We start from the raw sequence: 72,089 nt of genomic DNA, 5'->3' as shown, positions 1-72,089 counted from the left end.
CCTAGAGTCCATATAGGATTGGACTCTTCCTCCCATGCGCCACCAAGTTTTTGATGCCACATTCCTCATGCGCAAAATTATTTTGTGTGAGATTTATCCATGCCAAAGAATTCCTCCACTTTCTCTTTCTCCACATCAAATCTAATTTGATTTAGATAAAAGGAAGGTTTTGAAATTAGATTTCAAAACATTCCTTATCAAGAGAATCTGCTCTTATCCAAATTACTCCACATGCCAACTTATTTTTTCTCCTTATGTGTGTGATACTTTGAGGAGGATTTTTATTATGGGAAATCAGATTAAGATTTGATTTCATATGGGAAAATAAAAGAAGGGACGTCCCTTGTTTCTTTTGGGCATAAAATTTGTGGAAGGGCGATATATCTTGAAGAGTCCAAGATTCTTAGAAGTCTTCACCCAACCATATTACACGCCAATAAAAAAGGGATCTATTTCTTACTTTTGTGTATGTAAGAGACTAAAGAAGGAGTTCTTCATGTTGAGGGTCTTTGGGGCATGGTTCTTGGTGTGAAAAAGAGGAAGAGGTCCTCTCTCTTGGGGTGTGCGCAAAATCTAGTCTTCTAGGATTTCTTCTCCATCTTTTTTCTATCTCTTCTTTTCCTCTAGAAATCCATCTTCAATCTCTAAAAAGATTTCAGATATTTGAAGAAGAAATCCAGATCAGCCAAGAAGAAGATCTTCACATGAGCTAGCACTCTTGAGAAGATCTATCAGATCGGAGCTTTGAGTCGACTTTTTATATAGGTCGAATGCGTGTGCGGCTATAAGCAATCAGCAAAGATCATCCTTATCATATCTCTCAATAATGATGATCATTGGTCCATGCTTAGATATCAAGTTCTGAACTCAGATTAGAAATAAATATGATCTACAGCTTACATCCATGCATGCAGATTTTATCATGTGATTATTTTAGATTTTATATGCAATTATCATGTCATAGATCCTAGAGTAGGTTGATTTGATGATTAGATCATATACATATTTGATTAATTTGATTAATCTAATTATCTTTCATTATAATTTATTCAAAAAAAATTTAAAATATATGCATGAAATCGTCTACGTTCACCAATAGTGGTATCAGAGCCTAGGTTCGCTATAACATATTATATGTGCATATTAAATCTAAATTTTAATTTTATTTAGATTTGATATGTGATAGTTTGATCTAATTTAATTAATGGTTGATCGCACAAATTGGTACAAGGTTGTCCTACTGTAGGGTTTACCCCTTACAGTAAAATGATTGTCCTAGTTTGTACTGATCTTTGATAAAATCTAATTTTTTATATTACATGTGATGTTTATGATCTGATTTAGATATGATATCAAGTTATGATTAGATCTGATGTAATTTAAATTAGATCTAAATTCAAACATATATGATATGTGATTAGATTAGATGATCCGATTAGCAAGTACTTGAGTGGGTTGATCATCAAGTCGTCCGATCATAGGAGCAAGAAGGGTTTAAAGGCTCTTTTTTCCATTCGATGGGGTGCTCTTATGGCTTGTAGGGGTGCCATGTGATTTGATCCCACGAGGAAGAATGCAAAAGAAAGAACTTATTTTTCTGCAAAATCCTAGATCTTGAAATTCTAGGTTTATTGTATGTGATACAAAGTTGTATGAAAAATAAAACATCTAATCTATATGATTAAACTTATTTTAATCATAAAAAAATAAAATCTCAAATCATAAAAGATTTTAGATGTAATCTAAAAAATATTTCTAATTGATTTTATTTTAAGATTATGTAAGATTTTTTAGATCTGAAGTGTGCTAGCATAATTACTGAGCTGATCCAGTTTTGAATTGAGTTGACCCAGTCTCCTTATGTAGCTGGTGAAGGAAAAACCATCTTTTTCCAGTGTAGGATCTTCCAGATTTCATCAAATCTGGGGTGAAATAAATAAAAAAATTTTATCCTATGCTATTTTAGATCTAATATCTATTAGATCTAATTTTATTATCTGATATTTAAAATCTAAAATTAAATCTAAAAGTATGAGAAATATAGACATACCTCAAGGGTAATCTAATTACCCTGTAGATGATCGCAGCACTGCCTGAGGTTCTGATGTAGCCATGCAAGTGCTTGGCCTCTACCAGTATCCACTCAGGTAGGATCTAGAACATCTTCTCCTTGCAATTATATGCTCCAAAAATTAGATCAATATCTGATTTGGAAGTACTTCAGAACTCCTTCTGAAGTTGGAGCAGCAGCCTGTCAAAGATGTCCTGCAGCCTTCTATTCCAGGCGTCACCATGCCTTGTACCTTTGCCAGATGAATGTCCAACTTCTTGGACATGAAGAGGGGAGAAAAGAGAGTAGGGAGGATGTAGAGAAGAGGGGATCAGGTGGTAGCTAATAAGTTTTTTGCATAAAACAAGTTCTATCTCGAAACCCTAGGTGCAGCAGGGTTTATAAAGATCCTGTATGCTGCGCAGTGCCACATCATTCGACCAATCAAAAAATTTCAATAAATTTTGAAAAAAATTTGATTGGTGGAGTGATATCATCTGATCACATCAGATAAGAATCCCCATGCTCTCTCCTATGTTGGTGCCAACATTGGATAAGCACAAATAAGGTGGTGCCAAAGAGTCCAAGTTTATCAGGACTCTTTGGTTCTTATCCATTTGGGGTGCCCACTTAAATCCAATTGAGCTCATACCATAATCTGATTAGGGCACCCAATTTGAAGTAGTTTGGATATGTGGACACTCCACAAAAATCCTTCAATGAATCCTCTTCAGTTTAAGACCTATATGTCAACTTTTGACAGATGTCCTAAAATGAAATTGGCAGGTGCTAGAAATTAGCAGGTGTTGTCTTAAATTCATCTCATGAATTAAGATAAGCCTTTTTTGAGCTGGACAAGCTTCAATTAGATTGAGAGAAACCTTTTCAAGGTTCTCTGGATGAGCCAGATCATATTTGGCTCAGTAGAGACAGAAAAGATTACACGAGGAGAAAGTTAGGCTCAATCGAGTGCTAGCACGAATTTCTTGAACCTAATTGGATTTTATCCAAATCAATTGGGGTAGCCCAATTGATGACATCCAAACCCTAACCCTTATTTATGTGATCCAGTTAGGTTCAATTCTGTATGGTAATGAGACATGTCGTGATCTCATAATCGACATCATCGAAACTTCTTTCGATGGACCAGAACTCTTCTGATTCAGACAATTAGAATGATCGATCATCAAAATCATTCTAATTGCTCCAAAATCCACTAGTGACACCTAGCAGTATATGGTGGCAACTCATCAGAACTGAAGATGAACCTCCTGGTGCAACTACCTGTGTGTTGAGTTCCTCTATCATGAGTCCTGACTGAATTAGGGTTAAGGTGAACTCGTCAAACCCAACATCAGTCATATGAATCAATCGATCAATCCGAGTCTGATGTGAAATCCAATGGAAAACTCTTTTCTATTATTTCACTCTGCCACGGCCATGGGCTTAAGGACTCGATCATTCAATCATCATAGGACTACTCCTCTCATCTATCGAGGTTGATAGATCCCATCTTGGTGCGATCTAGTTCCTACAATGGATATGCTACAGCCAACATACACCTCAGGGTTTCAAATGGCTAGGAGATCGAGTTATGGTATAGTCAAACAATAATACACTCAAGATGAACCATCGATGCACCTCAGGTCAAAAAACTAGACACACAACTGCAGCATCGAGCTAGTCATCGATGAGAAGATAGATTTCCTTATGACTGCTCGAGGTGGTCACGCTCAGTACTCTCGTTTCAATGAATATCTGTACTCTCGCTCTGATGTCTCCACACCGTAGACTCAAGACTTATCTATCCTAAGGAAGCGATCATACACCAACCTTCTGGATCGATCACCATCCTTGTGATGATCCGATGGTCAGGAGCAGTTTATGAGTTAGTTATGTAAATTCATGTCTTAAATTTTTAACTCTTGAAAATATGAATTTACATTCACACTAACTCAAAAGATGTATCACAGACACAATGTACACAATGTGATAGAAGAATAATCCTTTTATTCATTTATAGTCAAAATTATAAATTTGTCCTTAGTTCTATATAGGAATGTGTTAGCCGATGTGGCATCTAGGGCACACATCTAACAAATCCCACTTGACCTAATGCCAATTGGCTACATATCTAAGTCCCATCTTCTCAAGGTGGGCTTCGATCTTCTGTTGGCCCAATGGCTTAGTCAGCGGGTCTGCCACATTGTCTATGAAGTTGACTTTTTTGACCTCGACATAACCTTTTTCGAGGTAATCACGGATCAGATGGAATCGCCGCTCGATGTGCTTGGACTTCTGGTGAGACCTTGGCTCCTTAGCTAGGGCTATGGCGCCATTATTGTCGCAGTAAAGAGGGATGGCATCCGATGACATTACTCCAAGCTCTGTGGCAAATTTCTTATACTAGAATGCCTCCTTTGTAGCTTCCGATGCAGCAATATACTCTACCTCCATGGTGGAATCTGCAATTACCGTTTGCTTGAAACTCTTCCAGCTAACTGCACCACCATTGCAAATGAACAGACTCCCAGATGTCGACTTTCGATCATCTATATCAGACATAAAGTCTGAGTCTGTAAATCTCTGAATCTGGAGTTCTCCATTTCCAAAGACTAGAAACATATCCTTAGTCCTTCTCAAGTACTTAAGGATACATTTCACAAAAGTCAAGTGCTCTTCGCCTGAATTCGACTGATATCTGCTTGTGACACTCACAGCATGGACTATATCAGGTCGTGTACATAGCATGGCATACATGAGGCTCCCTATTACTGAAGCATAAGGAATCTTGCTCATGCATTCAATCTCCTCAAGTGTGCTAGGGCACATCTTCTTGGAGAGATGAATGCCATGTCTAAAAGGCAATAAACCTCTTTTGGAGTTATCCATGTTAAACCTTTTTAGGACCTCCTATAGTACATCTTCTATGAAAGTCCCAGCATCCTATTTGGTCTATCTCTAGAGACCTTAATACCCAGTATAAAGGATGCCTCTCCTAGATCTTTCATAGAGAACTCCTTAGACAACCATACTTTGACTGAGGTCAACATGGGAATGTCATTCCCAATTAGGAGGATGTCATCCACGTACAACATGAGGAAGATAACTGCGCTCCCACTAATCTTTTTGAACACACATAGTTCCTCCTTGTTCTTGATGAAACCAAACATTTTGATCACATCATTGAAACGAGTATTCCAACTTCGAGATGCTTGCTTAAGTCCATAAATAGACCTTTGCAGTTTGCAGACCTTGTGATCATCATCACTGGATGTGAAACCAAGCGGCTGTTCCATATAGATATCTTTCTCAAGATATCCATTTAAGAACACCATTTTCACATCCATCTACCATATTTCATAATCAAAATAGGCTGCAACAGCAAGCAATGTGCAGATGGATTTTAGTATGGCTACGGGCAAGAAGGTATCCTGATAGTCAATGCCTTCGTGCTGACTATAACCTTTCGCTACGAGCCTAGCCTTGAATGTCTCCACATTCCCATCTGCACCTACTTTCTCTTGAAGATCCATTTACACCCAATAGGTACAATACCTTCAGGTGGATCTACCAGGTCCAGACTTGATTTGAGTGCATCGAGTCAATTTCTGATCTCATTGCCTCTAACCATTTCTTGGAGTCGATATCTAATATCGCCTCATCATAGATCTTGGGGTCATCACCATGAGCCCCATTTTCCGTGAGAAACATTTCCTCTACATCCTCTTATATGGTACCTAAGTATCTTTCAGGAGGATGGGAAATCCTAGTCGATCTATGAGATGGAAGAGGTTGTGTTAGGACTGGTTCTGATTGATTAGGTTCCTCAGGTTCTTTAGCTCGTTGCTCTTGGGAGACATTCTCCTTGAGCTTAATTATTCTTTCGATGCCACCATCTTGAATAAACTATTTTTCAAGAAAAATAGCATTTCGACTCACAATCACATTATGGTCTTTCAAAATATAAAAATAATATCCTAATGACTCTTTAGGATATCTTATAAACCGAGCTATAAAAGACCTGAACTCTAACTTGTCCGTCTGCTGTCTCTTGACATGAGCCGGACAACCCCAAATTCTGAGATGATTTAGACTTGGCTTCTTACCATGCCATATCTCATACGGTGTGGTAGGAACGATTTTAGAGGGAACCCTATTCAATACATAAATTGCTGTCATGAGAGAATGTCTCCAAAGAAATTCTGGGAGGTCTGTGAAGCTCATCATGGAACAGACCATATCTAATAGGATCCGATTTCTCCATTCTGAAACTTTGTTGAGTTGAGGTATTCCAGATGGAGTCCACTGAGAGATGAGTCCATTGAGAGACTATACAATTGTCCTTAAGATAGTCTAGAAATTTTTGACTAAGATATTCACCTTCTCGATCTGATCGAAGAACCTTAATGGGCTTTCCTGTTTGTTTTTTTACCCCATGTCTGAATTCTTTGAACCTTTCAAAGGCTTCAGACTTGTGTTTCATTAGAAACTCATACCCGTACCTAAACATATCATCGATAAAGGTAATGAAGTAGACAAAGTTGCCTCTAGCCGGCACATCAAATGGGTCGTACACATCCGTATGTACTAGGGCAAGTAGGTCTGTAGCCCTTTCCTCATGTCCCACAAAAGGGAGCTTGGTCATTTTGCCTTGAAAGCATGATTCACAAACTAGATATGACTCGAAAGTCAACGGACTCAGTAGCCCGAATTTTTTTAATTTGTTAACCCTGTCTTCCGCTATATGACCTAGCCTTAAGTGTCACAGATACTTATCATTTAGACTATCTCTAGGCCTTTTAATTCTTATGGCATTCACATTTTGCTCAATATTAAAAATAGATACATCAACATGTAACTGATAGAGACCATTAATAACAAAACCATTTGCAACTTTATTATTTTCATAAAATATGTTACAATGGTCCTTATGAAAGCTAATACATAGCCTTCTTGTGCTAAACATGAAATAGAAATCAAATTCCTGCTTGCTACAGGCACATAATAACAGTCTCTTAAAACTAAATCTAATCCTAATGGTAATCGCAGAGGGTAGATTCCTACGGCCACAGCAGCAACTCTTGCTCCATTCCCGACACGTAGGATCATCTCCCCATCTCTCAGCCTCCTGCTCTCCTCAAGATCATGCATAGAAGTACACAAAGGAGCACTAGAACCATAGTCAAGCACCCAACTGGATGCAAAAAAAATCGTAAGATTAGATTTCATAATGAGCATACCTCCAGAAGGACCATCCTTCTTGTTCTTCAGGGTGGCCAGGTACTAAGGACAGTTCCGCTTCTAATGGCCTTCTGACTGACAGTGAAAACACTTTCCCTTTTCAGAAGCCTTCTTCTTCGGTCCTGTCTTCTTGTTCTTGCCATCCACCTTCTACTTCTTCACGGATTTCTTTTTCTTTCCAAAAGACTTTCTCTTGGAAGAAGTCTGCTCCATAGTAAGAACTGAGCCTTTTGAACCTTTCATTGAAAGCTCAGCCATAACCAGCATATTCATTAACTCAACCAAGGTACATTGCATCTTATGCATATGGAAGTTCATGATAAACTGACCATATGCATCGGGCAAGGACTGAAGGATCACATCAATCTGAAAATCCTTATCTAAGATGATATCGAGCTTCTCAAGCTCCTCAAGATCCTTGATCATTGTCAAACAATGATCTTGGACTGACTGCCCATCACGCATCATGGCTTTAAAAAGTCTTTGACAGACTTGATACTTAGCCGCATGACTCTATTTACCAAATAACTCTTGTAGGTGAGCCAACATTTGGCAGGTAGTCAAAATATTTTTATGTTGGCGCTACAAATCATCAGACATTGCACCCAACATGTAGTACCTGACTTTGTTATCATCATCCATCCACTTTTCTAGGGACGCTCTCTGTTCAGCAGTCGAATGTGCTGGCATGGCAGGTGGGTCCTGGTCTAAGACATGAGTCAATTTTTTGAAACCCAGAATAATTCTGTAGTTCCTCAACCAGTCCTTAAAATTTGGTCCAGTCAGTCTATGAGTGTCTAGAATTTTGGTCAGGGGGTTTGAAGCAGACATGTTTTCTGTAGAGAGTCAAAAGTTTCTAGTTAAATTTTGTAATCAGACTCAACCAATTTGTTAAGTTTTTTTTTTTTTAATAAATTAGGCTCCCACTATTTTCTCAGATCCCTACACTCTCTTGGTAGAGATGTGAAAATCTCCATGATTAGTGATTTCTAGTGGGTGGTGCAGTCTCACCGACTGGCTCATCACCTCACCTAACAGTTATTGGTGATGGGTTAACCGATGAGTGGACAACTCTTGTCCAATGATTCTCTAATCATGATGCATCCAAAACTTGATCTCTAATTCATGAAGCTCACCGTATCTGGGATATTGCTCCAATCCTTAGTTAAGCCAAACCCACCATTTGCATGAACTAGATTCCTGATTGGGTCCCTCACCGTATCCAGAATATTGAGTCCAACCCATCCTCTAATCCGTAGCATCCAATGCCTAATGGACATGGTTGCATCTTTCGGTGCAACTAAGCCACTGTAACCAGTCGAGAACAATCAACCCTGGGAAGGGCCCGCACATCCACAATGGTGGAAGACCTAGACTTAATATTTTTTTAGGAAGATTTGATTTAGGTCTCTTTAAACTTGACTTGACATAGTCATAACAATTATGACTAACCTAGTGGCATGGGTCAGCTCGAATTGTTAGCCACCTCAAATCAGAACTGGGTCGATACATATGGCCAGGTAAGTGAGATCGGTGGGAGGAATATGCCATTAACTCGATAAGAATGCATTCAAGTTGAGTAGCTCCCAATTAAAAACCAGTCAGTCGTATCTACCCAACTTACCTTAGACACCAAATTATCGAACCAGAACTAATTGAGTTAGTCTACAATCCAGGCTCTAACCACTGAGCCAAATTAGGTCTTAACTTGATTGAGTCACGTCTAAATGTGATTCGACCTTGACCCAGACTTAATCTTATTAGGCTGGTCAATTATTAACTTTCATGATCCCACCTAACCAACTCTTGATTCGGTTTAATCAACCGCTAGACCTAATTGAGCTACCCAAGACCAAACCCAATCTTATGAAAATATCTTAGATCTGAAATTCTCAATTTTAGACCTAACTTAATTTCATAAGCTCAATACATTAATTAAGTTTGGGTTCATAAATAAAGCATGTAAAATAAATTCTAGGTTTCAGGATCTAGGGTTTTGAAGAAAAGTAAGTTTTGATTTCTGACTAAGGATGAATGCACGGCACCCCTACACATCATATGAACATCCCATTGAATGAGAAGAGAGGGTCTTAAAATCTTACTTTATTTTTATGACCGGACAGCCATGAGGAATACCTTAATCAGAAATATAAATTTAACTACAAAATTAGTTAGATCTAAATTAACATATCACATATACAATTTAAGATCTAACTAATACATGCTTTCCATAATCTTATGTATCAAAAATTAATCTAATTAATATGCTTTCAGATTTGATGCATCACATGTAATATCTAAAAAATAAAATTTAAATTAAACTATTCAAAATAAAAACTATTCTAGATAAGTTACTAGAACAATTCTACAACTAGTCTAGGCATGCAACAGATCAATTTTATGAAATAATTAAAATTTTATTTTTTATTTTTGATCTAATTATAATAATTATAATATTAGAAAAAATAAAAATAAATTATATTTAATTCATATTTTAATCTCATTAAAATATAAAACTTAAGACTATTCATGGATTCAATTAATCCTAGTCTAGTTATGCATCTCATGCATGTTAGATCTTCTTAGATTTAATTTTAAATATTTTAATTTCAAATCCTATCATATCTGATGTGATATCTGAAATTATTTAATATCAGATAAATTAAAATTAAAATTAGATCTAAAATAGATCTGAAATAGAGCCAACAACCTGGCTCTGATACCACTTGAAGGAAAAATTGCCTTTTTCCTGTGTAGGATCTTCCAGATTTCATCAAATCTGGGGTGGAATAAATTAAAAAATTTTATTATACACTATTTCAAATATAATATCTATTAAATTAATTTTATTATCTAATATTTAAAATCTAAAATTAAATCTAAAAGTATGAGAAATATAGACATACCTCAAGGGTAATCTAATTATCCTGTAGATGATCGCAGCACTGCCTGAGGTTCTGATGTAGCCACGCAAGTGCTTGGCCTCTACCAATATTCACTTAGGTAGGATCTAGAATGTCTTATCCTCATGATTCTACACTTCAAAAATCAGATCAATATCTAATTTGGAAGTACTTCAGAACTCCTTCTGAAGTTGGAGCAGCAGCCTGTCGAAGATGTCCTGCAGCCTTTTGTTCCAGGCATCACCACGCCTTGTACCTTTGCTAGATGAATGTCCAACTTCTTGGATGTGAAGAGGGGAGAAAAGAGAGCAGGGAGGACATAGAGAAGAGGGGAGGGAGTGGCAGCTAATAGGTTTTTTGCATAAAACATATTCTATCTTGAAACCCTAGGTGCAACAGGGTTTATAAAGATCCTGTATGCTGCACAGTGCCACATCATTCGATCAATCAAAAAAATTTAATAAATTCTGAAAAAATTTGATTGGTGGAGTGATGTAATCTGATCACATCAGATAAGAATCTCCATGCTCTCTCCTATGTTGGCACCAACATTGGATAAGCACAAATAAGGTGGCGCCAAAGAGTCCAAGTTTATCAGGACTCTTTGGTTCTTACCCATTTAGGGCACCCACTTAAATCCAATTGAGCTCACACCATAATCTGATTATGGTGCCCAATTTGAAGTAGTTTGGATATGTGGACACTTCACAAAAATTTTCCAATGAATCCTCTTCAGTTTAAGATCCATATGTCAACTTTTGACAGATGTCCTAAAATGAAATTGGTAGGTGCTAGAAATAAGCAGATGTTGTCTTAAATTCATCTCATGAATTAAGATAAACCTTTTCTGAGCTAGACAAACTTTAATTAGACTGAGAGAAATCTTTCCAAGGTTCTCTGGATGAGCCAGATCATATTTGGCTCAGTAAAGACAGAAAAGATTACATGAGGAGAAAGTTAGGCTCAATCGAGTGCTAGCATGATTTCTTGAACCTAATTGGATCTTATCCAAATCAATTGGGGGAGCCCAATTGATGACATCCAGACCCTAACCCTTATTTGTGTGACCTAGTTAGGTTCAATTCTGTATGGTAATGAGACATGTCATGATCTCATCATCGAAACTCCTTTCGATGGACCAGAACTCTTCTGATTCAGACAATTAGAATGATCAATCATCAAAATCATTCTAATTGCTCTCAAAATCCATCAGTGACACCTAGCAGTATATGATGGCAACCCATCAGAACTGAAGATGAACCTCTTGGTGTAGCTACCTGTGTGATTGAGTTCCTCTATCATGAGTCCCGACTGAATTAGGGTTAAGGTGAACTCGTCAAACCCAACATCAGTCATATGAATCAACCGATCGATCTGAGTTCGATGTGAAATCCAATGGAAAACTCTTTTCCATTATTTTACTCTGCCATGGCCATGGACTTAAGGACTCGATCTTTCAATCATCATAGGACTACTCTCATCTACCGAGGTTGATAGATCCCATCTTGATGCGATCTGGTTCCTACAATGGATATGCTACAGCCAACATACACCTCAGGATTCTGAATGGCTAGGAGATTGAGTTATGATGTAGTCAAACTATAACACACTCAAGGTGAACCATCGATGCATCTCAGGTCAAAGAACTAGACACACAACTGCAGCATCAAGCTAGTCATCGATGAGAAGGTAGACTTCTTTATGACTGCTCAAGGTGGTCACGCTCAGTACTCTCATTCTCAATGAATATCTATACTCTCGCTCCGGTGTCTCCACACCGTAGACTCAAGACTCATCTACTTTAAGAAAGCGATCGTACACCAACCTTCCGGATTGATCACCATCCTCGTGATGATCCTATGATCAGGAGCAGTTTATGAGTTAGTTATGTAAATTCATGCCTTAAATTTTTAACTCTTGAAAATATGAATTTATATTTCTACTAACTCAAAGAATATATCACGACACAATGTACACAATGTAATAGAAGAATAATCCTTTTATTCATTTATAGTCAAAATTATAAATTTGCCCTTAGTTCTGTACAGGAATGTGTCAGCCGATCTGGCATTTAGGGCACACATCTAATAGCTGGCTCAATGTTGATTGAGTCGATTCAATTTTAGAATAAAAAATTTTTACATAAAATTGATTATATATTATTTATAAAATTAAAATTAAAATTATTTCAAACCTAAACCTAAACCCATGTTGATGCTAAACTTAATTAAAAATTAAATGAAGAATCGATAAGATCTAGAATTGTGAATTAAAGATCTAATATCATTAACATAAAATATGGAGGCATGAGTTAGCTCAAATTAGGTCTTCTTAATTAGATTAGACCTAAGGTTAGAATCAAAGAGTTAATGAACTATATAGAGAATTGATTAAATCTAACCAAATATTATATTAAATTAAATCAAAATTTCTCTAGATCCAATATAGTAGTTGTAGATGGTCAAGTCCATATCTTTGATTAGATCAAAGGGATCCTGATTGTGGCTCAGTGGTTGAACCTAAATCATTAGGCTAGTTAAATCAAAACTAGTTAACCAATTGGTGTCTAAGGTAAGTTTGGCATTTCGATTGGTGGTTTTTAATTAGGAGCAGCTTACTTGGCCATTTCAATGGTGTCTAAGGTAAGCGTAGCAGACCCTCTTATTAATCTCACTTACCTGACCAATTTGATGGATTATGTCTTGATTAGATCACTAAGTGAATCAAGTTGACCTATGCTATTAAGGTTGATCAGTGTGATTGATCTAGGTGCTTGTCTGATCAGCATGACCCTAATCCGATTAAGTGACTTGAAGTCAGTGGAAGGATTGTGATCTACTGATTGATCTCTCTTCTCTCTTTTCTAAATTAATTAAATCTTTTAAATTATTAGATCCATAAAATGAGCTAGTTGTGGGGATAATTGGATCATAGCCTCCCATTAAGGTGAATGATAATAGGTCTATTATTTCTGATCGATATTGCAGGCACCATCTGTTTGGTGTTCTCTCTAAATGATAGAATTATCATTCATCATATGATGACTCTGTTGTACTATCGAATGATGGTTAGATTGATCGAGCTATCTTTGGGTCTAATCATTCATTAGTTAGAATCACTGAGTAGGTCTATGTTAATAGTTTGACCTAATCGAAACTTTCAATGGAGGCCCATCACCTACTAAAATAAAATCTGAGGCTAAATTAACTACTAAAAATTATTTGAAGAAATAATTGGTTAAAAACCTATCCATAGGTATTTATGGGTTGATCAAACTATCCTCGGGCCTGTATGCAGTCTGTGTGGATTCTAGTACCCACTATGAGATTAAAGTAATTCTTCGAATTGGAGGTAGAGACTACCAATTCATATTAAATAGTGAGAGAACCTTTAGACTAAAGCCTAAATCTTTAGGCTTAATCAATTCATAAATATTGAGGTCTTGTATTTTTTTTTTAGTTATGGCTAGATATCCATTGCTCCATTCACTATTTGACAGTGACTTATTTATAGGACCCAACTTTGATAGATGGTATCAAAAGTTGTAAATATATTTAGACCACAAATGGATCCTAAATATGATTATTGATCTAGCATATGATGTTTCCACATCCAATACATATGATGCGATCAAAGGCACTTATCAGAAGTGGCCAAATTATCATATCACTATGTGGTATTTTTTGAAAGCAGTAAAGAATATGAATTTAGTTGTAAATTCGATGATGCATAGTGGGAGAAAATCCTTCAAATGTTGAAGGAGTTCTTTTGCACCGCTGAAGATGTGTCTTCAGTTGGGCAATAATTCTTTGAGAAAAAAAAAGAAGGTATTAAAGAGTCATACTTAGGCTGAGAAGTCCGAACTGACAAAAGAGTCTAAGGTTAATCTAATTTGGCAGAGTCCCTTGATCCGAACAAGTAAAAGAAGAGAAATCAACAAATAGTTGCTGAACAAGGTACTTCTATGATAACACCTTGTGATTTCTCTATTTATGACAGTACTACTTGAATATTGGATATCAAAAGTTTATGTAAATTATTGTAATGACTTCAGCTTAGTAGAAAGTTTGAAAAAAGCAAGAGGTTCCTGAACATTACAGATGGAAGTTATGTTTCAATCTTGGTTTTAAAAATCGTCGAGCCTATTTTCAATTCTAACAATATCATTTTAATGATTATCACTATTGTCTAATAATTTTGTGATATTATTATAAATGGTGTCAAAATCATGTGGATAACTAAGAAATAATATTTACACAGCCTGTTAGTGTATTGTATATAATAAACAAACTCCTTAGAGTAGATAATATCATGGAAGCCTACTTTTGTCAATTTAGGCTCGATCATATAAACAAGAATAGGATCAACAGAAGATAATCTTCAAAGTCAATGATTGTGAATCATTATCAATGTGTCAATTCTATCTCTTTAGTAAGATGGCCGAATCACCTTTTGCTAGAAAAGATGAATGAGCCAATAATATTCTGAATTTGATACATACTGATGTATTGGATCTACAAACATATTTATTATAAATTTAAATTATTTAAAATATTTAAATATTTTTTAATAAGATAGAGAAATAAACTGGGAAGAGCATTAAACTCTTTGGTCAGTCCAAAGAGGAGAATGCTCTTTTGGCGAGTTTTTGACATATCTAAAAGAGAATAAGATTATCTCTTATTGAAATTGACTTTGTTAGACATAGTTTGATCCATGATGGGGTTTATAAGTCTGTCAATCTTTTTTCAGGATTATGCTCTTAAGACTCTTGTTATGTTTTGAGCTAGATTTTGAATTAATCAGTCATAATGACTTCATATGAGATATGGACTTGGCATAAGTCGATACTTCTTACCATAAGATTTGAGAGTGTTCAGTTTATGTCGAGCATTTGTAGATCGATTAGCTTGAATCTCAGTCCTATATATATTATTTTATAGGATAATCCTAAAGAATCTAAGAGATATAACTTCTACCATGCTAAAGAATAAGAGTTGTTCAGCATTCCTTTCAGAAAAAAGTACCTTGGTGAAAGAACTGATGCCTTTAATGTAGAACTTATGAAGTTCAATAGGTAGAAGAACTGACACAATCTAGTGAACTCATAAAATCAAATTTGATTAGATCAAACCCGAAATCTATTGTAAAAGCATCATTAAGGGATCCGATAGAGTACCACATCTGTTAGATAAATACTTCAATTTTTTGTTCTGAAAAATGATCCTGTTGAACTCGATGAGAACAACAAGGATCTGATCACCTACATGAATGCCATACAGAGGTCCGACTCTAATTAATGGCTTAGAATCATAAAGTACGAAATGGAGTCCATGAAAATCAACAGTGTATGGGCACTCGTTGATCCACTCGAAAGGATAAAACCCAAAGAGTATAAGTGGATCTTCAATAGGATCAAAGAGCACAGATGAAAAATGGAGACCTACAAAGCTCGTCTGGTTGCCTAAGGATATCGTCAATATTATGGTATTGACCATAACGAGACATTTTTTTTTGTGGCAATATTGAAATATTTTGGAGTTAGAACTTGCATTTTGATAAGTGATCAAAATGCATAGCTTCGTGAGAACGAAGAAGAATCCTACAAATACAAATGGGTTAATAGTTCTATGAGTGTATTTCTTATTTTGTATATGAATAAAATTTTTTTAATCAGGAATGATATTCCTTACATTATAGAGAATAAAAATTTTGCTATTATTATTGTTCTTCATAAAAAATTTAGGAAAAGCATCCCTCATCCTAGGGATGAAGATCTATAGAGATAGATTTAAGAGGCTATTTGAATTATCCCAGTCCAATGTACATAAAGTGTTTATGACTAGAATTTATTCTATCATGTACACCATGTATGAGATTGGATATGGTATACTCACTAGGGTAGTGAGTGGATACCTGCAAGATCCGAGTTAGAATCACTGGAAGGATATCCTTAGGTATTTGAGAAATACTAAGGACCCATGACTTGGTTATGGAGAATCTAACTTAAAACTTATAGAGTATGACTCTCATTTTTAGTGGGACATAATAATAGCAAGAACGTGTCGGAACACATCCTTATCATAAATAATGGAGCAATCTACTAAAAAAGTTTCAAGTAGAAAAATTATAACCAAATTCAATTTGTGAGGCATAATATATTGCAGCATTCAATGCTTGCAGAAAAGCTATATGATTGTACAGGTTTACTAGCAAGCTAGGAGTGGCACCCTCCAATGATGGTTCTATTGTATTGTATAGTATCGGAGCCATAGCTCAAGCTAAGGAGCTGAAGTCCCATTAGCTTACCAAGTATTTTGCATCGCTATCACTTTATTTGAAAAATCTGTTAAGGTAATGTCGAACTTTAGAAGATCGATGGAAAGAAGAACATGACCAACCCATTTACTAAAGCCTTGGTATCTAGGAGTTTTGAGATGATAAATTAAGATGGGTATATGAACTATACTAATTGGCTTTAGTCTAAGTGGGAGTTGTTGGGAATTGTGTCTTAAAGTCAATCATTTAACGATTATACTAATTATAAATATATATGAATTGATCAATAATAAATATTATTTAATCTTTTTCATCACAAGATTATATCTTCTAATGAACTCCTATATTGTGATGAAGTCCTTAGGATTACTTTGATCGATAAAGGAGAATTTATTACGTAGTCTTTAAACTAGTTCACGATCAAATGATACACTATTATTTGGATGATAGCGATATCAAGTGTAGGTCTTTGTATGTCATATGCGTTGGTTGTCCTCATAACCAAATGGTGTAGAGACACTGGTATGGCATATAAGTGAGATGTAAGAGTACATTTCATTGAACGGGACCAACTGTGGAGTACTCTACTATCAAGAGTAGCTCGTAAAGGATATGGGTATAAATGTCCCTCTGATTGAGATCACTACGGTGACCTACAAGCAACTCACTATACTTTGGTGCTGGACTATCTGAGTTTATAATTAAGTGACAGAAGATTTTTGGATACAGTCAAGTATTTATCAAGTTGATGCATGAGTCAAGATGAGATTGACCTCTCTGAATTAGTAGGAGTTAATATATTAATGTATTTCAATTTAACAAAATCTGAGTCTGGATAATCCATGTGATGGATTTGAAAGATTGAAATATAATATGGATAACTTATCTAGGATTGATAGTTAAATCCTAGGTCATCCTCGAGCATTAGGATCAAAGAGATGAATTATACGATAACCATATGCCAATAGATTCTTGAATATTACTTCCCCATCATTCCACCTATCTGGATGTCAGATCACCATTTCTAGATGGTTACATCGATTGATTTAAAAATTTATTCTTATACTACCGACTTAGATTCAAACCTATGGGGTTATACTCAAAAAAAATTTCTGACTAATCATGTGGCTGATCAATGATTGAGAATCATTCAAGGACTTAATTATCAATTCGATTGACGATTAATCTTATACAAAAGTTACAATAAATTTATTCATAAGTGTTAGTAAATTAATAAAAAATTAATTAGCAATTAAATTTTTGATTAACTTAATTTGATTGAGTAAAGAGAATTAAATAAAATTTAATTGAATTAGATTCAATTAGGTTTGACCCGATAAGGTTATGAGATGACCTAATCGCTAAGGAAGAATTATTCCTAATTTGATTAGGATATTGATTCAATCAATTTTTAATTTGATTAAAATTTGATTAAAAATTTATAAACTTATTTAGATTGGATTTGATATATTTTATTTGGGCTAAATCAGATGTAATTTAGTTTGGATTCAAATAAGGAAACCTAGAGTCCATATAGGATTGGACTCTTCCTCCCATGCGCCACCAAGTTTTGGATGCCACATTCCTCATGCACAAAATTATTTTGTATGAGATTTCTTCACACCAAAGAAGTCTTCCACCCTTCCTTTCTCCATGCCAAATCTAATTTGATTTTGATAAATTTCAAAATATTTCTTATCAAGAGAATCTATTCTTATCAAAATCACTCCATATGCCAACTTATTTTTTCTCCTTATGTGTGCAATACTTTGAGGAGGATTTTTATCATGGAAAATCAAACTAAGATCTGATTTTACATAGAAAAATAAAAGAAGGGGCATCCCTTGTTTCTTTTGGAGTGTGGAATTTGTAGAAGGGTGACATATCTTGAAGAGTCCAAGATTCTTACGTCTCTTCACCCAACCCTATTACACTCTAATAAAAAGGGTTTTATTTCTCACTTTTGTGTATGTAAGAGATCAGAGAAGGAGTTCTCCATGTTGAGGGGCTTTGGGGTGTGGTTCTTGGTGTGAAAAAGAGGGGGAGAGTCCTCTCTCTTGGGGTGTGTGCAAAATCAAGTCTTCTAGAGTTTCTACCTAAGGGTTTGGGAAGAGAGAAAAATAAGAGAGAAAATAGTTTCTTCTCCATCTTTCTTTCACCTCTTCTTTTTCTCCAAAATCCATCTTCAACCTCTAAAAAGGTTTCAGAGATTTGATGAAGGGATCCAAATCAGCTAAGAAGAAGGTCTTCGCACGATCTAGCACTTTTGAGAAGATCGATCAGATCGAGGCTTTGAGTGGACTTCCTGTAGAGGTCGAACGTATGTGCGACTATGAGCAACTAGCAAGGATCATTCTTACCATTTTTTTCAATAGTAGTGATCATCAATCCATACTCAGGTATCGAGTTCTGAACTCAGAATAGAAATAGATGTGATCTACTGCTTACATCCATGCATGCAGATTCTATCATATGATTATTTTAGATTTTATATGCAACATATCATATCATAGATTCTAGAGTTGGTTGATTTGATAATTAGATCATATGCATATTAGATTACTTTGATTAATTTTATTATCTTCTTCTATAATTTATTCAAGAAGATTTTAAAATACATACATGAAATCACCTACGTTCACCAACATCTACAGCATTGGATGCCCCGGGGTAGAGATGGGGTTACCCAATAACTATTAGTTGAGGGATCCAACAATAACTTTACATCTGCTGGTGTATGGTGGGTCTGACTTTACTATGAAATGTACCAATAACTGTTAGGTAAGGCCATAGGACTTAGAGACCAACCTGCTGCATCTTGCTTAGTGAAGTAATGAACAAAGTATTGTCCACTCATTGGTTCATGTGTCACCATTAACTGTTAGATGAGGTACACATAGATCAGTGAGAGTGCAGTACCTATTAGAAACTGATCGTATATAGGTTTCCATTTCTACACTCGAGGAGTGTGAAAGATTAATAGAAATAGTAGGAGCCTTGTTTGTTTATTAAAGTTTCTATAATAAATAGTTACAAGTACAAATATCTAATTGAAAAGATTTCTCTCTGCAATTAATTAACCATATCAAGTTCAAATCCTCTAGCCCGAACCCTTGACATCAATAGGTTGACAGGATTGAATTACAAAGATTGGCTCCAAAACTTGAGAATCATTCTCATCTCTGAGAAATTGACCCATGTCCTAGACTAGGAGATGCCTGTGTTGCCGGCTCACCCATTTTCTGATCAATGAGCTACACTTGACAAGTGGATGGATGAAGACAACAAGGCTAGGTGCCATATTTTTGCATCCATATCCAATGATCTTCAGCATCAGCAAGAAGATATGAGGACTGCCAGACAGATTTTGATTCACCTGCAAGAGTTGTATAGTGAGCAGAGTCATACGCTCACTTTAAAATCTTCCGTAGACTTTTCAGAATGATAATGCATGATGGACAGTCTATGCACGATCATTGTCTAACAAGGATCAAAGACATTGAAGAGCTTTAGAAGCTTGAAATGAATTGGATAAGAAACTACAAGTAGATCTGATCATGCACCCTTCCTGATTTGTATGGACAGTTCATCATAAACTACCATATGAATAAGATTGATAGCACCTTGTCTAAGTTGTTGAATATGCTAGTGACAGCTGAAGGCACTCTGAAAAGTTCAAGGGGAATGGTTTTATCTATCGAGCGAGCTTCTTTCAAGAAAAAATCTATTGAAAAAAAAAATAAAAAGTCTACGAAGAAGCAAAAGACCATGAGCGGGAAGAAGAAGAAAGCTCTGAAAGAGGCTAATGACAAAGAAAAATATTTCCACTGTAACGTTGAAGGCCAATAGAAAAGAAATTATCCTGCATGCCTAGCCATAGTGAAGAATAAGAAGGATTCACCTTCTAAAGGCACATCTGAATTACTCATTATTAAAACTAATCTAACGATTTTCTCTTCTTCTAGTTGGATTTTAGATTTTGGTTCGAGTGCAGGGTGTCGAGGAGGTTGGAAGACTAGGAGAAGGTGAGATTACTTTTCAAGTCAGCAATAGGATAAAAATTGCTATTGTAACCATTGGGACCTACTCTTTCAAGCTACCATTAGGATTTAGTTTGCTTTTGAAATATTATTATTTGTACCTACAGTCAGCAAAAATTTAATTTTTATTTCTGTTCTAGCACATGATAATTTTAATTTTTATTTCAATAAAGATCTGTGTTCAGTTTATTTGGAAAATAAAATTATTGTATGTGCCTATTTGATAGACCACCTTTATCATTTGCATATGGATGCGAGTGTTAACCTTAACAAGTAAATTATGAGTGTCGTAGGGTCTAAAAGACTTGGAAATAGGATTAGCCAAAAGTATGTATGGCACCTTAGGCTAGGCCATATTGGAGAGGATAGATTTAACAAATTGAAGAAAGATAATCTTATCGGGCCATTGACTTCCAAGTCTTATCCAGTTTATGAGTCCTGTCTTCAAGGAAAGATGGCTAAGCTACCCTTTATATGATAAGAAGAAAGGGTCACCGATACATTAGCATTGGTGCACACTGATGTGTGTGGTTCATTTGATGTACAGGCTAGGGGTGGCTATATCTACTTCATAACCTTTACGATGATTACTCATGTTATGGGTTTGTGTATTTGATGTACCATAAGTCTAAAAATTTTGAAAAGTTCAAAGAGTTCAGACATGAAGTAGAAAAATAAATCAGTAAGCCCATAAAGGTTCTTCAATCAGATTGAGGAGGTGAATATCTTAGTGAAGAATTTCAGGTCTATCTTAAGAATAATGGCATAGTCTCATAGTGGACACCTCTAGAGATGCCTCAGCTCAATAGGATATCCGAAAGGAGGAATCAGATCCTATTGAAAATGGTTCGGTCAACATTGAGCTTCACAGATCTTTCAACTTTTCTTTGGAGATATGCGTTACTATCTGCTATTCACCTTTTAAATAGGGTTCCCTCTAAATCTATTCCTACCACACCATATAAGTTATGGCATGATAAGAAGTTGAGTCTTTGTTACCTTAAGATTTGGGGATATCCGACCCATGTCAAGTGATAGCAGATGGATAAGTTGGAGGCTAGGTCACTTAGGGCTTGTTTTATAGGATATACTAAGAAACTATGGGATACTATTTCTATCTTCCAGAAAATCACAATGTGATTATGAGCCATCATACCGTCTACTTTAAAAAGGAGTTTATCCAAGATAGAGGTAGTGGGAGGAAGATTGAGCTCGAAGAAAAGGTTTCTGAAGAGCATCAAGTTCAAGAGCTTGAACCCATTAGTGAGCCAATTGATGTGGTACATTCTCTACCTTGTAGATCAAGTAGGGTCTTCCATCCTTCTAAAAGGTACTTAGATATTCTTACAGAGGATTTAGAGGAAGCATTCCTTGTGGGAGATAGAGACATTAGGAATGATCCCAAGATCTATGATAAAGCGATGTTAGATGCAGACTTCGAAAAATAGATAGAAGTGATAAAGTCAGAAATTGATTCCATGCATTCCAACCAGATTTGGACTTTAAGAGATCCACCTAAGGGTATTGTACCCACTAGGTGTAAATGAATCTACAAAAGAAAAATTGAGTTGGATAGTTAGGTAGAGACCTATAAGGTAAGGCTTGTACCGAAAGGTTATAGTCAACATGAAAGTATTGATTATCAGGAAACCTTTACAGTGGCTATGCTGAAATCCATCCAAATTTTGCTTGTTATTGTAGCATACTATGATTATAAAACCTGATAGATGGATGTAAAAACTGTCATCCTAAATGGATATCTCGAGGAAGATATCTATATAGAGTAGCCTATGGATTTCACATCCAGTGATAATGATCATAAAGTCTACTAGCTGCAAAGATCCATTTATGAACTTAAGCAAGTATCTCAGAGTTCGAACACCCACTTTAATGATGTCATCAAATCATTTGGTTTCGTAAAAAATGAGGAGGAGCCTTATGTGTATAAAAAGGTCAGTGGGAGCGCTGTTACATTCCTCATATTTTATGTAGACGATATCTTTCTGATTGGAAATGATATTTCTATGCTGACTTTAGTTAAAGTATGGTTGTCAAAGAAATTCTCCATGAAAGACTTAGGAGAAGCTTCTTATATTCTTAGTATAAAGTCTATAGGGATAGATCTAAGAGAATGATAGGACTTTCTCAGAAAATATACATAGAGGAGGTGTTGAAGAGGTTCAGCATTAAAAACTCCAAGAGCGATCTTTTGCCCCTTAGACATGGTATCTACCTCTCTAAGAAGATGTGTCCTGACACACCTGAAGAGATCTAATGCATGTGTAAGATCTCTTATGCTTCAGTTATAGAGAGCCTCATGTACTCCATGCTGTGTACTCGATCTGACATAGCACTTGCCATAAGTGTCATGAATAGATATCAATCAAATCCAGATGAGGATCACTAGATTGTAGTTAAAAACATCCTTAAGTACCTGAGAAAAACTAAAAATTTGTTCTTGATCTTTGGTGGAGGATCGAAGCTGAAAGTAGAAGGTTACACTGATTCAGACTTCATGACTGATGTCCATGATAGAAAGTCTACATCAAAATATATTTTTCTATGTAATGGTGGATCGGCTAGTTGGAAGAGTTCCAAATAACCAATCATTGCTGATTCAACCATGAAAATCGAATACATCACCATCTCTAAAGCTACAAAGAAAGCATACTGGTATAAAAAGTTTATTGTGGAGCTAGGTGTGATGCCATTGGATGCCATTACACTATACTATGAGAATAATGGTGCCATAGCACTCGCTAGGAAGCTCAGGTCTCACCAGAAGTCCAAGCATATAGAGTGACAGTTTCACATCATACGTGACTACCTCAAGAAGAACTTCATCGAGGTGTAGAGAGTTGACCCACACAGAATGTGACAGACCTGCTAATGAAGCCTCTTAGCCTGCAGAAGATCGAAGCTCACCTTGAGAAGATAGATCTTAGGTATATGGCCAATTGGCTTTAGGTCAAGTGAGAGTTTGTTAAATGTGTGCCCTAGAAGCCAATTATTGACAGACACATTATGTATTTCTAGGGCCTTTTCTTATATTTATAAAATTTTATTAATAAAGGATAATTTTATTTTCCAATCATGTTTATGTGTCTATGATTTATCCTAGAAATTAACAAAGATGATATTGTATATTCTCAAGGTGTTGAGAATTTGAGACATACATTATTAGTGGTTTGTTTCTAAATACTTTCGATCGAAGGATCATCACGGATGACAGTAACCAATCCATTTAAGATTGGTGAATGGATCACCCCTCTTATGGGCAGATGAGTTTTGAGTCTATGGTGTGGTGACATTAGGGTGAGAGTGTAGGTGGTTATTAGAGAATAACTTGCACTGAGTGTGACTAGTATGAGAAACCACTTGGATGTCTACTCACTCATCAGTGGTCTTCTAGATGCTGTAGTGGTGTGAGTGATCCATTGATCTATGGTGTCATTGGCTATTCATAGTGAGGTTACTAAGTTTGACTGTATATTTTCTTGGTCTCTAGATATTCAGGTTCTTGTTGTGTATGTTGACTTCAGTAGGTTCAGATTTACTATTAAAGTAGGATGCACTTAGATGGAATCTATCGACCTTGGTAGAAAAGGAGAAGTCCTATGCAATTAGCAAGTCTGAGTTCAGGAAGTCATCAACCATCGAAGTAAATATGAATATTGAAAAAGTATTTTCATGGGATTCATAAGTAAACTCGAGTTGAGCTAATTTGACATATAACTGACGATGAGATTTGACGAGTTCTCCATGACCTCCGTCAAGTCACGACTCATGATGAAAGGACTGAATCATATGATAACTGCACCTATGGGTTCATATTTTTTTATTCTATTGGATTACCACTAAATGCTATTATGCATCACTGGTAGATTGTGAGAACTCACTAGGATTATTTTTGGAGTAATAATCTTTGTTGGGATGAGATAGAATTATTTTGATCCATCGAAAGGAGTTTCAATGATATTGTGATGGAGATCATGATATGTCTCACTATCAGACAGAATAGAACCTAAGGGGTTACACATAAAAAAAGTTTGACCCAATCAATGGCTTGGATTAAATTTAAATTATTAATTTGATTAATAGTTTAAATTTAGAAACTGCTAATTTATAAGTGTTACAGATTCAGTAACTGCTAATTGTTAGGATCGAGATTTAATTATAAATATTATGATTTATTTAGAATAATAAAATTATAGATGAAGTTTTAATTAATTTAAATCAGATTTAATTTAATTAGACTTAATTTAATTTAATATTAATTGGGTTTAATTATCCAAATCAGATTTGAATTTCAAGCTTGATTGGATCAAATTTGACAGTCTTTTGAATTTGATTCGATTCTGGCTCAATTTGGATCTGATTAAGATCTAACCTGAACCAAATTATCCCTAACCCTTAGAGCCCAAGTTCTCTGGGCTTCTCTCTCTAGGTGGCCAACTAGAAAGAGGAGTGGGTGGTATTTTTTCTCACTTCTTTTGTGCATGCACGCATGAAGGGGTATGGAGAGGTGTTTTCTTGCTGTTTCTTGATTAGTTAGGACACCTATTTGGATAGGGATAAGGTCTAACTAATTCAAACTAATTCTTATCAGTTGTTGGCATGGGAAACAAGGTAATTTTGTGTGACAAAATTATAAAAGGATGGGTTTTGGTGTGAGGAAAAGAATCAGATGTTTGTGCGCTAACTACCTCATGCCCTCTTTCCTTCTCCATGCCAACCACCTCTCATCCCTTCTCTTCCACACCCCTATTCCACATCAGATAGAGATATGAGAGAGAACCTTTGAGAGAGAAATAGAAAATCAAGAAAAGTTTTCTTGATTTTTCTTGGTAGTTAGGATCAATCCCCTAGATCTTATACAGGGCTGCTTCAAGTGATATCAAGTAAAGTGGCCTGATTCAAGCCGAAGAATGAAGCCTGCAAGGGAACTAGCACCCTGAAGGTTTCAGAGTTTTGATCTGGACATCTCTATATGGATACCAATAGAGGCTGAGTGCTTACACGGCTACGACAACAACCCCAGACATCCATAGGATCCGATTTGATGAAGGAGAATGGAAAAGCAATCAGGTATATCTTCTTTTTGCTGTTTATAATTTGAAATCTATGTTCATAAATTTATTTATGCATGTTAGACAATCTTAGACTTGATTATGATTTAGAATCTGCATGCTTAAATTAGATTAAAAATTTTAAAATTTGCTTTCACTGTGGCTACCATAACCACATAGATCTATGCACGCGAATCAGCCTGTTTTTTAATACGACCATACCCACAGATGATGAGATCTGTGATCAGGTGTAGTATGAGATTCTATTATATTAGGAGACTAAGGTATGGAATCAGAGCTCTCCCATCTTCATACTCATTTAGGGCTAACATCCATGCTGTCTGTGATGCCGAACTAATAGAGATACAAAGACAGACTGCTGAGGATTGACATTGAGCTGTTGAGGACTATAGCAAGCTGATGAGTTGATTGTACGCATTGACTCCAACTAGTCATTTCAGATGCAAATGATGGAGCGGATAGCACGGATGGAGTAGATGATGGAGCTGAGGGGGCAGCAGCAGGTTGGTCCATCATGCTCCAACCTTTTTTCTTCTCCAGATGCTAATGCTTGATGGCCAGTAGTTTATTTTTATATTTTTTATTTTTACTTTGGATCTTTTATAATTATTAAATTTATTTTTTTATAATTATATTTTAATATAATAAAATAATCAAATTTATTTGTAGGTTTATTGTGTGAATTTTTTATTTTAATTTTATAAATCATAAATATAAAATATTAAAAATATAAATTAAAAAAATATATATTTATAAATTATTTTTTAAAAATATTATATTTTAATTAGTGGCAAAATTATTTATGATGGAATATCCATCATAAATAAACTTATTTGCAATAAAAATCTTTTGATGCAAAGAACTTATTTTTTTTAAATTTAAAAATTCTTTTTAAACTTATTTGTGATGTAATGTTTTGATCACAAATTCATCTATTTGCGATGTAGTTGGTCCATCATAAATAATTTAAAAAATAAAAAAAATTGTGATGAAAAAATTTTATCGTAAAAAAGTAATTGTTAGTGATGAAGTTATTTTTCCATCGTAAAATATTATCTACGATCTCATTTTATTATTAGCAATGAAAGTTCCATCGTAAATAATTATTAGTAATAAAAAATTATTATTTGTGATGCTTTATTTGCATTGCAAATACCCTTTTCTATTATAGTATCATTTTTTCATAAGATAAGATTCACAAGTTCCTAATAATTTATAATAAAAAAGATCAAAAAAATCTTTTTTATGTAACTTATTAATTCTTGTCTCAGTTATATGATCAAAGCGACAATGTCAAAGAAAGATATTATTAACCTCCTCTCTCTTTCACTTTTGCTTTTATCAATATGAAAGTCATTATCATTAAAAAAGTATTAGAAGACCATTTTCCAATATACCATTGCAATAATGCTCATTAGAATAAGAAATAGAGCAGCTATTGCCTTATCTATTAATTTCAAAATCTTGTTGCAATAACAAAAGTATTAAAATTATATTGCTAATGATCTTAGGCATATAATAATAGTTTTCTAATTCTAAGATCTTTTTTTGAATGCAACTTTAAGAGATAGATTTCAATAGCCTCAGCATGGAGGGTCTCTCCTCCAACACCATAAAGCTTGAAGTCATCATTCTTCAATGATTTAATTCCTTGCAGTCTCCATAATGATTTGCATATATGAGAACTACAGGTAGTATCCAATATCCAAAAATTTGACATTGAAGAACTTAATGACAAATTAGTATGTATCACATACATACTTCATGATGCAACACTTGCACCGGGCTTTATACTTGCAAGGCTTGCAATTTTTTTTCCAATGACCTGTCTTGCTGTAGTGAAAACAAGTACCTTAATTGGAGACTTTCTTCTCCTTCTTCTTCTTCAAGATGCCATCTTTCGGGTTCAGGTTTTTCTTTGAACCATTCTTGCCTATCTTCTTATTAGGGATCCCATCTACAAGAAGTGGAGCCTGATCCTTCTTGATATAGCTCTCAGCTATTTTGAGCATATTTTAACAGCTCAGGCAATGAGGTATTCAGTTTATTCATGTGATAGTTCATAATAAATTGAGAGAATGATTCTGGAAGTGATTGCAAGATCAGATCCTGATTCAACTCCCCATCCATCATAAAATTCAATTGACCTAATCGAGTGATCAAGTTAATTACCATAAGAACATGGTCTTATATGGATGTGTCTTTTGAATAACTGCTTGGATATTTCATACCTAACAGTTCCATACAACTCTTTAAGATTGAACAGTATGGACTGAGTATCCATTCCTTCATGCTGCCTCTTTAACTCATTACTCATAGAGACTAGTATGATACACTTGATAGTAAGGCTATCATTCTGCCATATCTTGTATCTGGCTACCTCATACTTTGTAGCATCCTCACTTATTGGCTCAGGGTCAGGGGCATCGAGGATATAAGAGATTTTCTCCTGAGTGAGTATAATTTTTAAATTTTTTAACCAATCTACTTAATTTGGATCAGTCAATTTATTGGCATATAAAATTTTATATAGTGATAATGAAGATGCCATAATGCAGAACTAAACTACATAAATAAAGAATATAATATAAAATAAGCAGACAACTCATGATGACATACATATAACTAGATAAGGACTTTTATCTAATTATCTCCTACTATTTTATTATGAATACCATAGCCCTCACCTATAGTAAGCGAGAAATCCTACCTTGATTTCTTTAGTGGGGTTGAGATCCTAATTTCTCATAAATATCTTGTGTTATATAACAAATATTTATAAGTTCAAGGATAGAATTTTTTTTTTTCAATTGCAATCCATGCAATTCTCAACATTTACTTCTGCCTCTAAGACACTTATAGTGTTGAAAATTATGTTCCAAAGTCAATCGTCAGTCTGTTGATGGTTGTGCTAATCATTATAATTATATATAAATTAATTATTAATAAAATATTTATTTAATAATTTTATTATAAGCTTATACATCTTCTATATTGAACTTTTGTGTTACGATAAAAGTCCTTAAGACTATTTTAAATCAATAAAGAAGGATTTATCGTTTAGTCCTTCAATGAGTTTGTGACCAAATAATATGCTATTACTAGGATGATAGATATATCAAGTGTAGGTCATTGTATGCCATATAAGTTGATTGTCCTCTTAACCAAAGAGCGTAGGATGCTAGTATGGCATGCAAGTGAAATGTAGGAGTATATTGTATTGAACGTGATCAACTTCGAAGCACCCTGCTATCAAGAGTCACTCCAAAGGGATATGGATATAAGTGTCCCTCTGATCTGAGATCACCATAGTGACTTGCAAGCAACTCATTGTGCTTTGATGGCAGACTACTTAAATTTTTAATTCAAGATCAGAAGGTTTCTGAGCATAGTAAAGTACTTATGAAGTCGGTGTGTGAGTCAAGATAGAATTGACCACTTCAAAAGATTGGAGAGAATATTTTGTGTTTCAATTTAGTAAGATCTTAACTAGGATAGTCTTTGTGAGGAATCACAAGATTTATTAGGTGTTGAAAATTATATCCCAAAGCTAATCGTCAGCCTGTTGATGATTGTGCTCATATTTATAATTTATATATAAATTTTTATTAATAAAAATTATTTTATTTTTCATCATATTTTATCCATCTTCTTTAAACTCCTATGTTGTAATGAAGTCCTTAGGACTATATTTAATCAATAAAGAAAGATTTATCATTTAGTTCTTAAAATATATTCATGACCAAATAATATGCTGTTAATAGGACGATAGCAATATCGAGTATAGATCGTTGTATGCCATATAAATTGATTGTCTTTTTAACCGAGTATGGAGATACTAGTATGGCATGCAGGTAGAATGTAAGAGTACATTCATACTGAATGTGATCAATTACGGAGCACTCTACTGTCAAGAGTGGCTCGTGAAGGATATGGATATAAGTGTCCCTTCGACTTGAGATCACCATGGTGACTTGTAAACAACTCACTATATTTTGGTCCCAAACCATCTAAATTTTTAGTTCAGTGATAGATGATTTCTAGGTGCAGTCAAGTACTTATCGAGTTGGTACATGAGTTAAGATGGAATTGATCTCTCTAAATAAGTAGGAGTTAATGCATTAGTATATTTCAATATAGTAAAATCTTGGCTAGGATAATCCATGTGGTGGATTTAAAAGGTTGAAATACAATGTGGCTGACTATTTTAAGGTTGACAATCAAACCCTAGGTCACCTTGAGAATTAGGATCAAAGAAATAAATTATACGGTAACTATACGTCAGTAGGTTCTAGAATATTGCTTTGCAATCTTTCGACCTATCTGGACATCGGGTCTCATTGCTAGATAGTTACTTTGATTAGTATAAATATTTATTCCTGTGGTACCAACTTAAATTTGAACCTATGGATTCACACACATTAGAAGATTCAGTCTGACCAAATGACTGAAGAGTCTAATTGGATTGGGACTCTAGTGTAGAGTCCCACTAGATTAGGACTCTGGAGGAGAGTCTAATTAGACTGGGACTCTACTATTAATAAAAAATTTATTAGTAATTAGATTGCTAATTGACTCAATTTGATTGAGCAAAAAAGTTTGGATCAAGTCTAATTGAATTAGATTCAATTTGACTTAGATTGGATTTGATCTGATTAAGTCTAATTGTAAGAGAAACTTGTTCCTGATTTGATCAGGACTTGAATTTAGTTAATTCTTAATTGGATTAGGAATTTATTGAGATGATTATGTTCTTAATTAGATTAGGTTCCTTTCTCTCATTGGGTTCAAATTGAATCTAATTTGATTTGGAATCAGATTGAAAATGAAGAGTCCCAGCCAGCAAGGACTCTCTCCCTTGCGCCTGCCCTGGACCCACACCATTCTTCTTTACACAAAAATATTTTTGCATGAGATCTTTAGGCATGAGAATAGAGCGTGCAGAGAGGGTGGGTAGCACTCTTGATGAGTCATGGATCTTATCTCTTTTCTAATTTAAATTTGATCCGAATCAAAGATAAGGAGATAAGAAGGAAAGAGATCCGTTTAAATTGAAAAGAGGGGTGGCACCAAAATAAATTTTTCTTTGCATGTTAGAATTTTTGGTTGGCATGAGAAAGATCTAATTTCTTTCTCACACCATCACAAAAATTAACAAAAAAGGGGATGTCCCATATGGATGTGGCATGGAGTTTTTTGGTGCCCCCCCCCTCTTGACCCTAAACCCTAATGCCTAACTATAAAAATGGGGTCCAATAGTTGGACACCCCATATGTGATATTGGCTGAAAATTATTTCTTCTCAAAAGATCTCTCTCCTCTTCCCTTCCTCCTTTGATTCTTCTCCATCTCTGGAGTGTCCAAGAGAACAAAAGAAGAAGATGAAGATCAGCCTTCAAAGATCCTTGCGAGCTAGCATTCCTAAGGAGCCTGATCAGCATCCATTCTTCATATAGATGATCTGTAGAGGTCAGACACCTTTGTGCGGCTGCAAGTAAACTAAAGGAGCACCTATCCATGTGATACACTTATGGAGTTCAGCAATCCATGCTTTGATAATGAGTTCTGAACTCGTTAGATTAGGATTAATTGGATCTAAAGGTTAGATCTAATCTAGAGCATTGATATGATTGATGCTGATTTTTATTTTTAGATCTTAGTCTCATATTAAATTATATCGTAGGTCTTGGTATTATAGTTTAGATTAGATTTTATGCATGTAATGTAGGCTAAATTGTTTAATCTACCTGATCCGTTGCAAAAATTTTAAAATTATATGCATATAACTGTCCTACTTTTTCTTCAATTGGTATTAGAGCCAGATTCATTATGATATGATTTTATATGCTTTTAGATCTGATTTTATGTTATTTAGATTAGATCTAAATAAGTTTTATTTTTAGATCTGATATTTGATCAGTCCTATACATGTTAGATTAGATGATCTGAGTATCAAAATATTCGAATTGAGTAATCACCAGGGAATTCGATCACATGAGCAAGTAGAGTTACATCATTCTCTCCTCCCATTCAATGGGATGCTCTTATGGCGTGTAGGGGTGCCATTATGAGGTCTCATGAAGAAAAACATGAAAAGAATAACTTATTTTTCTGTAAAATCCTAGATTTTGAAACCCTAGGATTTGTTGTATGTGATGCAAGATGTAAGAAAAGTAACAACATCTAATCTTAAAGATTAAAATTATTTTAATAAGATTTATGATCATAAAAAGTTTAGATGTGATCTAAAAAGATTTTATGATTTAATGTAAAAATATTTACATGAGAACAAATTTCAAAACTTAACCTAAATCCATGTTGATACTAAACTTAATTAAGAATTAAGTGTAGAATCGATTAGATCTAGAATTGTAATTTTAAGATCTAATAACATTGCATAAAATATGGGGGATAGGTTAGCTCAAATCAGGTTCTTTTAATTGGGTTAGACCTAAGGTTAGAATCAAAGAGTTAATGGACTATGTAGAGAAATTGATTAAATCTTATCAAGTATTGAATTAGATTAAATCATGATTTTCTCTAGAACCAATATAATAGTTATAGATGGTCAAGTCCATATATTTGATTAGACCAAATAGATCTTGATTGAGGCTTAGTGGTTGAACCCGAGTCATCTACCTAGTCAAATCGAAACTAATTAACCAATTGGTATCGAAGATAAGTTTGACATTTCGATCGATGATTTTTAATTGGGAGTGGCTTATCTAGCTATTTTAATGGTGTCTAAGGCGAGCTTAGCATATCTTTCTATCGATCTCATTTATCTGATCAATTTGATGGATTATATTTTGATTAGATCGTTAAGTGATTTGAGTTGACCCATGCCATTAAGATTGATCAGTATGACTGATCTAGGTGCCATTTCAACCACCATGTCACTAATTCAATTCAATGACTTAGTAAAGTCAGTGGAAGGATTGTGGCTAACTGGTTGATCTCTTCTCTTTTCTTAACTCATCAATTAAATTTTTTAAATTATTAAGTCCTTAAAATGAGATAGTTATGGTGATAACTAAATCATAGCCTTCAATTAAGTTAGGTGATAATGGGTCCAGTAGTATGATGATCATTGGAGGCCCAAAGGTCTGGTGCTCATCTGCTATTGAAATTATCATTCATAATATGATGACTCAGTCGAGTCTCTTTGGCAAGTGGTCAGATTGGTAGGTCAAAGTCAGGTTTGATCATTTGGTATTTAGATTCCTAAGTATGATTATGTTAATGGTTGGACCTAACCAGAGCTTGCAGAGAAGATCAAAATCAACTGAAAAGTTATCTGGGGCTAAATCAATTACTAAAATTTATTTAGTGAAATAATTGGTTAAACAATCTACCTATAGATGCACATGGGTGAGCTGACCAAAGTCAGACTCATGTGCAGTCTGTGTGGATTCTAGTACCCACTAAAGATTAAGGTAATTCTTCAAATTAGAGGTAGAGGCTACCAATTCGTATAAAATAGTGGAAGAACCCTTAGAATAAAGTCCATATCTTTAGGCTTAATTAATTCATATACTAATTAGATTTGATTATTTTTTGTACGGTTATGGCCATAAACTTATTGCTCCGATCACTGTTGGATAGTGAAAAGTTGATAGGACCCAATTTCGATAACTGGTATCAAAAATAAAAAATTATCCTAGAGCATGAACGGATCTTATATGTCATTACAGATCTGACACCTAAGAAGCCTGCTTTTAATGCTCGTGGTGTGGTTCCAGATACTTATTTGAAGTGGCTCAACAACTGCACCATGATGCGTTGTATCATGCAGACTATCATGAACGATGAGTTCAGTCAAAAATTTGAAGAAGCTCAGCCAGAAGATATGCTCAAGGTGTTGAGAGAGTCTTTTGGTACTCCCAACGATGTTAAGCGACATAAGATCAGTTGTGTCATTTTTAATGCTCGAATAAGGGGGGAGAATCGATCATCGATCATGTATTGTATATGATCGAATAGATTGAGCGACTGAGCAAGCTTGGCTTTTCCTTGCACGAACAGCTTGGGAAGGATGCGATCTTGAACTTCTTGCCTAAATTCTACCTACCATTTCTCAGTCATTTTCAAATGACAAAGTCTGTAGCCAACTACCATGGTCATTTGGGGTTGCTACAGACTTTTGAAAAGGATCACCAACTCCATAAGAAGATGGTGAATGTAGTGGGAGGATCTTCTTCGGGTGGACATCATCCCTTTAAGAAAGGAGAAACAAAGAAGAATAAAAAGATGCAAAGTGCTGAGAGTCAGACCCAGAAGTCCAAGTCCAAGGCCGACCAAAGTTAGACAGAGTGCTTCTATTATAGGAAGCAGGATCACTGGAAGAGAAACTATTTTCAATACATAGCTTCTCTTGACCCGAATAGGTCAAAGAAAAAGAAGCAATCGGTTGCTGGACAAGATAATTATATAATAACACCTGATAACTTCTCAATTTTTGATACAATGATCTAGGTATTAGATACTGGTAGTCCTATTAACATCTGCAATTTGTTGCAGGAACTTCAGATCAGTAGAAGATTTGGAGACGATGAGAGATTTCTGACCATTGGAAATGGAAGATTAGTTTCAGTTCTAGCTTTAGAAATTATCAAGCTTGTATTCGATTCTCATTCTATTGTTCTTAATGATTATCATTTTTGTCCTAGTTTCTTATTGAATATCATTTCTGTAGGCCTTTTGGCCAAAACAAATTATAAAATTTCAATAAAAAAAAATTTTGTGATATTATTTTGAATGGTGTTACTATAATGCGTGGACAGTTGAACAATGGTATTTATATAGTATCACGATGTAATATAATGTACACATCTAATAAACACCTTGGAATAGTTGATGTCATGGATGTCTACCTTTGGCATTGTAGGCTAGGTCATATTAACAAAAACAAGATGAATAGATTAGCTCAAGAAGAAAATCTTGATGACAATGATTATGAATCACTGCCTACCTATGAGTCTTGCTTACTTGAAAAGATGACCAAGTCACCTTTTACTAAAAAAGGTGAATGAGCCAGTGATGTTTTGGGTCTTGTACATACTAATGTATGTGGATCCATGAGCACTAGTGTCAGGGAAGGGTACCACTATTTCATTACGTTCACAGATGGCCTATCTAGATATGGGTATGTCTACTTGATGAAATACAAGTCTAAATCATTTGAAATGTTCAAACAATTCTGTAATAAGGTAGAGAAAAAAACCAAAAAGAATATTAAAATTCTTTGATCTGATCAATGAGGTGAATACCTTTCTGATGAATTTCTAACATATTTTGAGGAGAATGGGATTCTCTCACGATGGACACCTTCGAAATGCCACAGCACAATGGTCTGTCAGAAAGGAGACATCAAACCCTATTGGACATGGTTTGATCTATGATGGGCTTTTCTAGTTTGTCGATCTTCTTTTGGGGATGCGCATTCAAGTTGGTTTGCTATGTACTTAATAGGATTCTTAGTAAATTTATAAGTAAAACACCACATGAGATGTAGACAGGATGTAAGCTAGGGCTCTCTCACCTTAGGATTTAGGGTGTCCGACTTATATCAAATATTTGAAAATGGACAAACTTAAAGCCAGATCTGACAAATATATTTTTATAGGATATCCCAAGGAATTAAAGAGTATTATTTCTATCTTGCTGATGAATAAAAGATGTTTGTCAGTCTTAGAGCAGTCTTTTTGGAAAAGAAATTCCTTAAGGAAGGAATTAATGCCTCTAAGTTTGAACTTGATGAAATTCAACAGGTAGAATCGACATAGTCTAGTGAACCCACAAAATCAGATTTGATGATGTCAAACCCAGAACTTATTGTAGAGGTACCATTTAGGAGATCTGATAGAGTATAACGTCAACCGGACAGATACTATGATTTTTTGGATCGGGATGGGGATCCTGTTGAACTCGATGGAAATAATGAGGATCCGATCACCTATATGGATGCAACGTAGAGGTTTGACTCTGATAAATAGCTTGAAGCCATGAAGTTAGCAATAGAGTCTATGAAGGTCAATGATATGTAGACATTAGTTGATCCACCTGAAGAGATTAAACCGATAGGGTGTAAATGGGTCTTCAAAAGGAAAAGGGGTGCAGACGGGAAGGCAAAAATCTATGAGAACTATTTGGTTACCAAGGGTTATCATCAGTGTTATGGTATTGACTATGATGAGATATTTTCTCCTGTGGCAATGCTTAAATCCATTCAAATTATGCTTGTGATAGCAGCACATATGGATAATGAAATCTAGCAAATAGATGTGAAAACAACTTTTCTAAATGGAGAGCTAAAAGAAGAGATGTATATGATACAATTTGAAGGTTTCATATCCACAGATGAGTCCAAAGTGTACAAACTTAGATCCATCTACGGATTGAAGCAGGCATCTAGGAGTTGGAACATGCATTTTGATAAAGTTATCAGAACGTAAGACATCGTTAGGAATGAAGAAAAATCCTACAATTACAAATGAAAAAATAACTCTATGGTTGTATTTCTTATTCTGTATGTGGATAATATTCTCTTAATCAAAAATGATATTTTTACATTATAAGGAATAAAGATTTTGTTGTCATCTCAGTTCTCTATGAAGAACTTAAGAGAAGCATCCTATATCCTTAGGATAAATATCTATAGAGATAGATTGAAAAGGTTGCTTGGATTGTCCCAATCCATGTACATAGATACTATGCTGAAATAATTCAGTATGGAGAATTTTAAAAAAAGCTATCTTTCGATAGATCATGAAATTTCTCTCTCCAAGAAGGATTATCCGATAACTTTTCAATAGAGAGAGTGTATAAATAGAATATTATATACTTTGATAGTAGATTCTATAATGTACGCCATGACATGTAAAAGATCAGACATGACATACTCACTAGGGTAGTGAGTAGATACTAGTCTGATCTAGGAGAAAACCACTGGAAGGTCGTAAAAACCATCCTTAAGTATTTAAGAAATACTAAGGACCAGTGGCATGTTTGTGGAGAAACTGACTTAAAATTAGTGGGGTTCACTGACTCCAACTTTCAATCAGACCATAATGATAGCAAGAGTATGTCGGGATATATTTCTACCCTGAATGGTGGAGCTATTTACTGAAAAAGATCCAAGCAGCATACCATGGCAGATTCTATTTGCAAAGCAGAGTATATCACGACATCCGATACTGCGAAGAAAGCTGTATGGCTATGAAAGTTCTTTGGCAAGCTCAGAGTGGCACCCTCTATTGATGGCCCTATCCTGTTATACTATGACAGCACTGGAGACATTGCTTAAGCTAAAGAGCTAAAGTCCCATCAGCGCACCAAGCATATTCTGTGCCACTGCCACCTCATCTGAAAGATCGTGGATCGAGATGATGTTGATCTTTAGACGATCAACGAAAAGGAGAACCTAGCTGACCCCTTTATTAAAGCTCTCGAAATTAAGGAGTTATGATCACAAGTTGAAGATTGATATACGATGTTGTATCGATTGGCTTTAGTCTAAGTGGGAGTTATTGAAAATTATGTGCCAAAGCCAATCATCAGTCTATTGACGATTCTGCTTATATTTATAATTTGTATATAAATTTTTATTAATAAAAATTATTTGTTTTTTTATCATATTTTATCCATCTTCTTTGAACTCCTGTGCTGTGATGAAGTCCTTAGGACTATATTTAATCGACAAAAGAGAATTTATCGTTTAGTCCTTAAAACATATTCGCGACTAAATGATATGCTATTAATAGGATGATAGTGATATCAAGTATAGATTATTGTGTGTCATATAGATTGATTGTCCTTCTAACCAAAGAGTATGGAGACACTGATATGGCATGCAAGTGGAATGTAAGAGTACATTCCCACTGAACGTGATCAATTGCGAAGCACTCTTTGTCAAGAGTGACTCACGAAGGGTATGGGTATGTGTTCCTTCGACCTAAGATCACCATGGTGACTTATAAACAACTCACTATACTTTGATACTGGACCATCTAAATTTCTAATTCGATGATGGAAGATTTTTAGGTGCAGTCAAGTACTTATCAAGTCACTGTGTGAGTCAAGATGGCATTGACCCCTCTGAATAAGTAGGAGTTAACGCTTCAGTGTATTTCAATTTAGTAAAATCTTGATCAAGATAATCCATGTGATGGATTTGAAAGGTTGAAATACAATGTGGCTGACTATTTTAGGATTGACAGTCAAACCCCAGGTCATCTTGAGCAATAGGGTCAAAAGGATGAATTATATGATAACCATACACCAGTAGGTTCTAGAATATTACTTTGCAATTTTTCGACCTATCTGGATGTCAGATCCATTGCTAGATGGTTACATCGATTAGTATAAAAAATTATTCCTATGCTACTAGCTTAGATTTGAATCTATGAGATTATACACATTAGAAGATTCAGTCTGATCGGATGGTTGAAGAGTTCAATTGGATTGAGACTCTAGTATAGAGTTCCACTGGATTGAGACTCCGGAGGAGAGTTTATTGGACTGAGACTCTACTATTAATAGAGAATTTATTAATAATTAGATTGCTAGTTGACTCAATTTGATTAAGCAAAGAGATTTGGATCAAGTCTAATTGAATTAGATTCAATTTGACTTAGATTGGATTTGATCTGATCAAGCCTAATTGCAAAGAAAATTTATTCCTAATTTGATCAGAACTTGGATTCAGTTAATTCTTAATTGGATTAGAAATTTATTAAGTTGATTGTGTTCTTAATTAGGTTAGGTTTGTTTCTTTAATTAGGTTCAAATCAAATTTAATTTGGTTTCGAATCAAATTGGAAACGAAGTGTCCCTGCCAGTAGGGACTCTCTCCCTTGCGCATGCCTTAGACCCACATCATTCTTAACACAAAAATGTTTTTTGTATGAGACCTTTGGGTGTGAGAAAGGAGGGCATAGAGAGGGTGAGCGGCACTCTTGATGAGTTATGGATCTTATCTCTTTCCTGATTTGAATTCGATCCGAATCAAGGATAAGAAAATAAGAAAGAAAGAGATCTATTTAAATTGAAAAGATAGGTGGTGCCAAAATAAATTTTCCTTTGTGCGTTGGAATTTTTGGTTAGCATGAGAAAGATCTGATTTCTTTCTTATGCCATCACTAAAATTAACAAATATGGGATGCCCCATATAGATGTGGTGTGGAGTTTTTTGGTGCCCCCCTCTTGACCCTAAATCCTAATGCCTAACTATAAAAAGGGGGTCCAATAGTTGGATGCCCCATATGTGATATTGGCTAAAATTATTTCTTCTCAAAATCTCTCTCCACTCTTCCCTTCCTCCATTGATTCTTCTTTCTCTCCGGAGCATCCAAGAGATTAAAAGAAGAAGAAGAAGATCAACCTTCAAAGATCCTTGCGAGCTAGCACTCCCGAGGAGCCTAATCAGCATCCGTTCTTCGTATGGATGATCTGTAGAGGTCGGACACCTTTGTGTGGCTGTGACCAATCTGAAGGTGCATCTATCCATGTGATACACTTGCAGAGATCAGCAATCTATGCTTCGATAATGACTTCTGAACTTGTTAGATCATGATTGATTGGATCTAAGGGTAAGATCTAATCTAGAGCATCGATATGATCAATGCTGATTTTTAATTGTAGATCTTAGTCTCATATTAAATCATATCATAGGTCTTGGTGTGGTAGTTTATATTAGATCTTATACATGTAATATAGGTTAAATTGTTTAATCTAATTGATCCGCTGTAAAAATTTTTAAAATTGCATGCATACAATTATCCTACTTTTCTTTCAATAGGTTAAGACATATAATGGATGTACTATTAGGAGTTGACAGTTTAAACTTTAAGAATCCTTGCATCAAGAGTCAAAGAGATGAATTATACAATAACCATATGCCAGTAGATTCTGAGTATTGCTTTATATATATTCGGCCTATCCAGACATCAGGTACCATTGCTAGATGGTTACTCTGGTTGGTGCAGAAATCTATTTCTGTGCTACCTACTTAGGTTCAAACCTATGGGGGTCATACACATTAGAAGTTTCTCTCCAATCAGATAGTTGATTTTAAGAGTTTCACTGAACAAAAACTCTGCTGAAGAGTCCCACTGGATTGAGACTCTATTATTAATGGAGGATTAGTCAGTAATTAGATCACTAATTAGCTCAATTTGATTGAGCATTAAAGTCTGGACAAGTCTATTTGAATTAGATTCAATTGTTGGGTTTCAGTGACGTAGTAGAATATGAATTTCAAAATTTTTAACATGCATTCAATAATTGAAAATATAGTTTAACAATTAAACAAGAACATCAGAACACAAAAACCATAGGAACTCCTTGATGATTATAATCAAATATCAAAATAATACGTATCAGGAGAAGATCAGAAGTCATATACCATCATGAAGATCACAAACTACTAATCTTGATATCTCCATGAGACTCCAAAGTAGAAGCCCTCCAATGGTGATCCACACGGGACAGATCAAGGCCCTTCTTAATTCGTCATGGTGCTGCAGCCTTCTTCGCAAGCTCACTGCCGACCGTCCTTTGCAAGAACTAGTTGCACTATTACTTGTATGCCTTCATGAGCTCTACTAAGATCTCTTTAGGAATCCTCTCCCAAAAGATCTAACTACATACAAATCAAATTTTATATTCAACACATGAATAATCTGATTTTTGGACAAACATCTCATGCTTTCCATTTTCTCTCTTCCCTTCCTTTCTATTTTTCTCTCTACCTTTTTCCTTATCTTTTACCCAAATTTTTCCCATCATTTTTTTCTCATTTCCATGCCTAACTACAGCCCAAAATTACACATTAACCTGGTTGTAGCGCCCCCTTTAAATAGGAAACAAGAGAGGATACCATGGGACGTCAACTCTTGGCATCCCTTAACACTTACACATTAAGATTTAATTTTCAGCATGGAACACAAGGAGATGGCATGAAATAAAAGGTGATTAACCAGCAAAAAACTCTTCCTCTACTTAGAAAAATTAATACACCATCATATGGTGTGTGGAAAAAAGATTTAACGTGAGAAACAAAGAGTCCATATCATTAAGGACTCTTCCATAAACTCAATGCATATAAGGGGGGAACCAAATTATTTCTGGCATTCAAACTCATTGCCAGAGAAGAACTCTTCCTTTTCTTTTGTGCCCCATAATCCTAAGAGACATCTCATGTCACGAGGATTTAAGAAATGCATAGAGAATATGGAAGGAATTAAGAGTTTTAAGAGAATTGAACTCTTCCACTTCTCATCGCATAAATGTATGGCATCCCAATTTATTTTGGCATGGAGTTCCTTCCTGGAGAAGGACTCCTCCTCCTCTTCCACACCCACATGTCTTAAAGCCCCATTTGATGGCACACAAAATTAAGGGACGTGTGGAAGATGTAAGGAAATTAAGATAAGTAAAGGAGAATGACTCCTCTCCTTAACTCCCAAAAAAAATGTGATGCCACATAATTATTTGGCATGGTGAATGGCATGGAGGTGATGGATTCACATGGAACTCTTTCTTAAAATCCAGATAAACCACCTAATAATTAGATGGTTCAAATCCAATCACATTAGGTCAAGGCAACAAGCAAAAGGTTAGGACAAACACAATTGCACTGAACCCAATCAAAAACATGGGTTAATTCATGTGCTAGCCATTCAATTAACCCATTGAATTTATAATAAATTTAAATAGATTAGATCAAGATCAAATTTTTATTGTGTGTGATCAATTGGGTTCCAAATCTAGCTAGCAATGGACTAAGACTCTCGACGTAATCCTAATCTGATTGGATTAGGTTAGCTTAAGAGTCCGAATCAACTAAGACTCTTCCTAATAGATTCTTGATTTAAACTCTTTCAATTTTGGTGAGTCCACAAGTCAAGATTGACATCTAGCAACATATCATGACTATCTAGAAGATTTAAAATTTGATGAAAATACTAAAATTATCCTTCCATGGTGAGTTATCGTATAATTTAATCCCTCGATCACACAACATTCTGAAAAAATTATGGATATGAAAATAAGTCAAACTCAAATACCTATCTATATGTATCTCGATCTGATGATGATGACTCAGTTGATGAATCAGTAGAAACTATTTCTACTATTCATCCCGCTCTAGCCAGAGACTCTCAAAGTCATTATCCTATGAGATCACATAGGATGTTCTATCCTCTTACAAGGAGTGATCGATTCGTTATTGATCACTCACAACCTCCATGTATATTTCATCATATCCAGAATATTCTATACACATCTCAAAGTGGTGTGCTAGGAATAAACCAAAGGGTCCATGTACACAAGATACAATGGTGAGCTCAGGTCAAAGGATCACATGCACCACTCTCATTGAAGAACCATCTGTTGACATGTTGTAAGGCTCTATTAGATATTCTTTTCTAGGTCAGTTCAGTGAACTCATTCTCTAATGAGCACCTACATCCTTGTATTAGTATCACCACACAAGTAGTTTTTAGATCAACCACCCTCTCCATTGAGCATACATAGGATGTACTAGTCTTATCGATATCATCGATCTCTGACTCGATGATTGAATGACTGAGAATATTTTAGATTGGGACTATCAAGATTTTAAGTCTCACTGATATGATCTCATCATGGCCCTAAAATCATTGCCCTAATCTATGAAGTTTATCATAAGAATAAAAAAAAATGATGCAGCAAATGATACAACATAATATCTTATAAATAAAAATAACTATTATCATGCAAATGAGTAGAAAGTTCATATAAAGAAAAGTCCCTTCACATCCCTATGCAATTGACTTATAGGGCACTATTCTTTCAATCTCCCACTTGCACTCAAGCCAATCGCCCCTGTACCTGATGCCTATGCAATCAGGATGGCAATTATATTACTGCTGTGTAAGGCTTAGTGAACTGGTCCATTATAATATTCTTAATATTAACTTATTTTATGATCATATCATGAATGAGGTGAAAGTGCCTAGGATGTGCGTGGGTTCCTAGTGAGACCACACCCAACTCAGTGATGAACCCTTTCATCTGGCAACTTTTCTTAGCAATCTTTGCTAACAATATTTAATTGAAATAGATACAGTTAGCTGTTTGGAACTCTTTCAATTCACTGCTCCTCTAGTACTTCTCAAGTACTTTGAGAATGCTTTTCACAGTTTTCAAAAGATCTTATCAAAGATCTGCCTAAAATCAATGATTATGCATAAGGCATACATCAGACTTGGTACATTGAATATATGTGTAAGTAAACTTCTTTACACCCATTCATATTGAATTCATTCAATATAAAATTCATGTACCTAGACTGAAATAAGCCAAACATCCACTTACATCTATCCCTATAGATGCCAAAAAATATTGGATGCTTAAGCTAAGTCTTTTTTATGAAAATATTTGTGATAAGCAAGCCATTGACTAAGTGAAATATTGGGACCCCCTTCCCAATATGCCATATGTCACCCACATACATAATTAAGAAGTTAGTGGGACTCGTACTAGTCTTCTTGCATATACACATAGTTCATCTATATTTGATAAAGTCAAATATTTTGACTGTCTTATCAAAAATAAAAGTACCTACTCCTCAATACCTGCTTAAATTCATAAATGCATTTGCCCTCCCACTAGAGACAAACTCTCTAGATGGTATGTGGCAATAACCAAAAAAAAAATTCAAATTGACATCCCTGTTGGGTCATACCCATAGATGCTTCAACCATAGTCCATACTTGATTGATGTACAGGGAGTCCATTTCGGATATTATGATTTCAAGCCAACTGTCAGAGTCTCTACTCATGATGATCTCTAAATAGGTCAAGAAAATATCATTCTCAATGATGTGTGGTGTATTGTCATTCTCAATGACAAACCATATTTGAGTGGTACATTATACACTCGAATTGATCTTCGATGAGAAGGTGTGTATTATGGTTATGCCTCATCAATGAGCACATCTGGTTGAGGATCAATTTATGGATATTCCACAAATTATGATAGGATAGTTCATAGATCTTGAACTTCTCAAGTTTAATTATCCTCCCACTATCTCCTTCTTGAAAAAATTTTTTTCTTAAAAGGTAGCATATCTACTGTCAAAATACTTTTGTCAAGTAGTGTGATAGAAGTAGTATCATATGCTACTCTTAGGATAATCTATAAACTAATATATATATATATATATATATATATATATTAATTTATTTTAGCACAAAACTTATGTACATTAGTATTTTTCACATAAGTTGGGCAACCTGCCTTTTGTCTTTTCCATATTTCATATGGAGTGCTCGTAATAGATTTTGATGATATCTAACATATACAATAATTTTTAAGGTATTTTTTAGAATGAGACAATAAGATTTATAAAGTATTTTAGAGAACACATCATATTACATATGAAGTGTTAATCTCTGGGTCAAGATATAATTAGTCTTTGAACATCTATATGTTCAGGACCTAATACCTTGCTTATCCTGAGATATGTGACCATCACATATTTATTTCTTATTCTCATCAACATGAAGAATAATATCATTGAGTGACAAAAATATGAGACCATAGTCTTAAAATTTATCGAAAGGAGAGTAACTTTTACTCTCAACATTAATTTCAAAACTATGCTACAATAGTAAAAGATTTGAAATAATATCTCTGATATGTTCAGGCACATAACAACGATCTACTAGTTTCTAAACCTTGTTAGAAGGTTATATAGGTTCCTATAGCCTTAGCATGAATGAACTATCCATTAGTGCTAAAAGGTAAGTTGTCAGCTTACTTTAGCTTTATAGTTCTAGCAACACTTTGTATAAGTAGAACCAATATAAGGTATCACATACCCAATATTTTAAAGCTGAAATACCCAATGATAATTAATTTGTATCACATACAAATTATTAGGAGATGCAACTTTTGTATTCTGCTATTGCTTTAGATTTGCAAGATAACTCTTGTAATTTAATTTTAATATTCATTATTGCTGTAATACTAAATTAGATACCCTTAGTGAAGACATTCTTCATTTTTTTTTCTTCAACCATTCCATGATGTTCGGTCTATTTAAAAAATTTACTATACAGTGTTAGTAAAGATGCATATGTGTATATAAGAACATTCAAGGACTACTCATGATCACATGCACAAGTTAGATGAGATTTTTATCTAATTGTGTCTTTCACTATTTTAACAAATTTCATAGCCCTCAAGTATGAAATCAAGAAAACTTATCATAAAGTTTCTTAGTGGGGTTGAGATCTCAATTCATCATAAAAAACTTTATGGATAGCACAACAAGCTCCTATGAGTTTAAAGATAAGTAACTCTTTATTAATTGCATCTCATGCAATTCTCAACATAACTTTTACCTCTAAAATACTTATAGCCTCATGGATAGCATAACAAATTATAGTATTTTAGTTAAGTCATACCCTTCAATCTTATATAGTCATACCTGAATAATACTATCCTTGTGGATAGCATAACAAGACAGCACTACTAGAATATGCCATAAGCACCACTAAGTCCACATCATACCAATCACTATAGCAAGCCTTGTGGATAGCACAACAAACTCACTAAAATTTTTGACATACTCTATTGACTTAGTATGAGCTAATTACTATTAGCTTCATTATGCATCAAGATAGTATCAAATCAGTCCCCACAGTAAGTCTTATGGATAGCACAACAAGCCTACTATGGTTCTTGAGATAATACAGGTTTAGCATGAAGGAAAGCATGGGTAGTGTTCTTAACACTTCGCCATTTGACTTAATATAATTTACATGATGGACTTAGGTCTCATGCATATCCTAAACATATATATCATGCATCATATGCTATGTAAATTAACTTTAACTACCAGCATGTAAGAACATATAAAAAAGAAGATAAATAGTTATAGACTTTTGAAAAAATCATCCCAGCCACAGGATGGTTTATGAATCTAACCTTAAGTGCATTATAGATTGAACCATCTAATGGTCAATTTTAACTCTCCAAAAGCCTGGTAATCTTAGTCTTCATATAAAGTCTACCCTGAATGCTTGATATTTATTTAAAAATAGAAAGAAATAATTTTTATCTATTCTCAAATTTTTTATTATTTTACATCAACATATAAAAATCTCAATCAGTAGTTGAGAACATAGAAAAAAAAGGATCAGCTAATAATATAATGCATCAGGAGCACCCAGCCCCTATTGCAACTCTTATAGATGCATTTATATAATCAGCCAATAGGGAAGTATTCATGTATACATCCATCACATGGATGTACTATAGTCCATAACCACTCAACATATATTTTATAATAATTATGAAATATTATAACAAACTACTTATGTTATTATCATTGTGATATCATTTATACACATGTCAATGGAGATGTTCAAATTTATGGGCATAGGACCCATTTAGGATTTTTCGATTCGGGATCAATACTTGATCCAAATTTTAATTTTAAATCAATCATTTGTCATTCATTTGAGTTGAGTTGACCAAATCCTAGGTTAAGCCTAATCCAATTAGGTTAGCATAGATTTGGTCAAACATGACTCAAACCCTAATCCAATTAGGTAAATAACAATTTGATTAATCTAAATTAAATATAATTTTTAATCAAATTAAAACTATGATTTTGATTTAATCTATAATCATTAACTTCAATCACATTAGAACAATGAATTATAGTTAAATAAATCTATCAGTAGAAATCTTAATTTATGTTTGATGCATCCTTTCTATGACCAAATATTTTCTGACCCCACATATACCTTGGGCAACAACCAAGATGGTCGACCGACAATGGTGAATGTCCAATAATATGGTGATCGGCCTTTGGATCTTAGGTAAATGCATCAAATGCAAAACCCTTAAGTCTTGGCAATGTACATTCATATGTAGCATTCTAAGGCTCCGCGCATCACATGCACTGAACTTTAATTCCATCAAAAAATAGATTATGGAATCTAATCTAAACTTGTCACACAAGTCTAAAGACCATAAAATTTTATATCTAAGGTTTGAACATGGATTGATAACACTTTATCATAAACAAAAATGCATCATAAATATTAACAAAATATCAATCAGAAAATTGATTTTGACATAGTTTGAACTGGATCTAATCCATATCATAAAAATAACATGAAATTTGATTAAATCAAACAAACCTGACTCTGATACCACTCTTAGGTTTTGGTGATGTAGTGGAATATGAATTTCAAAATTTTTAACATGCATTCAACAATTGAAAACATAGTTTAATAATTAAACAAGAACATCGAAACACAAAAATCCTAGTAACCCCTTAATGATTACAATCAAATATCAAAATCATACATATCAGGAGAAGATCAAAAGTCATATACCATCATGAAGACCATGAACTGATAATCTTGATAGCTCTATGAGACTCCAAAGTAGAAGCGCTCCAATGGTGATCCATACGGGACTGATCAAGGTCCTTCCCAATTCACCATGGCGCTGCAGCCTTCTTCGCAAGCTCGCTGCCGACTGTCCTTTGGAAGAACTGATTGCACCATTGCTTGTTTGCTTTTATGACCTCTACTAGGACCTCTTTAAAAAATCTTTCCCAAAAATCTCACTACACACAAATTAGATTTTTTTTTCAACATATGAACAATCTAATTTTTGGACAAGCATCTCATACTTTCCATTTTCTCTATTCCCTTCCATTCTATTTTTCTCTCTCCTTTTTTTTATTTTTTTTAGATTTTTTTTATTATTTTCTTCTCATTTTCATGACTAACTACAGTCCAAAATTGCATATTAACCTGGTTGTAGCACCCCCTTTAAATAGGAAACAAGAGGGGATACCATGGGACGCCAACTCTTGGTGTCCCTTAACTCTTATACACTAAGATTTAATTTTTAGCATAAAACATAAGAAGATGGTATGGAATAAAAGGTGATTAACTAGTATAAATACTCTTCCTCTACTAAAAGAAATTAATACACCATCATATGATGTGTGGGAAAAAGATTTAATGTGAGAAATAAAGAGTCCATACCATTAAGGACTCTTCCCTAAACTCAATGCATATAAGGGAGGAACCAAATTATTTTTGGTATTCAAACTCCTTGCTAGAGAAGGACTCTTCCTTCTCTTCTGTGCCCCATAATCCCAAGAGACATCTCATGTCACAAAGATTTAAGAAACACATGGAGAATATGGAAGGAATTAAGAGTTTTAAGAGAATTGGACCCTTCCACTTCTCATCGCATAAATGTATGGCGTCCCAATTTATTTTGGCATGGAGTTCCTTCTTGGAGGACTCCTCCTCCTCTTTCATGCCCACATATTCCAAAGCCCCATCTGATGGTGCACAAAATTAAGGAATGTGTGGAAGACATAAGAAAATTAAGATAAGTAAAGGAGAAGGAATCCTCTCCTTAACTCTAAAAATAAATGTGATGCCACATAATTATTTGGCATGGTGAATGGTGTGGAGGTGGTGGATTCACATGGAACTCTTCCTTAAAATCTAGATAAACCAACTAATAATTAGATGGTTCAAACCCAATCATATTTGGTCAAGGTAACAAGCAAAGGGTAAGCACAAACATATTTGCACTGAACCCAATTGGAAACTTAGGTTAATTCATGTGCTAGCAATTCAATTAACCCATTGAATTTATAATAAATTCAAAAAGATTAGACCAAGATCAAATATCTATTGTGTGTGATCCATTAAATTTTAAATCTAGCCAGCAGTGGACAAAGACTCTCGATGTAATCCGAATCCGATTGGATTAGGTCAGCTCAAGAGTTTCAATCAACTAGAACTCTTCCTAATTGATTCTTGAATTAAACTCTTTTAATTCTAATGAGTCCATAAGTTAAGATTAATGTCTAGCAACATGTCATAACTACCCAGAAGATTTAAAATTTGATAGGAATATCAAAATTATCCTTCCATGATGAGTTATCGTGCAATTCAATCCTTTGATCACACAATATCCCGAAAAGGCCATGGGTATGAAAATAAGTCAAACTCAAATATCTATCCATATATATCTCGATCTGATGATGATGACTCAGTTGATGAATCAGTAGAAACCATTTCTACTGTTCATCCTTGCTCTGGCTAGAGTCTCTCAGAGTCATCATCCTATGAGATCACATAGGATGTTCTCTCCTCCTACAAGGAGTGACCGATTCCTTATTGACCACTCACAACCTCCATACATACTTCACCATATCCAGAATATCTCACATACATCTTGAAGTGGTGTGCTAGAGAATAAACCAAAGTAAGGGTCCATGTACACAAGGTACCATGATGATCTCAGGTCAAAAGATCACATGCACCACTCCCACTGAAGAACCATCTGTTGACATGCTGTAAGGCTCTATCAGATGTTCTTTCATAGGTCAGTTCAGTAAATTCATTCTCTAATAAGCACCTATATGCTTGTATCAATGTTACCACACAAGTGGTTGTGAGGTCAACCACCCTCTCCATTGAGCATACATAAAATGTACCAGTCTTACTGGTATCATCGATCTCTGACTTGATGATCCAATGACTGAAAATATCTTAGATTGGAGCTATCAAGATTTTAGATCTCACTGGCATGATCTCATCATGGACCTAAAATTATTGTCCTAATCTATAGGGTTTATCATAATCATAAAAAATAAGATGCAGTAAAGATAAAATATAATACCTCATAAATAAAAATAATGAATGTAATGCAAATGTGTAGGAAGTTCATATAAAAAAAAATTTCTTCGCATCCCTATGCAATTGGCTTGTAGGGCACTATTCTTTCAAATTAGATTAAACCCGATTAGGTTATGAGATGACCTAATCGCTAAGAAAAAATTAATTCTGATTTGATTAGGATTATGGCTCAGTTAATTCTCTAATTTAATCAAAATTAATTAAGGTATAAGAACCTAATTAGATTAGGTTCATTATGGTTTATTTGGATTTAATTGAATTGGGTTTAGATGAAACCTAATTAAGAACATAATTGGCTAAACCCTTGAGTCCAATATGATTGGACTTCCTCCCTTGTGCCTTCCCTTCTACCCATGCCTTTTTTCATCACACAAATTGGTTTGTGCACTGAATAATCCATGCTAAAGCCCTTCTATTGTCACCCATTAGTGATAGGATTAGGTTGGATTAGTTTTGAATTCAAAGTTGTTTGAATTTCAAAACCTATGTTGATCCTTATCCTCCCACACATTGGCACCTTATGAAGGTGCCTAATATGTGCAATAAAATGAAGAGATCCTGATTTATTTCCCATGCTAAAAAGGTTGTTCAGCCTTTTATTTCATTTGGATATGGATGGGCTAAGTGGCATTTGATTTGAACTTTAAAAGGAGTTTGAATTCAAATCAAACTAGCCCTTATCTCATCCCTGTTCCTTAAGTGCGGCAACCATAAAATAATTGATTTTTTGTGTGACACCTATTATCAGATTTTCACTGTGAGATAGCTGAGAAGGAGAGGGGTCGAACATCCTTTAGGGGCATGAGTTTTGGGGATGGCTTCTTTTCTCTTTGGCATGAGCATTGGAGGAGATCAATTTCCTCTCAGGTGAGAGATCTAGAATCGTTCAAGAATTTTTAGGTGAGGAAAAATCAAAGAGAAGAGATTCTTCATCTAATTTTTCTCCTTCTTTCAGTAACCTCCTTTGATCTATCTTCGATATTGAAAAGGTCTGAGGTAATCGAAGAAGGAGATCAATTCAGATCCACCATCAGAAGCCGACTATGCATGCTAGCACTCTCACGGAGGGCTGATCGGTCTGGGGGCTTCGTGTGGATCATCCATAGTGGTCGGACGTTTGTGTGGCTGTGAGCAATTAGTGAGAACTTTCATATCTATATTTTTGATTGTGGAGTTTGACAACTCACTCTCTGGTATAGAGTTTGAAACCCTAATAGTGGTAGATTAGATCTATTACAATGTACTGATTTCATTTACATGCTTGTTATTTTAAATTTAGATTTTTATGCATATAAAATTCATATCATAGATCGATTTGTAAGAGTTTTAATATTAGATCTTATGTATATATTTATATATTAAATAATTTAATCTAATATTTTTTCACTGTAAAATTTTTGAAATGCATGCATGAAATTTCTACGCATCCCAACAGTGGTATCAAAGCCACGGTTCTATATCACTGATCTTATATGTATTTAGATCTATAATTTAATTTTGATTAGATCTGATATATGATATTTTAAATCTAAAATTAGTTATAGATCAGATCGTACTAACTGAAATAAGATTATCCTATTATAAGGTTTATCCCTTACAATGCAAAGTTTGTCCTAGTTTATGCTGATCTTTATAAAATTTAATTTTAAATTGAAGCATATGATATTTATTTATAATAATTATTATTTAATTTTGATATGATCAAAATATAATTATCAAATATTAAATAATTTAAATTATATTTTAAATTATTTAGATTAGATAATCTGAGTAGCAAAAAGTAAACTTTACTTTTCTCACAATTTTAAAATTTAAATTCTTAGGATTATGTATGTGATATATTATATGAAAAGTAGTTACATCTAATCATTACAAATAAAATCTAGAATCATAAATATATTTAAGATAATTCTAAAATAATTTATGATTAATTTTATTATTGTTTATGCAAATTATTTTGATTTAAAATTGATGTAATTATTGTAGTTCGTCTATTGAGTTGCCTCAGTTTTGTTTGGATCAACTCAGGATCCTGGTCAGTCAACTTAATTTTTATTGAGTTGACTCAATGAAACATGCTAAAAATATGATTAATAATTCATCATCAATAAGTCAACTAAGTCTCAAAACTTAGTCGACCCATTGTAATGAGTCGGCTCAATCCAGGGGTGAGCCGATTCAAATTTTAGATCTAAATAATGGTACATAAAAATTAATTATAAAATATTTTATAAAATTTAAAATTATTTTCAAATCTCAAATTCTTACCCACAATCTCAAACTTAATTAAGAATTAAGTTGAACATATTAGATCTAGAATTATGAATTAAAGATCTAATGTCATTTGTATAAATCATGAGTGATGGGTTTATGCGTTAGCTTGATCAGATCCTCCTAATTGGGTTAGACCCTAAGGTTAGAATAAAAGATTAAATAGACTAAATAAAAAAATTAATTAAGTCTAAGTAAAAGTTGAATTAGATTAAATCAGAATTTCTCTAGAGCCAATACAACAATTGTAATTGGTCGAGTCCATGTCTTTGATTAGACTCAAATGGACTTTGATCTTGAGCTCTGTAGTCAAACCCAAATCCATAAATAAATCCAATTGAAACTGATTAACCAGTTGGTATCTAAAATAAGTTTGGCAATCTAGATCGATGGTCATTAATTGGGAGCTACTTGCATAGATTGAGTCTATGGTGAGTTAATGACATATCCCTCCCATCGATCTTACTTACCTGGCCAACATGGTAAATCATTTTTGATCAGATCGCTTAATGATTGGGGTTTGATCCATGCTACTAGGAAATCAGTTGTGACTGATTTAGGTGCTCTTAGTTCAACTTGGCTTTATCTTCATCATGACTTGATGAAGTTCGTGAAAGGATTGATGACTTATCAATTAGACTGGTTCATTTCTAGTCCAGTCTGATCTGATTTGGTGAAGTTAGTGGGAGGATCCAGATTACCTAGTCTATGTATTTAATTTTAATAAATTATGTTAATCAAATTTTTTAAATTATTAGATCCATAAAATGAGCTGGTTATGGTGATAACTAGATCATAGCTTCTCATTAAGGTGAATGATAATAGGTCCATTATTTTTTATTGATATTGTAGGTGCCATCCATCTGGTGTTTCTCTAAATGATGAAATTATCATTTATCATATGATAACTTTGTTGTACTATCTGATGAATGGTTGGATTGATCGAGCCATACTCGAGCTTGATCATTCATTGTTAGAATCACTGAGTAGGTTCATGTTAACGGTTTGACCTAATCGAAACTTTCAGTGGAGGCCCATCACCTACTGAAATAAAACTTGAGATGAAATAAATTATTAAAAATTATTTAGAGAAATAATTGATTGAGAATCTATCTATAGATGCATATGGATTGGCCAAGCCATACTCGAGCCTGTATGCAGTCTGTGTGGATTCTAGTACCTACTAAGAAATTAAGGTAATTCTTTGAATTGGAGGTAGATGTTGGGAAATGTGTCCCAAAAAGCTAATCATCAAGCTGTTGACGGTTGAGCAACCAAGTATTGTAATTGATTTGTTAATAAATAAAATATATTTGACATTTTCATCATAAGCTTTCATCTTCAAATGAACTCCATTGTTATGTTGAAGTCCTTAGGACTATTTAGATTCGATAAAGAGAGGATTTATCGATTAGTCCTTAAAACAGTTCACGACCAAATGATAGGCTGTTAATAAGGACGACAGCTTCTATCGAGCATAGGTCGCTGTAGCCCATATGGGTTGGTTGTCCTCTTAACCAAAGAGTGTGGAGACACTGGTATGGTATACAGGTGAGATGTACTGGTACATCATCGTTGAACGTGACCAACTCTAGAGTATTCTGCTGTCGAGAATGTCTCTGATGGGATATAGGTATAAGGGTCCCTTAGACTTGAGATCGTCTCAGTGACTTGCAAGCAACTCACTGTGCTTTGGTACTGGACTAACTGAATTTCTAATTCAGAGATGGAAGGCTTCTGGGCATAGTCAAGTACTTGCGAAGTCAGAGTGTGATCGAGATGGGATTGACCACTCCAAGAGTTGGAGAAGGATGAGTCGCTGTATTTCAATTTAGCAAAACCTTGGTCAGGGTAATCCATCAGATGGATTTGATATTTTGAAATACAATGCGGACAACCTGATCAGAGTTGATAGTTGAACTCTGGGGTGTCCTATGATTATTTTGGTCAAGGGGATGAATTATATGAAAACTATATCCGCATGGGTTCTAAGGATGTTGTTCTACACATTCGACCTATCCGATCGTCGGGTACCTTGCTAGATGGTCACTTCGATTGGTATAGGAATTTATTTCTGTGCTACTGGCTTAGATTCGAATGTATGAGGTCACACACATTAGAGTTCATGATTCGATTGGATGGTTGATCAATGATTAAGAATCATTCTAGGGTTAAATGATCAAAACAATTGACATTTAACCCAGTGCAAGTGTTGCAGGAGGATCGATTAGCAATTCGATTGCTAATTGGCTTAATTTGATTAAGCCAATGTACTAAAATTAAGTCTAATTAAATTTGATTTAATTAGATTTGATTTGGGTTTGATTGGATCAAGTCCAATTGATTTATTGGATAAGCCAAGTGCAAGGAAAAACTAGTCCTAGTTCAACTAGGACTTGGGTCAATCTAATTTCTAATTTGATTAAAAAATTAAATCAGATTTAAATCTAATTTAATCTTATTAAATTAGATTCTTAATTGGATTAAGACCTATTTTAATTTGGTTGATCTAATTTTAGTTTGATTTGGTTTGAGAAACCAAATTGAAACAAGTCATAAGATAGAATCCTAGTAAGACTAGGATTCCACCTTGCACCACATAAGCCTTCCCCATGCCCTCTCTCTCATTCAACGCCAATCTTCTCTTATTTTGTGCAACAAAAGCCCTCTCTCAGGTCTCTCCCACGTTCACAAAAGGTTTCCTCTCTTCTTTCTTACATGGAAGGTGGTTTGGATCAAATCAAAGAGGAATAAGTTTGGATTTCGAATTCTATGAGATAGAGTTTTAGAAATCCAAAACTCTTTCAATTTTGCACCGAATCTATCCAATTTTTTTTGGAATTTTTATGGCTTTTATAGTACACATTGTCACCCTTTTCTAGTAATCCATGTATAAAAATAAGGAGAAGGTGCTCAAGAGTTGGGCGCCCCTTATCTTGCCATGTTTGGATAAGCCTTAACTAGGTATTTGACCTAGATAAGGATTCTATCATATGTCTCTCTATAAAATGAGTTTCTTTATGAAATTTTCAAAAAGATAGAGATTTGAGAGACCTTTGGATATCCAAAAATAAAAAAAAAATACCTTTGGTTCATCGAGATATAATAGACACAAGATAGGATGTCTAAAGAGAGAAACGAGAAGAAGAAGAGGGTCTTCTTCTAGGGTTGTTTGTTTTCATATCTTTCCTCCCTCCATCTTGAGTTTTCTGAGAGCATCTCAGATTTGAAACTCCTCTTCCTACTTTTCATCTTTAGAAGAGTCCAAATCAAGAAGAAGAAGGCACCTGATCAACCATCAAAGAAGGATCAGCGCAGTACTAGCATACTGTGCTGATTTCCTGAAGCAGGACTTCTGATCGAGATTCGTCGGCTCGTGTGGACGACTCCTAGAGGTCGGATGCATGTGCGGCTTGCAACATCATTATCATACCTAGATCAGAGAGGTTAGAACATCTAACTTGCAAGGTAATAGATCTGATCTATTGTTTAATACATACATTAGATGTAGTATAGAAACATGTTGATATGATCAACATGTAGTTCATGCTGTATATATATATTTTAATTTTTGATTTAATGCTATGTAATAATTATATAATAGGATCTTATATCTAGTGATTTTTTAATTTAAAAAAATAAATTTTAATTTATTTTAGTCTTTCGCTGTATGATCTTGAAAAAGTTTCAAGATCTAACCCTGAAACCCTAGATCTGGTTCCATCAATTGGTATCAGAGCCTAGGTTCTTTATTACATGATTATTTATACATGCTTAGATTATTTTTTAGATTAGATCTAATTTATAATTTGATTATTAAATCTGAAATTAAAATTTTAGATCAATCACGAACTGCAAGGTTGTCCTGCTGTAAGGTTTACCCCTTACAGTGCAAAGGTTGTCCTAGTTTGTGTAGATCTATCTTTAATCATAAATTTGATAGATATGATCTAGATTAAATTTATAATTTATTAGATTTAAAAGGTATTTAAATCTGAAATAAAATCTCTTTGTTAATAATTTTTGTACAAAGAAATTGTTTAAAGTTGAAATTGTTTCAATTACATGAACCTGTTTAGATTAGATCTAAAGTAGTTTCATGTTTATTTCACTTGTATCTTGATTATGAATCAAACATGCAATATGGTTGGTAGAATCATATTATAAAATTATTTTACAAATATGAAAATTATTTTTTGAAAAGCCGAACCCAACCCTCAGCCCAAAACTTAATTAAGAATTAAGAAGTTGTTTGATTAGGTTCTAGGATTGTGAATTGAAGAACCTAAGACAAACCATAACACATTGGGTTAATGGGTTAGTGAGAATTAGGTCCATTAATTGGGTTAGACCTATGGTTAGATTAAAGATGGACTTAATTAGAGAATTGACTAAATCTAATCAATTATTGTCTTAGATTAGGTCAAGGATTCTCTAGATCAATTACAATAATTGTAGTTGGTCAAGTCCATGTCTTTAACGAGAACCAAATGGACTTGATTCTTGGCTAAGTGGTCTAGCACAAACTATTAGGTTGATCTAATCGAAACTAATTAAACCAGTTGGTGTCTAAGGTAAACCAGACCGGTGGTTTTTAATTGGGAGCCCACTTACCTGGCCATTTCTGATGGTGTCTAAGGCAAGCTTTGGCAGACCCTCCCACTGATCGAACTTACCTGGCCTCTTGGTGAAATTATATTTTGATCGGATCACTTGACTATTCGAGCTGACCCATGTCAGCTAGGTAAATCAGTGTGACTGATTTAGGTGCTCCTAGACCAGCCCTTTTAATGGTCTCCCTTAAGCTGACTTGGTGAAGCTAGTGGGAGGATCATGATAAGCTGGTTCATCTGACCTCATCCTCTAAATTATTTAAATCCTCTAAAATTATTAGGTCCTTAAAATGACAAAGTTATGGAGATAACTGAGTCATAGCCTCCCATTAAGGTGTTTGATAATGAGTCCATTAACTCAATAATCATTGTAGACCCAAAGGCCTGGTGCTTGTTGACTAATGGAATTATCACTCATCATATGATGACTTGGAAGTGTCTCTCTAATGGTGGTTAGGTGAGCCAACCAAAGTTGGGCTTAATCATTCGTTGGTTAGATACACCAAGTATGATCATGTTAATGGTTGGACCTAACCGGATCCTTACAGTGGAGGCCAAAGCCTACTGATTAGGTTTTTGAGGCAAAATTAAAATTACTAAAAATTATTTAGAGAAATAATTGGTTATGAACCTACCCTTAGATGTACATGGGTTGGCCAACCAAAGTTGGGCTTGTGTGCAGTCTAAGTGGATTCTAGTACCCACTAAGGAATTAGGGTAATTCCTCGAATTGGAGGTAGAGGCTACCAATTAGAATAAAATAGTGGGAGAAACCTTTTGATTAAAGTCCAAATCTTTAGGTTTAATGAATCAATTACTAATTAGGTTATGGTTCTCCTTTGTGCAAATATGGCCACTTCCCTATCGCTCCGATCATTGTTGGACAATGATAAGTTGGTGGGACCCAACTTCAGTAGCTGGTACCGAAAGTTGAAGATAGTCCTAGAGCATGAACGGATCCTATATGTGATAATGGATCTGCACCTGAGGAGCCAGCTGTCAATGCACGTGGAACAGTTAGAGACACTTACCAAAAGTGGCTCAGTGATCGGACCACGGTGCGCTGTATCATGCTGGCTGCCATGAGTGATGAGTTCGATCGCAGATTCGAGATGGCTCAGCCAAAGGATATGCTTCAAGTGTTGGAGGATGCCTTTGGCACACTCGATGATGTAGAGAGGCACAAGACTAGTTGTGCCATCTTCAACGCCAAAATGCGGGATGGTGCCTCTATCACTGATCATGTATTGTACATGATCGAGCTGATGGAACGATTGAGTAAGCTCGGCTTTCTCTTGCATGAGCAGCTTGGAGAAGATGCAATACTGAACTCGCTGCCCAAGTCTTATCTCCCATTCCTCACTCATTATAGAATGACAAAGCCTGAAGTGAACTACCACGGGTTACTGGGGTTGCTTCAGAACTTTGAGAAGGATCACCAACTTCACAAGGAGTCAGTGAACTTAGTGGGAGGTTCGTCTTCTAGTTCTCGACCTTTTAAGAAAGGGAAGAAGAATAAGAAGAAGAAAGTGAAGAAGGTGCATGTTCAGACTGGGACATCAGTGCAGGGCCGACCAGAAAGATCAAGCCCGATAAGAGTCTATTCTACTGGCAAGCACCCTAGATTAGATAGTGTGTCAGATATCTACTTATGGCACTGTAGGCTAGGTCATTTAAACAAGAATAAAATAAACAGATTGACTCAAGAGGGAATCCTCGAAGTCAGTGATTGTGAATCACTTCCAACCTGTGAGTTCTGTCTTCTTGGTAAAATGACCAAGTCACCTTTTACTGAAAAAGGTGAGAGAGCTACTGAGCTCTTGGGCCTAATACATACTGATGTATGCAGGCCCATGAGCACAAGTGCTAGAGGTGGATATTTCTACTTCATAACTTTCACGGATGACCTATCCAGATATGGATATGTCTATCTGATGAAACATAAGTCGGATTCATTTGAAATGTTCAAACGATTCCGAAGTGAAGTAGAAAAACAAACTGGAAAGAGTATTAAAACTCTTCGATCTGATCGAGGAGGAGAATACCTTTCTAGTGAGTTTCTCACATATCTAGGAGAGAATGGGATTCTCTCACAATAGACTCCTCCAGGAACACTACAGCATAATAGTGTGTCTGAAAGGAGGAATCGGACTCTGTTAGACATGGTCCGATCCATGATGAATTTTGCTAGCTTGCCGATATCCTTTTGGGGATATGCACTCGAATCAGCCTGTTATCTGTTAAATAGGATTCCAAGTAAGTCTGTAATTAAAACTCCATATGAGATATGGACAGGACGTAAGCCAGCACTTTCACACCTTAGGGTCTAGGGGTGCCCAGCCTATGTCAAATGATTAGTCACAGACAAATTTGGATCTAGGTCTGACAAATGCTCATTCATAGGGTACCCCAAAGAGACAAAAGGATATTTTTTCTACCATGCTGATGAACAAAAGGTGTTCGTTAGCCTTAAGATAATTTTTTTAGAAAAAGAGTTCCTTGGTGAAGGAACCGTTGCCTCTAAGGTTAAACTTGATGAAGTTCAACAGGTAGAAGGATCGACACCAATAGCTGAACTTGAGTCGGATATGATTAGATCAGATCTGAAGCCCAATGTACCTGCACCATTAAGGCGATCCGATAGAGTACCGCATCAGCCAGACAGATACTACGATTTCTTGGTCCGAGATGGTGATCCCATCGAACTTTATGAGAATAATGAGGATCCAATCACCTATATGGATGCAATGCAGAGATCTGATTCCGAGAAATGGCTTGAAGCCATAAAATTCGAAATGGAATCCATGAAGGTCAACGATGTATGGACATTGGTTGACCCACCTGAAAGGGTTAAACCCATTGGGTGTAAATGGGTCTTCAAAAGGAAGAAGGGCGCAGACAGAAAGGTGGAGACCTATAAAGCCTGTCTGGTCGCCAAGGGGTATCGTCAACGTTATGACTATGATGAGATATTTTTTCCTGTGGCAATGCTCAAATCCATTCGGATAATGCTTGTAATAGCTACCCATCTGGATTATGAAATCTGGTAGATGGATGTAAAGACAGCTTTCCTGAATGGAGAGCTGACCGAAGAGGTGTATATGATACAACCTGAGGGGTTTACATCCACAGATGAGTCCAAAGTGTGCAAGCTTCAGAGATCCATTTATGGATTGAAGCAAGCTTCTCGGAGTTGGAACATGCATTTTGATAAGGTGATCAAAACGTATGGCTTCATTAAGAATGGAGAAGAGCCCTGCATCTATAAATGGGCAAATGGTCCAGTTGTGGTATTCCTTGTCTTATACGTGGATGATATTCTCTTAATCGGAATGACATCTCCGCACTACAGAGAATAAAAGTTTGGTTGTCATCACAGTTTCTCCATGAAGGACTTGGGTGAAGCATCCTACATCCTAGGGATGAAGATCTATAAGGATAGATCTAAAAAGATGCTTGGGTTATCCTAGTCCATGTACATAGACACTGTGCTGAAGAGGTTCAGCATGGAGAATTCCAAGAAGGGCTATCTACCGATAGGCCATGGAATTTTTCTCTCTAAGAAGGATTGTTTGACAACTCCTGAAGAGAGAGAGCGTATGAGTAGAGTCCCATATGCTTCAATCGTGGGATCAATCATGTACGCCATGACATGTACAAGACCAGATGTGGCATACTCACTAGGAGTAGTGAGTAGATACCAATCTGATCCTAGAGAAAATCACTGAAAAGTGGTTAAAGCCATCCTTAAGTATTTGAGAAATACTAAGGACCAATGGTTGGTTTATGGCGAGTCAGATTTGAAACTTGTGGGGTTCACAGACTCTAGCTTTCAATCTAACCATGATGACAGCAGGAGCGTGTCGGGTTATATCTTTACTTTGAATGGTGGAGCCATCTGCTGGAAGAGTTCCAAGCAACATACTGTAGCGGACTCTGTTTGTGAAGCAGAGTACATCGTAGCATCGGATGCCGCGAAGGAAGCTGTGTGGCTGAGAAAATTCATCAACGAGCTCGGAGTAACACCCTCCCTCGATGGTCCGGTCCTGCTCTATTGCGACAGCACTGGTGCCATAGCTCAGGCGAAGGAACCCAAAGTACATCAGCGGATGAAGCATATCTTGCACTGCTTCCACCTGGTCCGAGAGATCGTGGATCGAGGTGACGTCGACCTTCAAAAGATTGACGAAAAGGAGAACCTGGTCGACCCCTTCACTAAAGTCCTGGCGATAAAGGAGTTCGACAACCACAAGTCGAAGATGGGTATTAGATACTGTGCCGAGTGGTTTTAGGACAAGTGGGAGTTGTTGGGAAATGTGTCCCAAAAAGCCAATCATCAAGCTGTTGACGGTTGAGCAACCAAGTATTGTAATTGATTTGTTAATAAATAAAATATATTTGGCATTTTCATCATAAGCTTTCATCTTCAAATGAACTCCATTGTTATGATGAAGTCCTTAGGACTATTGAGATTCGATAAAGAGAGGATTCATCGATTAGTCCTTAAAACAGTTCATGACCAAATGATAGGCTGTTAATAAGGACGACAGCTTCTATCGAGCATAGGTCGCTGAAGGCCATATGGGTTGGTTGTCCTCTTAACCAAAGAGTGTGGAGACACTGGTATGGCATACATGTGAGATGTATGGTACATCATCATTGAACGTGACCAACTCCAGAGTATTCTGCTGTCGAAAATGTCTCTGATGGGATATAGGTATAAGTGTCCCTTAGACCTGAGATCGCCTCAGTGACTTGCAAGCAACTCACTGTGCTTTGGTACTGGACTAACTAAATTTCTAATTCAAGGATGGAAGGCTTTTGGGCACAGTCAAGTACTTGCGAAGTCAGAGTGTGATCGAGATGGGATTGACCACTCCAAGAGTTGGAGAAGAATGAGTCACTGTATTTCAATTTAGCAAAACCTTGGCCAGGGTAATCCATCAAATGGATTTGATATTTTGAAATACAATGCGGACAACCTGATCAGAGTTGACAGTTGAACTCTGGGGTGTCCTATGATCATTTTGGTCAAGGAGATGAATTATATGAAAACTATATCAGCATGGGTTCTAAGGATGTTGTTCTACACATTCGACCTATCCGGTCGTCGGGTATAATTGCTAGATGGTCACTTCGATTGGTACAGAAATTTGTTTCTATGCTACCAGCTTAGGTTCGGACCTATGAGGTCACACACATTAGAGTTCATGATCCGATCGGATGGTTGATCAATGATTAAGAATCATTCTAGGATTAAATGATCAATACGATTGACATTTAACCCAGTGCAAGTGTTGCAAGAGGATCGATTAGCAATTCGATTGCTAATTGGCTTAATTTGATTAAGCCATTGGGCTGAGATTAAGTCTAATTAAATATTATTTAATTAGATTTAATTTGGGCTTGATTGGATCAAGTCCAATTGGTTTATTAGATAAGCCAAGTGCAAGGAAAAACTAGTCCTAGTTCAACTAGGACTTGGGTCAATCTAATTTCTAATTTGATTAAAAAATTAAATCAGAATTAAATCTAATTTAATCTGATTAAATTAGATTTTTAATTAGGTTAAGACCTATTTTATTTAGGTTGATCTAATTTTGGTTTGATTTGGTTTGAGAAATCAAATTGAAACAAGTCATAAGATAGAATCCTAGTAAGACTAGGATTCCACCTTGCACCACATAAGCCTTCCCCACACCCTCTCTCTCATTCAATGCCAATCTCTTCTTATTTTGTGTGACAAAACCATCTCCCAGGTCTCTCCCACATTCACAAAAGGTTTCCTCTCTTCTTTCTTACATGGAAGGTGGTTTGGATCAAATCAAAGAGGAATAAGTTTGGATTTCGAATTCTATGAGATAGAGTTTTAGAAATCCAAAACTCTTTCAATTTTGCACCGAATCTATCCAAATTATTTTTAAAATTTTTGTGGCTTTTAGGGTACATATTGTGCACCCTTTTCTAGTGATCCATGCACAAAAATAAGGAGGAAGTGCTCAAGAGTTGGGCACTCTTATCTTGCCATGTTTGGATAAGCCTTGACTAGGTATTTGACCTAGACAAGGATTCTATCATATCTCTCTCTATAAAATAAGTTTCTTCATGAAATTTTCAAAAAAGATAGAGATTTGAGATATCTTTGGTTCATCCAAAAATAAAAAAAAATACCTTTGGGTCATGAAGATATAATAGACACAAGATAGGATGTCTAGAGAGAGAAACGAGAAGAAGAAGAGGGTCTTCTTCTAGGGTTGTTTGTTTTCATATCTTTCCTCCCTCCATCTTGAGTTTCCTGAGAGTGTCTCAGATCTGAAACTCCTCCTTCTACTTTCCATCTTTGAAGAGTTCAAATTAAAAAGAAAGAGGTACCTGATCAACCATCAAAGAAGAATCAGCGCAGTACTAGCATACTGTGCTGATTTCCTGAAGCATGACTTCTGATCGAGATTCGTGGGCTCGTGTGGATGACTCCTAGAGGCCAGATGCGTGTGCGGCTTGCAACATCATCCCCAAGCCCAGATCAGTGAGGTTAGAACATCTAACTTGCAAGGTAATAGATCTGATCTGTTGTTTAAAACATACATTAGATGTAGTATAGAAACATGTTGATATGATCAACATGTAGTTCATGCTGTATATATATATTTTAATTTTGATTTAATGATATGTAATAATCATGTAATAGGATCTTAGATCTAGAGATTCTCTAATTTTAAAAAATAAATTTTGATTTATTTTAGTCTTCCGCTGTATGATCTTGAAAAAGTTTCAAGATCTAACCCTGAAACCCTAGATCTGGTTCCATCAGTAGAGGCTATCAATTCATATAAAATAATGGGAGAACCTTTAGACTCAAGTCTATGTCTTTAGGCTTAATTAATTTATATACTAATTAGGTCTATATTTTTTTTTCTTTTCAGAAGTGGATAGCAATTTATCGCTCCACTCACTGTTTGACAGTGATGAGCTTATTGGATCCAACTTTGATAGCTAGTATCAAAAGTTGAATATTGATCTTGAGCCCAATCTAGCTAAAAAGTTTAAGGCTGAACCGAATCAAGTAGACTATGACCTAAATAGGCTAAAGAGAAATGAGCAATTATGGCTGCTCAAGGTGCTTATGTGATAACACCTTGTAATTTCTCTATATATGATATTACTACTTGGGTATTGGATACTGAAAGTTCAATTCACATATGCAATTCATTGTAAGGACTTTTAGTAGAAAATTTGAGAATGATGAAATATTCTTGAATGTGGGAGATGGAAGTCAAGTTCCAATCCTGACTTTAAGAGCCGTCGAGCTTGTTTTCAAATCTAATAGTATCATTTTGAGTGATTATCACTATTGTCCATCTTTCTTGATGAATATAATCTCTGTTAGCCTTTTGGCCAAAGATGATTATAGTTTATCAATAAAGGATGATTATTGTGATATCATTATAAATGATATTACAATAATATGAGGATAATTAAAAAATATATCTATATTTTGTCATAGGCTGTGAATATAATGTATACTCTAAATAAATGTTTCAAGTTAGATAATATCACAGATGTCTATCTTTGGCATTGTAGGCTCGGTCTATTAACAAGAACAGGATAAATAGGTTAGCACAAGAGGATATCCTCAATATCAATGATTATGAATTATTATCGATCTGTGAGTCTTATCTTTTTGAGAAGATGACTAAGTTACCTTTTATTGGAAAAGATGAACGAGCCAATGATATTTTGGATCTAATACATAGTGATGTATGTGGACCTATCAGCATTAGTGTCAAAGAAGGGTATAGCTATTTTATTACATTTACAAATGATCTATCTAGGTATGGATATGTCTACTTGATAAAATATAAGTTTGAATCATTTAAAATATTCAAATGATTCCGTAATGAAGTAGAGAAACAAACTGAAAGAGGTATTAAAATTCTTTGATCTGACCAAAGGGATGAATACCTTTCCAATGAATTTCTGACATACCTATGATAGAATAAATTTTTTTCACAATGGACCCCCTTAGGGACACCACAGCATAATGGCATCTCGAAAAGAAAAAAAATCAAACTCTATTGGATATGGTTCGATCCATGATAGGGTTTGCAAGTCTGTCGATCTCCTTTTAGATATATGCACTTGAGATAATCTATTTTGTGCTCAATAATATTTTAAGCAAGTCAATTAGTAAAATACCATATGAGATATGGTCAGAGAGTAAGCCGAACCTCACTTACCTTAAGGTCTAAGGGTGTCCGGCCTATGTTAAATGATTACAGATCGATAAGCTTGGACCTAGATCTAATAAGTGTTATTTTATAGGGTACCCTAAGAAAATGAGAAGATATTACTTCTATCTCCCTGCTGAATAAAAGATATTGTCAATAGTAAGGCATACTTTTTGAAAAAGAAGTTCTTTAGTGAAGGAAAAAATCTCTTTAAAGTTGAGCTTGATGAAGTTCGACAAGTAGAAAAACTGGCACCAGTGATTGAATCTAAACTAAATTTGATTAGATCAAACTCAAAGCCCAATATAAAACCATCCTTAAGGCAATCCAGTAGAATACCACGTCAGCCAGATAGATACTTAGGTTTCTTAGTCTGGGATGGAGATTCTGTTGAGCTCAATGAGAATAATGAGGATCCAATCATCTATATGGATGCGATGTAGAGGTCCAACTTTGAGAAATGGCTTGAAGCTATGAAATCCAAAATAAAGTCCATGAAGATCAACAATGTATGGACATTAGTTGATCCACCTGAAGGGATAAAACTCATAGGGTGTAAGTGGGTCTTCAAAAAAAAAAGGGATGTAGATGGGAAGGTGGAGAGCTATAAAGCCCATCTGGTTGTCAAGGGATATCATTAGATTATGATGTTGACTATGACGAGCATTCTCTATTATGGCAATGCTCAAGTCTATTCGGATCATGCTTGCAATAGCAGCATACTTGAACTATAAAATCTGACAAATGGATGTGAAGATAGCATTCCTAAATGGAGAGCTAAACGAAGGGGTGTATATGATACAACCTGAAGAGTTTATATCGATAAACGAGTCCAAGGTGTGCAAGCTTCAAAGATCCATTTATGGATTGAAGCAAACATCTCAGAGTTGGAACATATATTTTGATAAGATGATTAGAACGTATGGCTTCATTAAGAACGGAGAGGAACTCTTCATATATAAGTGGACTAATGGTTAAGTGATTGTATTTTTTGTTTGGTATGTGGATGATATTCTCTTAATTAAAAATGATATCCCTGTATTATAGAGAATAAAAGTATAGCTGTTATCACAATTTTTCATGAAGGATCTAGGAGAAGCAGTCTATATCCTAGGGATGAAGATCTATAGGGATAGATCTAAGAGATTGCTCGATCTCTTCCAATCTACATACATAGATACCATGATGAAATGGTTTAACATAGAGAATTTCAAGAAAGGCTATCTTCCGATAGACCATGAAATTTTTCTCTCAAAAAAAAATTATCCAACAACATCTCAAGAGAAAGAGCATATGAGTAGAATCCCATATGCCTCAGTAGTGGGTTCTATAATATACACCATGACATGTATGAGATCGGATGTGGTATGTGGGTTCTATAATATACACCATGACATGTATGAGATCGGATGTGGTATACTCACTAGAAGTAGTGAGCAGATAACAATCAGATCTTCATGAGAACTATTAGAAGGTTACAAAAATCATCCTTAAGTATTTGAGAAATACTAAGGATCAGTGGCTCGTTTATGAAGAATCTGACTTGAAACTCATGGGATACACTAATTTCAATTTTCAGTTAGATCATGATGATAGTAAGAGCATGTCGGGATGCATCTTTACCCTAAATGATGGAGCAGTCTACTAAAAAAGTTTCAAGCAGCATACTATGGCCGACGCAGTATGTGAGGCAGAGTACATCGCAGCGTCTGATGCTACAAAGAAAGTTGTGTAGCTGAGAAAGTTCATCACCCAGATTAAAGTGGCACCCTCCATTGATGGTCCAGTTCTGCTTTACTGTAATAGTATTGGAGCCATAGCTCAGGCAAAAGAGTCAAAGTATATCAGCAGACAAAGCATATTCCGCGTCACTACAATCTTGTCTGAGAGATCATGGATCAAGATGATGTCAACCTTTAAAAGATCGATAGAAAGAAGAATCTGATCAACCCATTCACTAAAGTCCTTATGGTAAAGGAGTTTGAAGATCACAAAATGAAGATAGGTATACGATACTATACCAATTGGCTTTAGTACAAGTGAAAGTTGTTGGGAATTGTGTCTCAAAATCAATCATCAGTCTGTTGATAGTTGTGCTAAGTATTATAATTATATATAAATTAATTATTAATAAAATATTTATTTAATAATTTTATCATAAGCTTATACATCTTCTATATCAAATTTCTGTGTTATGATGAAAGTCCTTAGGACTATTTTAAATCGATAAAAGAGGATTTATTGTTTAGTCCTTCAATGAGTTAGCGACCAAATAATATGCTATTACTAGGATGATAGACATATCAAGTGTAGATCATTGTGTGCCATATAAGTTGGCTGTCCTCTTAGCCAAGGACATGAAGATATTGGTATGGCATTGAAGTGAAATATAAGAGTATATTTCATTGAATGTGACCAACTCTGGAGAGTACATTTCATTGAATGTAACCAACTCTGGAGTACTCTACTATCAAGAGTCACTCCAAAGGGATATGGGTATAAGTATCCCTCCGATCTGAGATCACCACAGTGATTTGCAAGCAACTCAATGTGCTTTGGTGCTAGACTATCTGAATTTCTAAATCAGGATCAGAAAGTTTCTGGACACAGTCAAGTACTTGTGAAGTCGGTGCGCTAGTCAAGATAGAATTGACCACTCCAAGGGATTAGAGGGAATGCTTTGTGTTTTAATTTGTAAGACCTTGGCCAGGGCAATCCTTATGAGGAGTCACAGAATTTATTAGGTTGAGACACATAATGGATGTACTGTTAAGAGTTGACAGTTTAAACTCTAAGTCATCCTTGCATCAAGGGTCAAAGGGATGAATTATATGGTAACCATATGCCAATAGGTTCTGAGTATTGCTTTACATATATTTAGCCTATCCGGACATTAGGTGCCATTACTAGATGGTTACTTCGATTGGTACAAAAATATATTTCCATTCTATCGGCTTAGGTTCGAACCTATGGGGTCACACACATTAGAAGTTTCTCTCTGATCAGATGGCTAATCTGAAGAGTCTCACTAGACTGGGACTCTACTGAAGAGTCCCATTGGATTGAGATTCTATCATTAATGAAGACTTGTCAGTGATTATATTACTAATTAGCTCAATTTAATGAGCATTAAAGTCTGGATCAAGTCAAATTAAATTGGATTCAATTAGATCAAACCCAATCAGGTTATGAGATGACCTAATTGCTAAGAAAAAATTAATCCTGATTTGATCAGGATTATAGCTCAGTTAATTCTCTAATTTATTCAGGATTAATTGAGGTATAGGAACCTAATTAGATTAGGTTCATCATGGTTTATTTAGGTTTAATTGAATTGAGTTTAGATGAAACCTAATTAAGAACATAATTGGCTAAACCCTAGAGTCCGATATGATTGAACTTCCTTCCTTGCACCTTCCCTTCTCTCCATGCCTTCTTTCATCACACAAACTGGTTTATGCACTGAATAATCCATGCCAAAGCCCTTCTATTGTCACCCATTAGTGATAGGATTAGGTTGGATTGGTTTTGAATTCAAAGTTGTTTGAATTTCAAAACCTATGTTGATCTCTATCCTCCTACACACTGGCACCTTATGAAGGTGCCTGTTGGTGCAAAAATCTACCTGCACCGGAGAAGCTGGAGTCGAGGGAGTCGCGATCGCCGTCGGGACCTGCAAAAGAAGTCTAAACCGGAGGTGGGGTTGCTCCGGCAAGACCCTCCGACGCTCAAGTCAGTTCTCTGCCTCAACAAGAATGGAGTGCTCAAATGAAAATTTTAGCAGAGTTTTGGGATAGAAAATAGAGCTTAGAGAATAACGTATCTGGGGTCCCCCTTTTATAGGCGGAGGGAGCAACAGACTGATAGCGATGTCTGTAACCGTCTGGCAGTGGGCTGCCCAGAGTCAGGAGGAGTTTGTTGCGAAGAGTAGTGGAGTGGAATCATGGCTACCACTGGGACATGCCACGTGGAGTCTGTCGCGGGGAGTGGAGCGGTGTCTGTTGTCTCGACTTGCCAGAGGATGGAAGAATCGCACGGTATCCATCGCAGGAAGTGGAGCAGGATCGTGGGCATCATTGTGGTCTGCCAGGGAGTAATGGAGCCGAACGAAATCCATCGCAGGAAGTGGAGCAGAGTCATGGCCGTTACTGCGGCCCACCAGGGAGTGATGGGGCCGCACGGAATCCGTCGCAGGGAGTGGAACAGGATCGTGGCCGTTGCTGTGGTGCTCCAGGGAGTGCAGGCCTGTCGGCTGAAGTTTGGCTTGAGTGTTTGGCAGAGAGAGGTGGTTAGCTACCCGTCTGAGAGGAGCCCGGAGTCCGACTCCCGTAGGAGTCCAGATGAAGTCTTCCTTCAGCCGAAGTTGGGGATGAGGTCCGGCTCCCGTGAGAGTCCAGACGGAGTCTTCTCGCAGCCAGAGTTGGGACGAGGCCCGGCTCCCGTAGGAGTCCGGGTGGAGTCTTCCTGCAATTAAAGTCAGGGGCGAAGTCTGGCTCCCGTAGGAGTCCGGACAAAACTTACCAGCAGTTAAAGTCGGGGACGGAGCCCGGCTCCTGTAAGAGTCCGGGCGGGGTCTACGTGCAATTAGAGTCATGGGCGGAGTCTGGCTCCCGTAGGAGTCCGGGCGAAGTCCGGCTCCCGTAGGAGTCCGGGCGAGGTCTGCCTGCAGCTGGAGCCGGGGACGAGGCCCGACTCCCGTAGGAGTCCGGGCGGAGTCTTCCTGCAATTAAAGTCAGGGGCGAAGTCCAGCTCCGTAGGAGTCCGGACGAAACTTACCAGCAGTTGAAGTTGGGGACAGAGCCCGGCTCCCGTAGGAGTCCGGGAGAAGTCTACTTGCAGTTGGAGTCATGGGCGGAGTTCGGCTCCCGTAGGAGTCCAGGCGAGGTCTTCCTGCAATTAAAGTCAAGGGTGAAGTCCGGCACCCGTAGGAGCCCGGACGAAACTTACAGCAGTTGAAGTTGGAGACGGAGCCCGGCTCCCGTAGGAGTCCGAGCGGAGTCTACTTGCAGTTGGAGTCGTGGGCGGAGTCCGACTCCCGTAGGAGTCCAGGCGAGGTCTTCCTACAATTAAAGTCAGGGGCAATGTCCGACTCCCATAGGAGTCTGGACGAAACTTACCAGCAGTTGAAGTTGGGGACGGAGCCCGGCTCCCATAGGAGTCCGGGGGGAGTCTACTTTTAGTTGGAGTTGTGGGCGGAGTCCGCTCCCGTAGGAGTCCGGGCGAAGTCTTCCTGCAATTAAAGTCAGGGGTGAAGTCCGGCTCCCATAGGAGCCCGGACGAAACTTACCAACAGTTGAAGTTGGGGATGAAGCCGGCTCCCGTAGGAGTCCGGGCGGAGTCTACTTGCAGTTGGAGTCGTGGGCGGAGTCCGGCTGCCGTAGGAGTCCGGGCGAGGTCTTCCTGCAATTAAAGTCAGGGGCGAAGTCCGGCTCCCGTAGGAGTTCGGGCGAAACTTACCAGCAGTTGAAGTTGCGGACGGAGCCCGACTCCCGTAGGAGTCCGGGAGAGTCTACTTTCAGTTGGAGTCATGGGCGGAGTCCGACTCCCGTAGGAGTCCAGGCGAGGTCTTCCTGCAATTAAAATCAGGGGGGCCGAAGTCCGGCTCCCGTAGGAGTCCGGACGAAACTTACCAGCAGTTGAAGTTGGGGATGGAGCCTGGCTCCCGTAGGAGTCCGGGTGGAGTCTACTTGCAGTTGGAGTCATGGGCGAAGTCCGGCTCCCGTAGGAGTCCGGGCGGTGCAATGGGAGTTCACCATCAGCAGCCGAAAGCCGGAGGAGTCTTGCGAGGGTCAATCCTGTTAAAAACTTCGGCTGAGGGTATTTTATACCCAACACCAGTCCCCCTACTTCCGAGTTCGAATTTTGAATGATGGAAGTGCAGAGAAATTTTCGCAGCCGAAGTTGTCCCCTTGAATCTTGTGCACGATCGCCCCCCAGATATTTTGGCATTAAATGCGCATGTGCTGGAGTCTTTTCGAATCGGAGCGATTTGAAGGGACCTTTTGAAATTCTCACTGGTACGCTGGCCCAGGCACGATGCAGTAATGGCTCTGTCAGCTGTCAGCCACTTTTAGCCACTTGCTGTGGCGAGTGGGACATGTGTCGAGCGCAGGTCGGCCTGGGGGGATTCGCGATCATTACGGCACCGGATCTCAGGGTCTATTTAAACCCGTCCTTCCACCTTTAGGGGCCCTATTTCGCTTGAGAATTCTATCGGTGTCCGCCTTTTCTTCGAGAGCTCTGACCCTCCTTGGCATCTTCTTTGGCCTAGGCATCCTTCGAGTCATCCCTGTCCTCGCCCCTCTGCATCCTTCAGAGCGATCTAGATTAGTCCCGGAACCTTCATCTTTCTTCTTGCCACTTAGGGGCCTCTTCTCTTCCATTTTCTTCTGTCGCATTCCTCTGATCTGGTCTCCCGCAACCTCTCGTCCCTTGTCCCGTCTGATTTCTTCGGGTTCTTTAGGGCCTTCATTTGAAATCATTCGAAATATCTTCCGGCACCTCCACTTCCAGCGGTTCCGGGAGTTTTTCCTCCTCAGCCCCCCAGGACCCCCACTCTGTAGATGAACCCACATCTGGAGCTGGGCTTTACCCAATTTTTGCACCGGGTGCCATTCCCTGCTCCCTGACTCTGGATGAACTCCTACTGATAAGGGTTCAGTATGGAGTTCCTCCGGAGTACGATCTGGAGCTTCCTAGCCCCTCCGATCGGGCTAGCACTCCCCCACCCGGTCGTTTCTGCCTGTATCAGGAGGCCTTCCATGTCGGACTCCGGCTTCCGCTTCCATCCTTTGTCGTCGCCCTTTTCCGCTTCTTAGATATCTCTTTAGCTTCAGTTGCTCCGAATTTCTTTAGGTTTTTGGTAGGGTTTCTCTCCCTTTGCCATGTAGTCAAAGTTCAGCCATCCCTTTCTTTATTTAGGCATTTTTATACCTTCAAGCGTCACCCTTCGGCGAAGGACTGGTGGTATTTCTCCTCCCAGTTTGGCAAGAAGGGGTTACTAAAAGGTGCTCCCTCTTCAATCCACAACTGGAAGGGGAAGTACCTCTTCGTCCACTACCCGACCTTGAGGCTTGGACTGCCCCCTTGGGGCTCTCTGAGGGACTCTGTCCATCGGGCTCCCAGCCTGAGGGAGGATGACCTTCAGGCCGCCCGGAAGCTTCTCGACTATTCCGCTCCTTCCCTTCCCAACCTTCTGAAGGAGCAATTTTTGTTCAACATCAGCTTGAGTCCCCAAGATCCCACGAGTATTCCATCTTTTCTTTTCTCTTCTTTTCTTCCGTCCTTCTTCTTTCTTTTTCTTTCTCTTCCTCCTTTTTTTTTTTTCACGGCACTTCTTCCTTTTTCACCCCATTGCCAATTTTTGATTTGATTTTTTTTTTTTTAGGAATGGATGCCGAGGCAGCATGGATGCTCGCCCGGGGCCTCAAGGCCCACAAAAGAAAAGGCACCGCAGCCTCCGGATCAGAAAAGAAGGCCAGAGTGGAGGAGATGAGCTCGGTCATGCCTGTCCAGGTGGCCCCCACGGTTGACGTTCCTTCGGACACCAACCACTGGCTCCCCGAGCCCCTTCAAGGAGCTCTCCCGCTGAGGTTCCCGCCTCACGGGACCGCATCGAGGTGGTGCTCGGGGC

This window comes from Elaeis guineensis, chromosome 8 (genome assembly GCF_000442705.2).
Source record: "Elaeis guineensis isolate ETL-2024a chromosome 8, EG11, whole genome shotgun sequence".
NCBI lineage: Eukaryota > Viridiplantae > Streptophyta > Magnoliopsida > Arecales > Arecaceae > Elaeis > Elaeis guineensis.
This window is presented reverse-complemented; position numbering follows the sequence as displayed.